General features: G+C 47.8%; 4 protein-coding genes and 1 non-coding gene across 8 annotated transcripts in view; 3 read left to right on the top strand and 2 right to left on the bottom strand.

The window, feature by feature from the left end:
* Positions 1-14,561: 14,561 nt before the first annotated feature.
* RNF41 (ring finger protein 41) lies at positions 14,562-42,979 on the bottom strand. 2 transcript variants are annotated; one of them, XM_030822443.1, is made up of 7 exons: positions 42,793-42,979; positions 37,395-37,579; positions 24,435-24,547; positions 20,307-20,578; positions 18,183-18,318; positions 17,676-17,779; positions 14,562-16,829 (listed from the first exon to the last, which is right to left on the bottom strand). In XM_030822443.1, the coding sequence occupies exons 3-7, from the start codon at positions 24,522-24,524 to the stop codon at positions 16,478-16,480; spliced, it is 954 nt and encodes a 317-aa protein (XP_030678303.1). In that variant the 5' UTR covers positions 24,525-24,547; positions 37,395-37,579; positions 42,793-42,979; the 3' UTR covers positions 14,562-16,477. The 2 variants fall into 2 exon arrangements, with proteins under 2 accessions (XP_030678303.1, XP_030678304.1); XM_030822444.1 differs by lacking the exon at positions 37,395-37,579 and having other exon boundaries at positions 42,793-42,966.
* On the top strand, positions 25,346-25,841 carry LOC101176854 (10 kDa heat shock protein, mitochondrial). The gene has a single exon (XM_030822445.1). The coding sequence runs from the start codon at positions 25,399-25,401 to the stop codon at positions 25,705-25,707; it is 309 nt and encodes a 102-aa protein (XP_030678305.1). The 5' UTR covers positions 25,346-25,398; the 3' UTR covers positions 25,708-25,841.
* Positions 27,433-27,536, bottom strand: LOC115837487. The gene has a single exon (XR_004032519.1). It is a non-coding gene; the product is annotated as a U6 spliceosomal RNA (small nuclear RNA).
* A 2,683-nt stretch (positions 42,980-45,662) lies between the features above and the next one.
* NABP2 (nucleic acid binding protein 2) lies at positions 45,663-50,888 on the top strand. Of its 2 annotated transcripts, XM_030822441.1 has the most exons (7): positions 45,663-45,766; positions 46,158-46,259; positions 46,697-46,835; positions 46,949-47,020; positions 47,504-47,585; positions 47,681-47,744; positions 50,040-50,888. In XM_030822441.1, the coding sequence occupies exons 2-7, from the start codon at positions 46,181-46,183 to the stop codon at positions 50,237-50,239; spliced, it is 636 nt and encodes a 211-aa protein (XP_030678301.1). In that variant the 5' UTR covers positions 45,663-45,766; positions 46,158-46,180; the 3' UTR covers positions 50,240-50,888. The 2 variants fall into 2 exon arrangements, with proteins under 2 accessions (XP_030678301.1, XP_030678300.1); XM_030822440.1 differs by having other exon boundaries at positions 45,663-46,259.
* A 196-nt stretch (positions 50,889-51,084) lies between these two features.
* The window catches only part of SLC39A5 (solute carrier family 39 member 5), an 8,259-nt gene continuing 7,443 nt past the window's right edge, over positions 51,085-51,900 (top strand). The window contains exons 1-3 of one of the 2 annotated variants that reach the window (XM_003252824.2): positions 51,085-51,156; positions 51,270-51,325; positions 51,860-51,900. The exon at positions 51,860-51,900 is cut by the window's right edge and continues 2 nt beyond it. The gene's annotated coding sequence lies outside the window, so the exon portion shown is untranslated. Of the gene's footprint in view, positions 51,157-51,269; positions 51,326-51,745 lie in introns of those variants that run through there. The other variant, XM_003252823.2, reaches the window with a different exon arrangement.

The following is a 51,900-nucleotide window of genomic DNA, read 5'->3' as shown; positions in this document are numbered from 1 at the left end:
CAGATCCAGCTAGAGCCAAGGTGTGGGAAGATAATTCTCACTTTTTATTGAGTGCTTATTATGTGCCAGGTACTGTTTTAAATTATCTATGTGTATTAACCAAGCAAGGAAATTAATCTCATCTTTAACCTTTAACCCTCCTATACTCATCTCACCCCATTTTTCCTACCCCCTAATTTCTGATTGTGGGGAGGATCTAGGCTGCTTGTTGAGGATTTTGTTTTTTGTTTTGGGGGGTTGTTTTTGAGACAGGGTCCCGCTCTGTCGCCCAGGCTGGAGTGCAGTGGTGCGATCTCAGTTCACTGCAACCTCAAACTCCCAGGCCCAAGCAATCCTCCCTCCTCAGTAGCTGGGACTAGAGGCATGCATCACCACGCCCAGCTAACTTTTTGTGTTTTTAGTAGAGACTGGGTTCCAGGATTTTGCCATGTTGCCCAGACTGGTCTCAAACTCCTGGACTCAAGCAATCCGCCTGCCTCAGCCTCCCAAAGTGGTGGGATTACAGGTGTGAGCCACTGTGCCTGGCCAAGGATGTTCTTTTTGTATTTCTTGCACAGCCTCTTGTCCAAAAGGAATCCCAAAGGGCAGGGGGCTCTAGGGTAATACATAGAGCTTTCTACACATTTATACCTTAGAGTTTCCCACCTTCATACCACTGCTCAGCCTGTTCTTTCCAGCATGACCCTCACATTGCCTCCCTGTCCCTCACCATTAACACTTTCCAAAATCCTTTAGGCCCCTCCTCTTTGATGCTCTTGATCACTCCAGCTACCTGTCAGTCTACCACCACCACCATTCACTAAATTGCATGCAAGGACTTCTCCCTTGATATGCTAACATAAAAATAAAATAAAAACAGGGCTGGGTGTGGTGGCTCATGCCTGTAATCCCAGCACTTTGGGAAGCCGAGGCAGGTGGATCACGAGGTCAGGAGTTCAAGACCAGCCTGGCGAATGTAGTGAAACCCCATCTCTACTAAAAATACAAAAATTAGCTGGGGGCAGTGGTGGGCACCTGTAATCCCAGCTACTTGGGAGGCTGGGGCAGGAGAATCACTTGAACCCAAGAGGCAGAGGTTGCAGTGAGCCAAGATCACGCCACTGCACTCCAGCTTGGGCGATGCAGCGAGACTCTGTCTCAAATAAAATAAAAATAAAATAAAAACATATTCCATTTATTTTACCTTCTAAATATGTCTCAAATATGCTCACTATTCTCAGGGGTGAGTGCAGGCTGAGCTAGAGCCTTCATTTGGAAGGTAGTGGTATTTGTGAGCACCATACAAGGTAATATATAGAAAGCGGCACTAAAGCATCCACACTGCAGTCCGGGACCTTAAACCCTTCTATGGCTGCTTTCTGTGTTGCAGGATATGACCCCTTTTCTCTCACCACTCTTCCATATTCACTACATTCTGTCCACTGGCATTCTTTTAGTTCTTCCTGGTAGTTATTTAGCCTTGCTCATGTTGTTCTCTGCCTGGAATAATCTTTCTCTTCCACTTTCTACCCATTCTCCACCTAAATGTTGGTTCTCCTGTGGAGTTTTCTCTGACCACTTATTGCCTACCACATCCTATGCTCTCATCTTATTATGTGAAGTCTTTCTTCCCCTGTGGCATATAAACACATTAAACACAGATAAACCAGTCAGTTTTTAAATTTTTTTTGCATAAATGGAGGTTTTTTACAGTAGTTATGTATACATGTTTTAATCTTTAGACTGGTATATAAGCTTCTTGAGAGTTAGGGCTGTGTATTTTATTTATTTGTATCTTCTCTACAAGGCCTTATAGATGTGATCAACTATGTGTTGAATGAATTTATAAAATCTCATAGGCTCGTGATTCTCCTTCCTACCAAATCCCAATTTGCACAGGTTCTCATATTTTTATTTTTTGGAGACGGAGTCTTCGCTCTGTCACCCAGGCTGGAGTGCAGTGGCACGATCTCGGCTCACTGCAAGCTCCGCCTCCCGGGTTCACGCCATTCTCCTGCCTCAGCCTCTCCCAGTAGCTGGGACTACAGGCGCCCGCCACCATGCCCGGCTAATTTTTTGTATTTTTTTTAGTAGAGACGGGGTTTCACCGTGGTCTCGATCTCCTGACCTCGTGATCCGCCCGCCTCGGCCTCCCAAAGTGCTGGGATTACAAGCATAAGCCACCGCACCCGGCCATATTTATTTATTTTTTATTTTTTTAAGTTTTATTTATTTATTTGTTTATTTTGAGACAGAGTCTTGCTCTGTCCCCCCAGGCTGGAGTGCAGTGGCGCGATCTCGGCTCGCTGCAAGCTCCGCCTCCCGGGTTCACGCCATTCTCCTGCCTCAGCCTCCCGAGTAGCTGGGACTACAGGCGCCCGCCAACACGCCCGGCTAATTTTTTGTATTTTTAGTAGAGACGGGGTTTCACCGTGTTAGCCAGGATGGTCTCGATCTCCTGACCTCGTGATCCGCCTGCCTCGGCCTCCCAAAGTGCTGGGATTACAGGCTTGAGCCGCCGCGCCCGGCCAGGTTCTCATATTTAAATATGTGGAGAGCCAAGACCAGAATTGACCAGCAGAGGGCAACCAACAACTATGTTGTGAAGGGAAGAAGGCTCCATGGTTTACAAAATGGAGGATCTGGACCAAGAAGGGAAATATGGCAGAGGTAGTTTGCTACTTGAAGATCATCCCTTTTACTCTCAAATGCTTCTCTTGTAACGTAACTTTTGTGGGTGAGAGGCCAAGACTTTAAACCTTCATATACAATAGATCATTTTAAATTTCTACCATCCCCATGTACCCACCCCATCTCCCCAATTCCTTCACCCTTCCTCTTTCACTCCAACAAATCCTATCTATTCTTTTACCTTTCTTTACCTTGCATGATCTGACCACCTCTCTCTCACCATTCTTACACATTTACATATCACCCACTGGCATTCTTTAGTTCCTGCTACAGTATGTGGCCTTGCATATTTTCCCTGAAGTAACCTTCTCCACTTAGGCCTGTAGTCCCACTCATTTAAACCTCCTAAGAAACCTTCCATAAATATCCTTCCATAACACCTTCAAATTCCTCTACTCCACTGGATCAATCCTTCATAAATTCAGAACAAACAAAACCCCACCTTCATCTGAGACTTTCAAATTTCCACATTGTTTTCTACTTCCTTTTATTTTTCAAATAAAATGTATACCTTTCTGCCTCCAGTTCTATACTATCAGATACCCTGTCATCTGGTTTCTGCCTCCTGAAGTGTTTTGGTTGTTTTATTTATTTATTTATTTATTTATTTATTTTTTTTTTTTTTTTTTTTTTTTTTTTTTTTTGAGACAGAGTCTTGCTCTCTTGCCTAGGCTGGAGTGCAGTGGCACAAGCTTGGCTCACTACAACCACCACCTCCCAGGTTCAAGCAATTCTCCTGCCTCAGCCTCCCGAGTAGCTGGTATTACAGGTCCCTGCCACCATGCGCCTGGCTAATTTTTTTTGTGTGTGTGTTTTTAGTAGGGACGGGGTTTTGCTATGTTGACCAGGCTGGTTTTGAACTCCTGACCTCAAGTGATCCACCTGCCTCAGCCTCCCAAAGTGCTGAGATTACAGGTGTGAGCCACCGTGCCCAGCCTCCTGAAGTTTTTTAGACGTTAATAGAAACCACTGGACAAATTTAATAATCTCTTCTCAGTCTCCATCCTTTCTGTGTTTGAAACAACATTGATTTCTTACAGGCCTTCAGAAACACTGTTTTTCTCCTTCTCGGTATACTGCTTCTCCACCTCATTTGCTTTCTTCTTACTCCTGTGGAATTCCACCAAAGCTTCATTCTCCTCCCGAGACAAAATCTCAGAGCCACCTTTCTAGGTATGTCCTCAGCTAAACCATGGTCCTTTATCTCCAGCTGCCTACATCTCTGCACAGCTGACCTAGTGTCACCTAATATGCAAACAAAGCTTCTCTTCCTCTCCCACAATCATTGTTCTGAACTTTTCCCACTTTTGTTGATACCACTATTCACTCAATTCCTTCATTTCCAGCTCTAAGAATTATCTGAAGTTTTGTTTTCTCCCAAGCACATCACACTGATTCATCAATTGCTTCCCCAAGCACATCATCTTAATTCATGCCTGTTACAATGGCCCTCAAGGTGCCCTAGTTTCACCACACTGAAATCCACCCTATATTAGTGTGATTACACTGCTTTCATCATATTATTCCCCTGTCCAGGAACCTCAGTTCCCCATCTAAACAAACACATGATCCTATTATCAACATACCCTGCCTAAATTGCCCGTTTTTCTTACCCTTACATCTTTCCACTAAGATACCTTCCATCTAATCTGGCTGGTCATCTCCGTGTGACAGCCCAACCCCTGCCATCCCTCATGAAGTTCCTTCTCTTTACTAACTAGGTAGTCTCACCATATAATGATCTTTTCAGCAATAAATTCTTAGATCTTAAAAGTATTATTATTTTGCCCAGACACGGTGGCTCACGCCTGTAATTCCAGCACTTTGGGAGGCCGGGGCGGGTGGATCACCTGAGGTGAGGAGTTTGAGACCAGCCTGGCCAACATGATGAAACCCCATCTCTACTAAAAATAAAAAAATTATCCGGGCATAGTGGCGCATGCCTGTAATCCTAGCTACTCAGGAGGCTGAGGCATGAGAATTGCTTGAACCCCGGAGGCGGAGGTTGCAGTGAGCCGTGATCGCACCACTGCACCCCAGCCTGGGCGACAAAGTGAGACTTTGTCTCAAAAAAAAATTAGCCTCACTTTGTCGCCCAGGCTGGGGTGCAGTGGTGCGATCACGGCTCACTGTATGACCTCTGCCTCCCAGGGTCAAGGGATTCTCCTGCCTCAGCCTCCCGAGTAGGTAGGATTATAGGCGCACGCCACCACACTGGCTTATTTTTGCATAGTAGAGACAGGGTTTTACCACGTTGCCAGGCTGGTCATGAACTCCTGACCTCAGGTGATCTGCTCGCCTGGGCTTCCCAAAGTGCTGGGATTACAGGCATGACCCACCAGGCCTGGACTTAAAATTATTTTTATGTAACTAACTTTTTTTTTTTGAGACAGAGTCTCACTCTGTCTCCAGGCTGGAGTGCCCTGGCGCGATCTCGGCTCACTGCTACCTCCGCCTCCTGGATTCAAGTGATTCTCCTGTCTCAGCCTCCGAAGTAGCTGGGACTACAGGCGCATGCCACCACGCCCAGCTAATTTTTGTGTTTTTAGTAGAGATGAGGTTTTACCATGTTGGCCAGGATGGTCTCGCTCTCTTGACCTCGTGATCCACCTGCCTCGGCCTCCCAAAGTGCTGGGATTACAGGCGTCAGCCACCACGCCCGGCTGGTAATGTTTTCTTTTTTTTTTTTTTGAGAGGGAATCTTGCTCTGTCGCCCAAGCTGGAGTGCAGGGGTGCGATCTTGGCTCACTGCAAGGTCCACCTCCCGGGTTCACGCCATTCTCCTGCCTCAGCCTCCCCAGCAGCTGGGACTACAGGCGCATGCTGCCATGCCTGGCTAATTTTTTTGTATTTTTAGTAGAGACGGGGTTTCACCGTGTTAGCCAGGATGGTCTCAGTCTCCTGACCTTGTGATCCGCCCGCCTCAGCCTCTCAAAGTGCTGGGATTACAGGCGTAAGCCACCACGCCTGGCCGGTAATGTTTTTTAAAGCTAAAATTGGGGAAGAACTATATATAAGATTTGAGATAGGGTCTTCCTCTGTTGCCAAGGCTGGAGTGTGGTGGCACGATCTTGGCTCACTGTGACCTCCATCTCCCAGGCTCATACGATCCTCCCATCTCAGTCTCCCCAGTAGCTGGGGACTACAGGCATGCACCACCACACCCAATGAACTTTTAAATTTTTTATAAAGACACAGTTTCACCATATTGCCCAGGCTGGTCTTGAACTCCTGGGCTCAAGCAATCCACCCACCTTGGCCTCCCAAAGTTCTGGGATTACAGGCACGAACCACTGCACCCAGCAATAATTTAGTATTATCCTCTTTCAAGTTGTTGACTTGTTCCAAATTCTAAGAGGCTTGGGTCTCTGCAGTTTTTTTTTTGTTGTTGTTGTTTTTTTTTGAGACAGAGTTTTGCTCGTTGCCCAGGGTGGAGTGCAATAGCATGATCTTGGCTCACCGCAACCTCTGCCTCCCAGGTTCAAGCGATTCTCCTGCCTCAGCCTCCTGAGTAGCTGGTATTACAGGCATGCGCCACCACACCCGACTAATTTTGTATTTTTAGTAGAGATGGGGTTTCTCCATGTTGGTCAGGCTGGTCTTGAACTCCCGACCTCAGGTGATCCACCCGCCTCGGCCTCCCAAAATGCTGGGATTACAGGCATGAGCCACCGCGCCCAGTGGGTCTCTGCAGTTTATCCAGTAAAGCAAATCATTTTAAGACTTGGGCTGAAATGACCTCATCCTACACTTGTATCAGGGATGCTCTCATGGCACAAAACATTTCCGGAACTCCTTCACAGCTAGTTTATGAGCCACATTTAAATGATTCATTACTTCAAAATTACTTTTAAAAAATTAGCCAACTTTCTTATGCATCTATTTGCCAGATTTTGTCCCAGATTTTATCTGGAATTCCTCATTCCAGATAGCTAAGAAGTCCCATTCTTAGCCTTCTTCCTGTTCTTAAATGTTTGCATGCATTCCTAGCATTTCTTGATCTCCTCTGTGCAGATAACTACTCCATACACATCTTTAGCCCTAGCTTCTTGTTTTTTTTTTTTTTTTTGAGACGGAGTCTCACTCTTGTTGCCCAGGCTGGAGTGCAATGGCAGTGATCTCATCTCACTGCAACCTCTGCCTCTTGGGTTCAAGTGATTCTCCTGCCTCAGCCTCCCAAGTCGCTGGGATTATAGGCATGCACCACCACGCCCAGCTAACTTTTATTATTTTTAGTAGAGACGGGGTTTCGCCATGTTGGCCAGGCTGGTCTCGAACTCCTGGCCTCAGGTGATCCACCCACCTCAGCCTCCCAAAGTGCTGGGATTACAGGCATGAGCCATCGCACCTGGCCCCTAGCTTCTTTTTTTTTTTTTTTTTTTTTTTTTTGAGATGGAGTCTTGCTGTGTCCCCCAGGCTGGAGTGCAGTGGTGCGATCTGGGCTCACTGCAAGCTCCGCCTCCCGGGTTCACGCCATTCTCCTGCCTCAGCCTCCCGAGTAGCTGGGACTACAGGCGCCCGCCAACACGCCCGGCTAATTTTTTGTATTTACTAATTAGTAGAGACGGGGTTTCACCGTGTTAGCCAGGATGGTCTTGATCTCCTGACCTCGTGATCTGCCCGCCTTGGCTTCCCAAAGTGCTGGGATTACAGGCTTGAGCCACCGCGCCCGGCCTCCTAGCTTCTTGTTCTTAAGCTCCAGACCATGTTTCCATTTCCTGGCTAAACACATCTATGTGGGGGTACTCCCAACCCAATGTTCCCCAGATGAACTCATCTCTTCACCCCCAAAACCTGCTCATCCTCTTCTACTCCCTATTTAGGTTAATGATACCATGTTCTCATCCACAGTCTGGAAATCTCCATCTTGATCTGTGACTCTTTTTTGGTTACTTGCCCGTTTTTTTTTGTTTGTTTGTTTGTTTTGAGACGGAGTCTCACTCTATCGCCCAGGCTGGAGTGGAATGGCGCGATCTCGGCTCACTGCAACCTCCGCCTCCCAGGTTCAAGCAATTCTGCCTCAGCCTCCCAAGTAGCTGGGATTACAGGCGTGCACAAGCACGCCCAGCTAATATTTGTATTTTTAGTAGACACGGGGTTTCACCATATTAGCCAGGTTGGTCTCAAACTCCTGACCTCAGATGATCCACCGGCCTCGGCGTCCCAAAGTGCTGAGATTACAGGCGTGACCCACCGTGACTGGCCTGTTGTTTCTTAAGAGATGGGTCTTACTCTGTTGGCTCACCATAGCCTCTGGGCTCAAGCAATCCTCCTGTCTCAGTCTTCCAAGTAGCTAGTACTACAGTCATGCACTACCATGCCCAGCAATAGTGTCTTTTTATTAAAAGTTGTTAGGATGACTAAATTAATGTTTAATGTTTACAATAGTGCCTCACAGTAAATAATCTGGCCATTACATTTCTTTATTGCCAGTGTCCAATCCTATTCAGAACTTAGCCCTGATAATTCCTTTATGAAGCCTTCCTTCCCACATTCCACCAGATATGTAGTTGGCCCCTTTCCTCCTCATTGTCCCATTGTACTTAGTCCCTATCTATTAGCAACATACTATTCTGTATTTCCCATTATTTGTTGTTCTAGTGTGCGTCACCTACAATGCTGCAAGTTCCTTTAAAGTCTATTCTTTTTTTTTTTTTCTGAGACAGGGTCTCACTCTTGACACCCAGGCTAGAGTGCAGAGGCGAAAACACAGCTCACTGCAGCCTCAATCTCCCAGGCTCAAGAGATCCTCCCACTTTAGCCTCCCAAGTAGCTGGGACCACAGGCATGTGCCACCATGCCATTTTTTTTTCCATAGAGACAGGGTCTTGCCATGTTGCCCAAGCTGTTCTCAAACTCCTGGGCTCAAGGAATCCACCCACCTTGGACCCCAAAGTGCTGAGATTACAGGCGTGAGGCACTGGCCCCTTTACAGTCTTATTTCTCAATTATTTATATATCTTAAATGCTTGGTACTATGTCTAACACATGACAGGTACACCATAAATGTTGGCTGAATCTAATCAGTTACTAAAACCTGTCAATTTTTCTTCCCAAATGTCATTCTCTCTTTCCTGCAGTATTTCAAGCCCTTATCCTCTGCTTCATTGAATTACTACAAAGCTTACTAACACTGCTGACACCAGTTTCTTACATTCTTCCCATTCTTGCATTCTCTCAATTTCTTGCATTCTTTCCAGAGTAATGGGTTGGAAGTCATTCCTCTTCTCAGGAACTTACCGGTAAAGTCCAAATTCCCTGGCATGCATTCAAGGCCTTCCAATAATTGGCCCCAAATTACTTCTAGTCTTATCTTCCATTATTTCCCTTCATTATTCGTCTTCCAATGAACTCTATGCTCCAGATTACATTAGTCTCTGCCTTCTTCAACATTTTCTTCACCCTTTTTTTTTTGTTTTTGAGACAGTTTCACTCTTGTTGCTCAGGCTGGAGTGCAATGGTGTGATCTCGGCTCACCTCAAACTCTGCCTCCCAGGTTCAAGTGATTCTCCTGCCTTAGCCTTCCGAGTAGCTGGGATTACAGGCATGCACCACCACGCCCAGCTAATTTTTTTTGTATTTTTAGTAGAGACGGGGTTTCTCCATGTTGGTCAGGCTGGTCTCGAACTCCTGATCTCAGGGGAATCCGCCCACCTCAGCCTCCCAAAGTGCTGGGATTACAGGTGTGAGCCACTGCACCCAGCCCTCTTATTTGTTTTTATTCATGCTGGGATCTCAACTTAAAAGAAAGTGCAAATTGGTGGACCTTACTTTTTGTTTTTTGCCCACAAGCATTTTAAGCAGATGAGGTCTCAGAACAGGGAGGTGGCAGTGAGCCAACATCACGCCACTGCACTCCAGCCTGGGTAACAGAGCGGGACCCTGCCTCAAAAAAAAGGGAGATGGGATCTCAGTCTCTCACCCAGGCTGGAGTGCAGTGGTGCAATCACAGCTCCCTGTATCCTTCAACTCCTGGGCTCAAGGAATCCTCCCACCTCGGCCTCTCGAGCAGCTGGGGCTGCAGGCACATGCCACCACACTTGGCTAATTTTAAAAAAAATCTTTCTGTAGAGACGAAGTCTCACTGTATTTTGTAGGCTGGTCTTGAACTCTTGGGCTCAAATGGTCCTCCCACCTCAGCCTCCCAAAATGCTAGGATTACAGGCATGAGCCACTGTGCCTGGCCCACAAGCTTTTTCTTTTTTTAAAAAAAATTTGAGCCAGCATTTAAAAGCTGTGAAATTTAGCATAGCCAGGCACGGTGGCTCACATCTGTAATCCCAGCACTTTGGGAGGCCGAGGCGGGTGGACCACCTGAGGTCAGGAGTTCGAGACCAGCCTGGCCAATGTGGTGAAACCCCGTCTTGACTAAAAATACAAAAACTAGCCGGGCTTGGTGGTGGGTGCCTGTAATCCCAGCTACTCAGGAGGCTGAGGCAGGAGAATCACTTGAACCGGGGAGGCGGAGGTTGCAGTAAGCAGCATTGCACTCCAGCCTGGGCAACAAGAGCAAAACTTGGTCTCAAAAAAAAAAAAAAAAAAAGATCAGGCTAATGGTGGGGCAATAGGGCCTATCTCCTAATGTTACAAAATGAAGAACATCTCTCTCCTGTGATGTCTTCTATCCCCAGAACTGTTTAACTTGAATCTCTCAAGGCCCTATCTAATTTTGTTTAGTAAAACAGGGGCTAGGCCAGGCGTGGTGGCACATGCCTGTAATCCAAGCACTTTGGGAGGCCAAGGCGGGTGGATCAGTTGAGGTCAGGAGTTCAAGACCAGCCTGCCCAACATAGTAAAACCCCATCTCTACTAAAAATACAAAAATTAGCTGGGCGTGGTGGCACGTGCCTGTAGTCCCAGCTACTTGGGAGGCTGATGAGGCAAGAGAATCACTTGAACCCAGGAGGTGGAGGTCGCAGTGAGCTGAGATCGTGCCACTGCACTCCTGCCTGGGGGACAAAGCAAGACCCCATCTGAAAAGAAAAAAAGCAGTCAATCAAGTTCAAACGACCATTCTCCAGAAAACTGGCTCAATCTTTTCTTTTCTTTTTGAGACAGAGTCTCACTCTGTTGCCCAGGCTGAAGTGCAGTGGCACGATCTCGGCTCACTGCAAACTTCGCCTTCTGGATTCACGCAATTCTCCCGCCCCAGCCTCCCGAGTAGCTGGGACTACAGGCGCCCGCCACCATGCTCAGCTAATTTTTTAAAATATTTTTAGTAGAGACGGGGTTTCACTATGTTAGCCAGGATGGTCTCGATCTCATGACCTTGTGATCTGCCTGCCTCAGCCTCCCAAAGTGCTGGGATTACAGGCGTGAGCCACTGCGCCCGGCCAATCTTTTCAACAAATTAGGGTTACACAAAAAAGGTTGTTTCATTAACCCAGATAAAGAGGGTAAAAGAGAAATAACCAGATGTAATTCGTGGTCCTGGATTAGACCCAGGTTCAGACAAAAATTAGCTACAAAAGGACTTTTCAGACAGGTGCAATGGCTCACACTTGTAATCTCAACACTTTGGGAGGCTGAGGTAGGCAGATCACTTGAGCTCAGGAGTTTGAGACCAACCTGGGCAACATGGTGAAACCCTGTCTCTACAAAATATACAATAAACAAATCAGCTGGGCATGGTGGTGCACATCTGTGGTCCCAGCTGCTTGGGAGGCTGAGATGGGAGGACTGCTTGAGCCCAGCAGGAGGTCGAGGCTATAGTGAGCTGTAGTGAGTCGTGATTGTGCCACTGCACTCTAGCCTAGGTGACAGAGATCCTGCGTCAAAAAAAAAAAAGACTTTTCTTGGGACAATTAGGGTAATGTAAACATGGGTTTATATTAGATTATTCATTATACATTGTTAATTGTAAACACTTGTTATTTAGGTAATGTCAAAAATATTTTTATTTTTCCAGTGTACATACTGAAGTAAAAAATTAAGACAATGGCCGGGCGCAGTGGCTCACGCCTCTAATCCAAGCACTTTGGGAGGCCAAGGCGGGCGGATCACGAGGTCAGGAGATCGAGACCACGGTGAAGCCCCGTCTCTACTAAAAATACAAAAAAATTAGCCGGGCGTGGTGGCGGGCGCCTGTAGTCCCAGCTACTCGGAGAGGCTGAGGCAGGAGAATGGCGTGAACCCGGGAGGCGGAGCTTGCAGTGAGCCGAGATTGCGCCACTGCACTCCAGCCTGGGCGACAGAGTGAGACTCCGTCTCAAAAAATAAATAAATAAATAAGACAATGAGGCCAGGTGCAGTGGCTCACACTTGTAATCCCAGCACTTTGGGAGGCCAAGGCAGGTGGATTCCTTGAGCTCAGGAGTTTGAGACCAGCCTCAGCAACATGGTGAAACCCCGTCTCTATATAAAATACAAAAAATTAGCCCGGTGTGATGGCGCGTGCCTGTGGTCCCAGCTACCTAAGAGGCTGAGGTAGGAGGATCACTTGAGCCCGGGAGGTGGAGGTTGCAGTGAGCCAAAATTATGTCATTGCACTCCAGCCTCAGCTACAGAGCCAGACCTTATCTCAAAATAAAATAAAATAAAATAAAAATAAGACCATGTATCAAAGTCACTGGAAGAGATGAAACAAAAAAAAATTTAATAGTATTAAAACAGATTAAGACAATGCCAGGTGCAGTAGCCCCAGCTACTCCAGAAGCTGAAGTGGGAAGACCACTAGAGCCCAGGAGTTTGAGGCTACAGTGAGCTATATGATGGTGCCACTGCACTCCAGTCTGGGTGACAGTGTTCTTTCTACTCCCTCCTTCCCCCAGTTCTCCTGACCTTAAAAGTTTAGAACAGGTTGGCAAATTTTTTTCTGTAAAAGACCAAGTATTTTAGGCTTTGTTCCAGCTACTTAACCCTGCTGTTGTAATGTGAAAGCAGCCACAGACAATATATAAACAAATGGGCATAACTGTATTCCAATAAAGTTTTTTACAAAAGCAGGCAGTGGGGTTGTAACCTGTAGTTTGCTGACCTCTGACCTAGAACGAGTAACACTTCCTGAAAAGCCTTTCCTGTTACCCATCAGAATCAGGAGCTTTACCGTCCTTGGCTCACATATTACTAGTAAATCCACTTAGCACATTTATGATCCCTTATTATATATTCATCTCCATTAGGGACTAAGTTCTTTGCAGGTAGGTGCCATTTTGCTACATAAGCCTCCTCATGTTCACTCTAGTGAGTATCTCGCAGGGCAGACATTCAATGAATATTTGTTTCTAAAAATCGAATCTACCGTAAAAGGACAATATAACACCATTCATAACATTTACAAGAAGGAGCGGCAAGTTCTAGAAGTAATTTTAAAGGAGTTTAAGGGGGGAAAAGCACTGCTAATGTCACTAGGATACATACATTGCCTCTTATGCTCTATACTGTGACATGCTTATCAGTATTTTATAATCATACGTTGTGTGCATAGAAGTGCAGACTCAATGAGCACAGAAATGCCTTTTTTTTTTTTTCAAGCCACTAGAGTATCTAAAGTACTATTAGGTTTACATCAGGTGCATGATAAATGCTCAACAAATTTAAAACATACTTCTGAGAGGGGGAAAAGATATCCCTTTTTCTTTTTTCTTTTTGAGACAGGCTCTTGCTCTGTCACCAGGCTGGAGTGCAATGGCATGATCTCAGCTCACTGCAACCTCCATCTCCCAGGTTCAAGCGATTCTTGTGCCTCAGCCTTCCAAGGAGCTGGGATCATAGGGGCGTCCCACCATGCCTGGCTATCCTTTTTCTTATAACAGGGAAAGGTAGCAGCAAATACTTATGAAGACTGTTTTTTTTTTTTTTTTTTTTTTGAGACGGAGTCTTGCTCTGTTGCCCAGGCTGCAGTGCAGTGACATGATCTCAGCTCACTGCAAGCTCCACCTCCCAGGTCCACACTATTCTCCTGCCTCAGCCTCCTGAGTAGCTGGGAGGACAGGCGCCTGCCCAGCTGATTTTTTTATATTTTTAGTGGAGACAGGGTTTCACCACGTTAGCCAGGATGGTCTCGATCTCCTGACCTTGCGATCCACCTACCTCAGCCTCCCAAAGTGCTGGGATTACAGGCGTGAGCCACCGTGCCCAGCTAAGAAGACTATTTTTTTTTTTTTTTTCTCTGAGACGGAGCCTTGCTCTGTCGCCCAGGCTGGAATGCAGTGGCCCAATCTCTGCTCACTGCAGGCTCCGCCTCCCGGGTTCACACCATTCTCCTGCCTCAGCTTCCTAAGTAGCTGGGACTACAGGCGCCCGCCACCACGCCCGGCTAATTTTTTGTATTTTTAGTAGAGACGGGGTTTCACTGTGTTAGCCAGGATGGTCTCGAACTCCTGACCTTGTGATCCACCCACCTCAGCCTCCCAAAGTGCTGGGATTATAGGCGTGAGCCACTGCGCCCGGCTATGAAGACTATTTTTATAAGTAAATAATTATGAAACCTCTGCAAGTACATTTCCCTCCTCACATTTATGTTCTTAGTTAGGAAACACTGGGGGGTGGAGACTTCTCTGCCTGCAAAGGAATCTAGATTCTAAAGCAAAGTTGCTTGTGGGACAAAGGAAAAAGATATATACGTATCTTCTGTAGAAATTATCCCAAAATCTCAGAACCACTCAGGGAAGACATGGAATTTAGGATAAAGGCAGACCCTGGGAAGCACACAGTTCAGATCACTAGAGAGAGAGCTTTGGCTGCTACAGAACAGGAATTAGGAGGGAAGAATGCAGGAGGGTACACGGAAAGCAGCTGTGAAGTGCACACTACTCCCAGACATCCTCCTGAAAGAGAAGTTAGCGCTAAGATAAGGGTAGGTAACAAAGTAAGGAAGAAGGGGAATTAAGGTGAGAGAAAGGCAAAAGCAGAGGGGAAACCTTCCCAAGAAAGGGAGTAATGTTGAAGAATTTAGAGAATTGAGTAAAAGGTTTATTATTAGTGCAGTCAACACCATAGAACAGCACATACAACACAACCAGCAACCTGCAGAGACACTAGTGCAAAGGGTAGGGAAGCCTTTCACTGAGCTTCCTGGCTCCATCTGAGGGTAAGGACAGGACAGTATGAGCCTTTGTAAGGCAGGTAGGGGAAAGGGGAGTGGAAGAAATGTAGTAACCAGAATAAGTATAGCAGCGTTTTCAAATTCCTGAGCACAATGTCCCGGAGCTGGAACCCTACTCCCCTCAAGCTTTCCACCCCAATCCCAGTGGAGCCATGATCCAACTACCCAGACCTGCAGCAAGCTAGCCTGGAATAAAATTCTGAGAGGAAGCCATGACATGGTGGGGAGGAGCCTTTCTATCTCCAACCACACTCCCACCTCCATATTAAAATAATCACACCTATTATCTCTCCCCTTCTCTTACTCTGCCAGTCACTCTAGGGATCAAGGTATGCCCCAGGTAACCTGAAATGGAACTGAAGTCCCCAGGGGGGTGTGGGTGAGACACGGCACAGCCTGTACTTAGAAAATTTCTGATTTGCACGGTGAAGCTTAGAACCCAGCTATACAGCTCCAAGGAAACTTGGGGAAGGGGGGGTTGCCTTCAAAATGAATACTCTAAATCCAGAGTTTTATGATGAGGCCCTGGAAGGGCTAGGAGGAAATTTTTCCAGAGGGCACAGGCATCGATGCTGGACTGTCATATCCTTCACAGGAAGAGAGGAAGCTCCTCATTTCAGTTGGGGTTACAGAGGTTTGGGGCAGATATCGTAAGTTCAGCCGAGGACTCCCTTGGCTCTTCCTATATTAAAGCCAAAGGTTGTGCTGAAAAGGAAAAAACATAAAACACACCCCCATCCCTGTCCCACCCTATCCAGAATCCCCACAATAGGAACATCAAAAGAAAAGTTTAAAGTTTGATTTTTTTTTTCCTTTCTTAAAAAAAAAAAAAAAAGGAAGTAAATAAATTAAATTGCCAACAATGTGGCTGAGATAGCCATGATCAGGCCATTCTTAAAAAAGGGGGGGGGGGCAGTAGGTGGAGTTTGTGAAATATAAACAAACAATGGCCAAAGAAAATTATCAAAGTAACTACTACAGTCACAGGGCTAGAGAGGGGTCTATGGAACAATTATGGCCTGTGCCACAAGAGGCAGTGCCAACCATATTTTAGCAAAAGCTAGGAGTAGCTTCTTGCTAAACACATCAACCCCTACCCTAAACCCTGGCATTCCCTAATTATGAAAACTTGTAGGAAAGAGCTCATCTGGAAACTTTCAGTATCCCAACCTGCATACTGGTAGACCCAGTGGGTGCCTGCACCTTTAAGGTGGGCTGAACAGGGATACTGCTTGGCACAGAGGTCCAGTCTTTCCCTAAGGACCATCAGTGATGGCCAATTACTGGCCTCACTACTTATTTCTAGAAATTTGGCTCCACCCTTACCATTTCTTCAGGATGTCTGCTGCTTAGAGTCAACAGGCCTGCCTGCTCTGATTCCCTGGTTTTGGAGGAGAGGGACGATTAGAGATTCCTTACTCTGTCCTGATCCTCCAGGGAAACTGAATCTCTTTGTGCTTTCTGAAAATAACTGGAACCAGGGACCCTAAGCAGGAAAACGGATGGAGGTGGGGGCTTTCCCACCCAGACTGATCATTTATAGACATTTTAGGGGAATATGGCAAAGGGAGGAAATCTGGGTTTCCCACCTGAAAGGCTGAGCAAACTACCCCAAGGCCCTTCAGTGCCAGAAGGGCAGGGAGATGTGTGGCTCAGGTATAAGCCACAGTATTAAGAATAGTGGGTAGGACTCAGGTCCCAGCTGCTGGAGTGATGGGATTTTCTGATTTCCATCTCTTCCTGATAGCCAGTCGAGTTCTCCTATATCTCTTCCACGCCATGCGCAAATATCATGACAAGGCCTGGCTCTTGCACCATGTCATCCCCCATATGCTGGTTCTCACAGGCCATCACGACAACAGCCTGCTTGCCAGGGATGCGCTTGGCCACGTAGTTCTCATAGTAGCGTCGGTTCATCTGTCTAGTCTCTAGTGTGGCCAGACCCTGGGGCCAGCTACGCTCGTGGGCATTTTCAATCAGCTCGTTGACAATAGAAGCAGGACAGCCACTCTCCACCAGGGAGCGCTTGATTACAGCCTGGAGCACAGCATCAGGAGTCGAGATCATCCCTCCCCAGCGGGTCACTCTTGCTGGCTGAAGGGAGTTCACCCACCTGTGTGGAGGTGGTTAAAGATGGTCATTCCAGCTCATCTCCTTTCTCTGTATTGGCTTTTTCTGCTAATAAAAATAACTACCCACTCTGCACTGAGCTTACCTATTCTTCCTTCTTTCCTTCCATCATTGGCTCAGAAACCCCAAATCTTTCCCCAGTTGGTCCCAACTGAGTCACCACACGTTACTCACCAGATTAAATTCCACAAGTCTGCACTCTGTCTCTGTTACTTTTCTTTGAAATTCCAATACTTAGCACATATAGCGCCTAACACGGTTAGTGCTCTATGTTTAGTGAGTAAAACAATTATTCCTCTATCCTATGTCCCACTCAGCACTATTTGCCCTATATATATTGATTCACACTTACAGTTTAGTCTATGAACTGTATAGGACTCCAGAACTGAAAGAGATCTTAGACTTCACTTGTATACTTCGCTTGTTTTTGCTGCATTTTAGAGATCACTTTCCTGGACTTGCACTCTGCCTCCTCTTCTCTGGGTTGTAAGCTACCTGAAGACAGGGACGATATCTTCTATTTCTTTTTGGCCCTCCTAGCACTCCACAGCCTTTAATACAGTGCTTTGTACATGGGTACTCACCTAATTCTGGATAAAGTGCATCCTTGGGCAGGCTTTCCCTTCCATCCACCCAAACGTATAAGACATCCTGTAGTGGAGCTAAGGGTTATCCCCTTCTCCTCTTCCCCTTTCCTTAATGACAATATCTGAGAAGCAGTGACCCCCAGCCCAGCTCTCCAATGCCCTCCTTCTGCTACTCTCCTGCTCTTCCTCCTTTCAGGCCTTGTCAGGACGTGAAATCACTCCACGTCCTGAGTGACACTCACTCTAGGATCTCGTTGTATTCAATTGTCTCCTCCAGGTTCTGAAGGTTGGGGTTGACACTGCGGATTGCACGCATGTATGCCTTTAGCAGCTGGATGTCTCGCTTCTGTTGTGGGGAAGAAGAATAATGGTTAAGGCAGACAGCAGAAAAAAGACAAAAGTTTATCCAAGAATGAGGGCAACTGAGAGATCTGAAGAACAACCAGTTTGTAAGCTTCAGGAAGACAGGGATAAGACTGTCTCACAGCTGTCTCCTTAGTACTTACAAATGTGCCTTCACAGAAGGGGCATCTGATAACTGTTAGGTGAATTAATGCTATGAATGGGATGGAGAAAAGTCAAGGAGAGCTCCAATCTGATTCCCTGCTAAGCCACAGGCAGAATATCCACTCATCTAGGTTCACAAGTGTAAGCACCGGTCTGTGTGTTCACAACTGGTTTTTATTACCCACAGGCAGGCAGTTATCTGCATATGAGGGATATGTTCTCCCCCATGTCTTGGGGCCTACCTGCTCCGCCAGCTGGTGTTTGTGTTCAGCTGACGTCTTCTCCAGCTCTGCGATGCGTGTCTGCTGCTGCTGTACCACTGAGCGCAGGTGCTTAATGCAGTTATGGTTGGGCAGCTCATCTTTGGGCATCTCCAGGCTGCAGACCAGGGTGGGGAAAAAGCAGAACAGGGGTGATCACTGGGACATGTATGCAAATGGCCTATTCTGTGGCAGATAACTGCTAAGTAGACTTTGTCCTACCCAAAATTTCTAACATTCATTTCAGGCCTCCCTCTTGTTTATTCCCTTCACTTTCTTCGTCCAAGCTTCCTACTTGCTCCTTTGCTGTCTATTTTCCTCAAATTTCTTTCCCCAATCAAGACACAGTGTTTTATCTATTTTTAAAATTTATTTTATTTTTTATTTTTATTTTTTTTCGACACGGAGTTTCACTCTTATTGCCCAAACTGGAGTGCAATGGCACAATCTCAGCTCAGTGCAACCTCTGCCTCCCGGGTTCAAGCGATTCTCCTGCCTCAGCCTCCTGAGTAGCTGGGATTACAGGCGCACGCCACCATGCCTGGCTAACTTTTTGTATGTTTAGTAGAAACAGGGTTTCTCCATGTTAGCCAGGCTGGTCTCAAACTCGTGGCCTCACGTGATCCGCCCCCCTTGGCCTCCCAAAGTGCTGGGATTACAGGCATGAGCCACCGCGCCTGGCCTCTTATTTTACTTTTTTTTTTTTTTTTTTGGGACCGAGTTTCACTCTTGTTGCCCAGGCTGGAGTGCAATGGCAGTCTCAGCTCACTGCAACCTCCGCCTCATGGGTTCAAGTAATTCTTGTGCCTTGGCCTCCCAAGTAGCTGGGATTACAGGTGCCTGCCACCATGCCTGGCTAATTTTTATATTTTTAGTACAGATGGGGTTTCACCATGTTGGCCACGCTGGTCTTGAACTCCTGACCTTAGGTGATCTCCCCGCCTTGTCCTCCCAAAGTGCTGGGATTACAGGCGTGAGCCACCGCACAGGGCCTATTTATTTTGACACACTTTTTATCTACTGCACAGCTCTCCTTTTCCTCCTACAGATTCTGCCTGTGCACTTATTCCTTCAGAGAAGCCCTATATTCACAGCCCCAGCTATCAACATTCTTTTTATTTTTTAGTTAGGGGAAACAGAGTCTCATTCTGTCACCCAGGCTGGAGTGCAATGGCGTGATCTCGGCTCACTACAACCTTTACCTCTGGTTTTAATTACTTCTCATGCCTCAGCCTCCCGAGTAGCACCACCACACTTGGCTAATTTTTTTTTTTTTTTTTTTTTTGAGATAGAGTCTTGCTCTGTTGCCCAGGCTGGAGTGCAGTGGCCCAATCTCTGCTCACTGCAAGCTCCGCCTCCCAGGTTCATGCCATTCTCCTGCCTCAGCCTCCCAAGTAGCTGGGACTACAGGCACCTGCCACCATGCCTGGCTAATTTTTTGTATTTTTAGTAGAGACGGGGTTTCAATGTGTTAGCCAGGATGGTCTCGATCTCCTGACCTCGTGATCCACCCGCCTCAGCCTCCCCAAGTGCTGGGATTACAGGTGTGAGCCACCGTGCCCGGCCCCACACCTGGCTAATTTTTGTATTTTTAGTAGAGACAAGGTTTTGCCATGTTGGCCAGGTTCGTCTTGAACTCCCGGCCTGAAGTGACCTGCCCACTTTGGCCTCCCAAAGTGCTAGGATTACAGGTGTGAGCTAACACACCCCTCAGCTATCAACATTTAGTCAACTATTTCATAATCCACAGAAATAAAAAAATAGGGCAAGAGGAAATATGAGAAGGCTGGCAATTATAGCAGTGAACCTGACAAACAGAAAGTAGTATTGGACTGAAAGAGAAGAATAGAGTCAATCAACCTTTAATGTTATTACACAAATTTACTAAATTGCTGTGCCCTTTCTTTTGTTAAAGCAAGAGCAAAATGATTATACTTGGAAAAGCAGCAAGAAAGTAAGATCTTAGAGCAGGAAGCCAAGGAGGCTAAGAATACTCCTTGCCAACATGCCAAAGAGACCTCCTCAGCTAGTGAGGAGGGCAGCCAGAGACAGGGGCATAAATGAGATGGCCCTTATCCATGTGGGGCAGAAGGGAACAAATCTCACCCACAGCCCTGTTCACAGGTCACAGGCCGCTTCGGGTTGTGCTCACAGTCGCTGAGGTGAGACATGAGGTTGTCAAGCCGGACAACGGCACTACAGCCAAACACAGCGTTGTCACAGGCAATCTGCAGCTTTGACAACATGTTCCGCATGATCCGAGGTACTGGGCGCAGATGGGCGACCGTCACAACACTGCGGTCTACTGGACATGTCTGTTGCTGAGAGAACCACTGGGTGATGCAGGCGTTGCAGAAAGCATGTTCACAGTGAGGTGCCTAGAAGAGAGAACAAGGCAAAAGGGGCACAAGGGAATTAGCAAGAGCTAAGAGCCTGGATATGATAACTCTACAAAGCCAATCAAGCCTTTGAGCAGCTTCTACGACAAGAGGTCCGTTGGGTCACAGCAAAGTATAGATCTACTACGGGCAAGGCATTGTAGGGGACAGGCTTAAGATATGTTTCCTGCTGGGCACGGTGGCTCAAGCCTGTAATCCCAGCACTTTGGGAGGCTAAGGCAGGCACACTGCTTGACCTCAGGAGTTTGAGACCATCCCAGACAATATGACAAAACCCCATCTCTACAAAAATTACAAAAATTAGCCGGGCGTAGGCCGGGCGTGGTGGCTCACGCCTGTAATCTCAGCACTTTGGGAGGCCGAGGCAGGCGGATCATGAGGTCAGGAGTTCAAGACCAGCCTGACCAACATGGTGAAACCCTGTCTCTACTAAAAATACAAAAATTAGCCAGGGGTGGTGGCGCATGCCTGTAATCACAGCTACTCAGGAGGCTAAGGCAGGAGAATAGCTTGAACCCAGGAGGTGGAGGCTGCAGTGAGCCAAGATTGCACCACTGCACTCTAGCCTGGGCAACAGAGCGAGACTCCATCTCAAAAAAAAAAAAAAAAAAAAAAAAAAGCTGGGCCTGGTGGCACATGCCTATAGTCCCAGCTAGCCAAGAGGCTGAGGTGGGAGGATGGAGGATGGTTTGAGCCCAGAAGGCGGAGGTTGCAGTGAACCAAGACTGCACCACTGCACTCCAGCCTGGGTGACAGAGCCAGGACCTGTTTCAAAATACATATATATATACATATATATATATATATATATATATATATATATATATATATACACACACATATATACCTATATATGTATATATGTGTATACACATATATATGTATGTATATATGTGTATATATATATATATATATATATATATGTTCCCTGTGCTCAAGATTAAAAATGAGTTGTGAAACAAGACAAACAAGTAAAAAGTTATATAACAATAAGAGATAGAAGTGATATTCTAGGACAATAGGACAGATGACGCAAGGCAGCCAATTATTAATTGCCATCTGGATTGCATACACAATAATTGCCAAAAATGTCCAGAGGAAGGTGAGGTCTCTTCAGGCTAGCTCAATCACGGCAGGTATTTATGAAGAGGACAGAATTTGATATGGGTCTTGAAGGATAATTCAGATGATAGATTTAGAGAGGAGGAGGACATATTTACTGGCAAAAATTCAATGTAAGAAAGCTAGGCCGGGCACGGTGGCTCACACCTGTAATCCCAGCACTCTGGGATTTGAGGCGGGCGGATCATGAGGTCAGGAGAGCGAGACCATCCTGGCTAACACAGTGAAACTCCGTCTCTACTAAAAATACAAAAAATTAGCCAGGCGTGGTGGCAGGCGCCTGTAGTCCCAGTTACTTAGGAGGCGGAGGCAGGAGAATGGCGTGAACCTGGGAGGCGGAGCTTGCAGTGAGCCAAGATCATGCCACTGCACTCCAGCCTGGGCTAAAGTGCGAGACTCCATCTCAAAAAAACAAAACAAAACAAAAAGAAAGCTAAATAAGGCCGGGCATGGTGGCTCATGCCTGTAATCCCAGCACTTTGGGAGGCTGAGGCAGGCAGATGACTTGAGATCAGGAGTTCAAGACCAGACTGGCCAACATGGTGAAACACAGATATATTCATATATACATATGTATACACAAATACATATATATGCAGACATCTATTCATATTTGCTTATATCTGCCTTAAGACACACTGGAAGGATACCAAATAAACTAATAAAAATAGTTATCTGTGGGGGAATTAGGTGCACAGTAATAAGGACAGAAGTGAGAATTCTCACTGTATACCTTTTGATTTTTGAACTATGTTCATTTTTCACCTATTCAAAAAATAAATTATTATGATGTGGGGAAATCAGCATCCCTAGCAGGAGCCTTCTAACCTTTTTTTTTTTTTTTTGAGATGGAGTCTCGCTCTGTCGCCCAGGCTGGAGTGCAGTGGCGTGATCTCGGCTCACTGCAAGCTCCGCCTCCCAGGTTCACGCCATTCTCCTGCCTCAGCCTCCCAAGTAGCTGGGACAACAGGCGCCTGCCACCACGCCCGGCTAATTTTTTGTGTTTTTAGTAGAGACGGCGTTTCACCGTGTTAGCCAGGATGGTCTCGATCTCCTGACCTCGCGATCTGCCTGCCTCGGCCTCCCAAAGTGCTGGGATTACAGGCGTGAGCCACCGCGCCCGGCCTTGAGCCTTCTAACCTTAGAAATGTGTCTGGGAACCTGGCATCATGAGGGTTGCCTGCTCTGCTCCTCAGAAGGTAAAGCCCAGAGGTAGATGCGTGGCTTCTGACTAGACTGTCACCAACTACGACTCACCTTTCCATAAGTGACTTGCCTAAAATGATAGTGCCAGAAAACAGACAAGGCCCTGCCAGGGTGAGGAGGGAACCTGACACACCCTGTGACCTCTTGACACTACTACTTGATGACTTGCTCTACACCCATCTAATATGCCTCTAATGGCAGCAGACTGCAAAGGCCTAGAAAGAAGACAGGTCCAGAGTTGGTTGCCATTGGAATGCAGTCTGAATTTTATTCAGCTCAAGGCATCAGTACTCCTTTTGGAGTACTGGGAGAAAAAATAAACTCAAAGGCTCAAGGGGAGCCCCTGGGAGTTAGGTGAGCAGTGAATGGGGGAAGGGCCATGAAACCTCATTACCTAGTATCCTGGTTTGGAAAATGTGATAATCTCTAGATAGCCAGGAAAGAGAAAGGATTAATCGGTATTTACAGAATGAGGGCAATAAGGATCCTGGAGGATGCTGTCCCATGAATACAACTCTTAAGGATTCACCTCACTCATTGTACTTGCCTGGTAATCGTGAGCTTCTCCTCATACTTGCCCCAGGATGATACAACTGACTCTGGTCTGGCAAGGCTGGCAGAGAAATGACCTATTGAAGGTGGCAGCTTTCACATCAAAATGCAGAGTGCATGGCTGCATCAAAAGCTGGTCTTTTCAGTAGATCCCAGGAAAAAAATAGGTCAGTACATACAGTTCCCCACTTCCTATTTGTTTTTGTTTTTTTTTTTGAGATGGAGTCTCACTCTGTCACCGAGGCTGGAGTGCAGTGGCACAATCTCGGCTCACTGCAACCTCCTACTCCCGGGTTCAAGCGATTCTCCTGTCTAGCCTCCTGAGTAGCTGGGACTACAGGTGTGCGCCACCACGCCCAGCTAATTTTTGTATTTTTAGTAGAGACGGGGTTTCACCATGTTGGCCAGGATGGCTCTTGACCTCGTGAGCCACCCACCCTGGCCTCCCAAAGTGCTGGGATTACAGGTGTGAGCCACTGCAGCCAGCCTTCCTATTCGTTAGACAGTAGGCAGGTAGAAGAGGCCTGCAGGGAGACTGGCTGATTACCTGAAGCACTACATCATAAAAATGCAGAGAGAACTTATTAGGAGAGTCCAGAAGTTCAATCATGGACAGGAAGATGGAACCTAGTAAGAGTTCCTGTAGACGAAAGGAAGCTACCCAGCTACTATCACAAGACAGAAACGAGCAGCTGACTGTTTTACAGGAGAAATCTTTCAGAGTGACCTCAGAAAAAAATCTCGACCACTGGATCTCTGTGGCATCCACCTCTAGATTGATTCCGGAAGGCCTTATTCTTGTAGCCACCATTACTCCTTTGACCTAAATCTCTATTGGGTGAGGGTGGAGAGAAGAACACAGTGACTTCCCCATGGGTCCCGCTGCCCATGAATATTTTCTACTAGTTCCACTGCTACCTGTTGCCCCACCAAACCTGCCATCAGACCAACTCACCTGTACTGGCTCCTCCAAGACTCCACTGCAAATAGGGCAGATAAGATCTTCGTCAACATCCCCCTGGAAACGGGTTACATCATACCCCATGTCTCATCACTGAAACCCAGGTCCTGAAAGGACAACAGGAAAAAGAGGCCAGTTCAGAAGAAGCCTACAAATATGTGACAAACATAAACTCATTGCAAAGATCCATTAATTTATCCAACAAATATTTATTGGGAGTCTACAATGCAGCAGTCATTTGGCTCGGTGGAAGCTGACTCAAGAAATTTAATTCTGGCCGGGCGCAGTGGCTCATGCCTGTAATCCCAACACTTTGGGAGGCCAAGGCAGGTGGATCACCTGAGGTCAAGAGTTCAAGACCAGCCTGGCCAACATGGGGAAACCCTGTCTCTACTAAAAATACAAAAATTAGCCGGGTGTGGTATGCGCATCTGTAAATTCCAGCTACTCGGGATGCTGAGGCAGAAGAAGTATTTGAACCCAGGAGGCAGAGGTTGCAGTGAGCCGAGATTGCGCCACTGCACTCCAGCCTGGGGAACAGAGCGAGCCTCAGTCTCCAAAAAAAAAAAAAAAATTAATTCTAAGGCCTGACACAGTGGCTCACGCCTGTAATCCCAGCACTTTGGGAGGCCGGAACAGGCAGATGACCTGAGGTCACGAGTTCAAGACCAGCCTGGCCAACATGATGAAAACCCAGCTCTACTAAAAATACAAAAATTAGCTGGGCGTGGTGATGCACATTTGTAATCCCAGCTACTTGGAAGGCTGAGGCACAAGAATCACTTGAACCCGGGAGGCAGAGGTTGCAGTGAGCCGAGATTGCACCACAGCTCTCTAGCCTAGGCGACAGAGTAAGACTCTGTCTTAAAAAAAAAAAAAAAAAAAAAAAAAAAAAAAAAGGAGTCTCTCCTTGCAGCGCTACACTAGAGCAGAGTACGAGTCTGAGGCAGAGGGAGTCATGGCAGGACAAGCGTTTAGAAAGTTTCTTCCACTCTTTGACCGAGTATTGGTTGAAAGGAGTGCTGCTGAAACTGTAACCAAAGGAGGCATTATGCTTCCAGAAAAATCTCAAGGAAAAGTATTGCAAGCAACAGTAGTCGCGGTTGGATCGGGTTCTAAAGGAAAGGGTGGAGAGATTCAACCAGTTAGCGTGAAAGTTGGAGATAAAGTTCTTCTCCCAGAATATGGAGGCACCAAAGTAGTTCTAGATGACAAGGATTATTTCCTATTTAGAGATGGTGACATTCTTGGAAAGTACGTAGACTGAAATAAGTCACTATTGAAATGGCATCAACATGAAGCTGCCCATTCCACTGAAGTTCTGAAATCTTTCGTCATGTAAATAATTTCCATATTTCTCTTTTATAATAAACTAATGATAACTAATGACAAAAAAAAAAAGAAAAGAAAGAAATGTAATTCTAATGGGGGAAGACATTACATAAGCACACATTTAAAATATAAAGTGATAAATACTCAGAGTAGACACAGGACCTTATGAGGACAAGAGACATGAATACCTAACCCAGGCTGAAAGCAGAGGGTGGTTTTAACAAGTTTTCCAGGACTCGGCATCACCAGAAATGTATCCTGTAGGGCAAGAGTCAGCTAAATGTTGGGTGAGCAGGGCATTAGGGTGTTATGCACATAAAATAGCACATCCAAATGCCCAGAAGAGGGCATATGATAGGTTCAGAGAATTTCAAGTGATTCAAGAAAAGGCTGACCTGAGAGGTGGGAGGGAGGGCCTGTCAAGAGACAAGGCTGGAGAGGCAAGCAAGGGCCATGCTGTGAAAAATCTGCGAGGAGTTCGGACTTTATTCTGAAGGGTATGAGACAGCCACTGAAGGACTTAAAAAAGAATGTGGTAATAGTTCCATTTTAGAATCAGTATGTTAACAGGGGAGAAACTGGAGACCAGAAGAACATCTAAGTCAAGAGAGAGACGGTAAGAGTCTGAACTTAGGTGGTGGTGGTGATGGGGATAAACAAGAGAAGAAGAGAGGGCCGGGCAAGGTGGCTCACGCCTGTAATCCCAGCACTTTGGGAGGCTGAGGCAGATGGATCATGAGGTCAAGAGATCAACACCATCCTGGCCAACATGGCGAAACCCCGTCTGTACTAAAAATACAAAAATTAGCCAGGTGCGGTGGCTCATGCCTGTAATCCCAGCACTTTGGGAGGCCGAGGTGGGCGGATCATGAGGTCAGGAGATCGAGACCATCCTGGCTAACACGGTGAAACCCCGTCTCTACTAAAAATACAAAAAATTAGCCAGGCGCGGTGGCAGGTGCCTGTAGTCCCAGCTACTCGGGAAGCTGAGGCAGGAGAATGGCGCAAACCTGGGAGGCGGAGCTTGCAGTGAGCCAAGATCACACCACTGCACTCCAGCCTGGGTGACAGAGTGCGACTCCGTCTCAAAAAAAAAAAAAAAAAAAAATTAGCCGGGCATGGTGGCGGGCGCCTGTAGTCACAGCTACTCAGGAGGCTGAGGCAGGAGAATGGCGTGAACCCAGGAGGCAGAGCTTGCAGTGAGTGGAGACTGTGCCACTGCACTTCAGTCTGGGCGACAGAGCAAGACACCGTCTAAAAAAAAAAAAAATTGTCAAGGGGTTGGAGAACTTACAGGAGGGAGATAACTGTCGAAAGCTACGAACAGACAAATCACATAAAGAAAACAAAGAATTGCTGGGATGTGGGACGGTGGATGCCATAGTAAAGCAGTTCCATGGAGTTGGGAGTTGTGGAGGGTAGTTTTAGTGTAGCAATGAAAGTGAAGCCAGACTTCAGTGGCACAAAGTGAACAGGAGGTGAGATGGAGAGACAGGGACCAAAGACACAACTCTGTCAAAAGCCTGATTTTTTGGTGGGGAAGCATTCTCAAGGAGTTTACTTGGGCAGACTCAGGGTAAGGGTCCTGCACCTAGAAGCAGGTGCTGGCCCTCATGATGGTGAAGTGTTGGCTTGTGCTAGGACCTTGTGGGGCCGCAGGAAAAATATGGAACGCTTCACAAATTTTCATGTCATCCTTGCACAGGGGCCCTACTAATCTCTTTATCATTCCAATTTTAGTATATGTGATGCTGAAACCAGCACTCAAAAGCCTAATTTCAAAGGAAGGGAAACCAAACTAGCTAGAGGGGGAAAGGAAGCTGAGGAAGTGGGTTGTGTGGGGGTGTTTTTCCTTATGGTGAGAAAGGCTTAAGTGTCTTTATGTACCGAGAGGAAAGTACAGGGGAAAAGGGAAAGATAAAGACAGGAGAGAATCTGGTCACTGAGATAGCAGTAGGGAGATCTGGAATTATCTTAAACAAAAATGAGACAATTCTAAAGCGGGAAGGAAGGGAAAATGGTAAACAGAGGTCAGAGGTCCAGAGACAGGTTTTCAAAAAATAACACTGATAAACTGTAAAAATCAGGCCGGGTGCAATGGCTCACGCCTCTAATCCCAGCACTTTGAGAGGCTGAGGTGGGCGGATCACCTGAGGTCAGGAGTTCCAGACCAGCCTGGCCAACATTGTGACACCCTGTCTCTACTAAAAATACAAAAATTAGCCAGGAGTGGTGCCAGTGCCTGAAATCCCAGCTACTTGGGAGGCTGAGACAGGAGAATCACTTGAACCCAGGAGGCGGAGGTTGCAGTGAGCGGAGAACTGTGAACCCAGGGAGGCGGAGGTTGCAGGGGGGTGAGCGGAGATTGCACCACTGCACTCCAACCTGGGGGACAGATTGAGACTCTGACTCAAAAAACAACAGCCGGGCGCGGTGGCTCACGCCTCTAATCCCAGCACTTTGCGAGGCTGAGGTTGGCGGATTACCTGAGGTCAGGAGTTCAAGACCAGCCTGACCAACATGGAGAAACCCTGTCTCTACTAAAATTAATCCCAGCTACTCGGGAGGCTGAGGCAGGAGAATCGCTTGAACCCGGGAGGTGGGGGTTGCAGTGAGCCGAGATCATGCCATTGCACTCCAGCCTCGGCAACAAGAGTGAAATTCTGTCTCAAAAAAAAAAAAAAAAAAAAAAAAAAAAGGCCGGGCGCAGTGGCTCACGCCTATAATCCCAGCACTTCGGGAGGCCGAGGCAGGCAGATTACCTGAGGTCAGGCGTTTGAGACCAGCCTGGCCAACATGATGAAATCCCATCTCTACTAAAAATACCAAAATTAGGCCGGGCGCGGTGGCTCACGCTTGTAATCCCAGCACTTTGGGAGGCCGAGGCGGGTGGATCACGAGGTCAGGAGATCGAGACCACGATGAAACCCCGTCTCTACTAAAAATACAAAAAAATACACGCCCGGGCGTGGTGGCGGGCGCCTGTAGTCCCAGCTACTCGGAGAGGCTGAGGCAGGAGAATGGCGTGAACCCGGGAGGCGGAGCTTGCAGTGAGCCAAGATTGCGCACCACTGGGCGACAGAGCTAGACTCCGTCTCAAAAAAAAAAAAAAAAAAAAAAAAAAAAAAAACCAAAATTAGCCAGGTGTGGTGGCACACGCCTGTAATCCCAGCTACTCAGGAGGCTGAGGCAAGAGAACTGCTTGAGCCCGGGAGGCAGAGGTTTCAGTGAGCTGAGATCGCACCACTGCACTCCAGCCTGGTGAGTCTCAAAAAAAAAAAAAAAAAAAAGATAAAACAGGGTGCCTAGTAGGCCGGGCGCAGTGGCTCACTTGTAATCCCAGCACTTTGGGAGGCCAAGGCGGGCAGATCACGAGGTCAGGAGATCGAGACCACGGTGAAACCCCATCTCTACTAAAAATACAAAAAAAAAAAAATCAGCCGGGCGTGGTGGCGGGCGCCTGTAGTCCCAGCTACTCGGAGAGGCTGAGGCAGGAGAATGGCGTGAACCCGGGAGGCGGAGCTTGCAGAGAGCCGAGATTGCGCCACTGCACTCCAGCCTGGGCGACAGAGCGAGACTCCGTCTCAAAAAAAAAAAAAACAAACAAACAAAAAAAACAGGGTGCCTAGAGTTCTACATGTGGACTGACCAATATGGACACAACTTTTCTTCCCTACTTCAATTAATGCAATCTCAGACTGCTTAGTGCTATTGCAGATGACAGCTACTGCTATTTTCATAGTCCAGACAAATACAAAGGGCTGGGAAGAAGGGAAAGGGGCAAGAGAAATGGTCAAGAAGAGGAGTTGGCTGAGATAGCTACTACCTGAGAGCAAAAATATCCCCAAATTTCCACAATTCATCCATTAAACAGCTGACTTTATAATATCTACCTCAATGAAATAAATTGTAATTTGTTTTCTCGACAATAGCTATAAATTAATCAGAGAAAAAAAAATCCTTGCTGCCCTTAAAATGCACCAGGTACGGAAAAATTCCAAGATATACTGCTAAGAGAAAAAAGCTAAGATAGAGAATAGTATATGTAAAGTATACTACCACAAATACAAAAAACAATATGTATGTGTGTATGCTTACATGTGCATGGAACTCTCCAGAAGGATAAACAGAAAACTGCCAACAGTGTTTGCTGCTAAGGAGGAGGTACAAAGAAACAAAGATAGGAGGGAATTTTTAATTTCGCTAATCATCCCTTTGTACCTTTGAAAAAGCTTTTCTGTGTGTGTGTGTGCGTGTGTATTCACTATTCAAATAAGTAAACAAATCTATAATTACGCTAAACTGTGAAAGACAGATTTAAGGTTAAAACAAAAAATAAGAAAATCCACTTAGGTGGTAGTTCACGCCTGTAATCTCAGCACTTTGAGAGGCCGAGGTGGGTGGATCACCTGAGGTCAGGAGTTCGAGACCAGCCTGACCAAGATGGTGAAACCCCGTCTCTACTAAAAATACAAAAATTAGCCAGGCATGGTGGCGGGCACCTGTAATCCCAGCTACTCGAGAGGCTGAGGCAGGAGAATTGCTTGAACCCGAAAGGCAGAGGTTGCAGTGAGCCAAGATCATGCCATTGCACTCCAGCCTGGGCAACAGAGCGAGACTTTGTCTCAAAAAAAAAACAAAAACAAAAACAAAACAAAACAAAAAACAAAAAAAAACTACTTTATGTTTCATACGCTATAAGTGTCATATATGTTATATAACACATACACATATAACATGTCATATACTGACACATATAACATGTCTGGGAAAAAATGTACTCTTGCCAGAAAATGTTGATCAAATTAACTCACAACAAAAACCACAAACTGTCCTAAAAAAGCATATACCCTTCTACCTAGCAATCTTACTTCTAGGAACTTATCCTAAGGAAATAAACAAGGGTGCAAAAAGAACTGTACTAAACTGTTTAAGCATTATCATAGCAAAAAATCTATCCAGTAGAATTCCTTACATCCATAAAATGCAATATCATGTCACATTAATATGACCTAGATATATTTATTTCATATTATTTATTTAAATTATTTGTGCTGGGTACAGTGGCTCACACCTATAATCCCAGCACTTTGGGGGGCCAAGGCAGGAAGATCACTTGAGGCCAGAAGCTAGAGGCTACAGTGAGCTATGATTGCATCACTCCACTCCAGCCTGGGTGACAGAGTGAGATCCTGTCTCTAAATAAATTGTTTTAATATATTTATTATATAGAAATAAAAAATAATTTATTTATAGATATTATATATGCTATCATGCTATTTTTTTTTTTTTTTTGAGACGGAGTCTCGCTCTGTCGCCCAGGCTGGAGTACAGTGACGCAATCTGGGCTCACTGTAAGCTCCGCCTCCCGGATTCACGCCATTCTCCTGCCTCAGCCTCTCCGAGTAGCTGGGACTACAGGCGCCCGCCACCACGCCCGGCTAATTTTTTGTATTTTTAGTAGAGACGGGGTTTCACCGTGGTCTCGATCTCCTGACCTCGTGATTCGCCCGCCTCGGCCTCTCAAAGTGCTGGGATTACAAGCGTGAGCCACCGTGCCTGGCCTGCTATCATGCTATTTTTTTTAAGAGATAGGGTCTCATTCTGTTGCCCAGGCTGGAGTACAGTGGTACAATCACAGGTCACTGTAGCCTTGATTCTACATATATAATTAAATAATAATGAAGCCAGCATTTATTGAGCATTACTATATGGCAGATAGTATTTTAAACATTTTTTGCCTATTAACTCATCTAATCCTTACAACAGCTCTAGAAGGTTGGGACTATAATTATTCACATTTTACAGATGAGTAACAGAGGTGCAAAGGTTAAAAAGCTTTTCCAGAATCATACAGCTAACAAGTGGTAGAGCCAGATTCAAACCCAGACAGACTGGCTGCAAAGCCCAAGCTTTTAACCACTTGGCTAAATTGCCTCTCAAACTGAAATACACAAGTGGCAAAAAGAGTATGTATAGTATAGACCCATTTTAATAAAAATAACTTGGCCGGGCGCGGGGGCTCAAGCCTGTAATCCCAGTACTTTGGGAGGCCGAGGCAGATGGATCACCTGAGGTCAGGAGTTCGAGATCAGCCTGGCCAACATGGTGAAACACCATCTGTACTAAAAATACAAAAAGATTAGCTGGGTGTGGTGGCATGCACCTGTAACCCCAGCTACTTGGGAGGCTGAGGCAGGAGAATCGCTTGCACCTGGGAGGCAGAGGTTGCAGTGAGCCAAGATTGTGCCACTGCACTCCAGCCGGGGTGACAGAGGGAGACTTCGTCTCAAAAAAAAAAAAAAAAAAACTTAACAAAGGAAAATAAATGTAGTATGCACATTTTAAAAATCTAGGGCCGAGGCTGGATGTGGCGGCTCACACCTGTAATCTAAACACTTTGGGAGGCAAAGGCGGACAGATCATCTGAGGTCAGGAGTTCAAGACCAGCCTGGCCAACATAGTGAAACTCCATCTCTACTAAAAATACAAAAATTAGCCAGGCATGGTGGCACATGCCTGTAATCCCAGCTACTCAGGAGGCTGAGGCAGGAGAATTGCTTGAACCAGGGAGGCGGAGGTTGCAGTGAGCCTAGATCCTGCCATTGCACTCCAGCCTGGGGGCCAAGAGTGAGACTTCGTCTCCAAAAAAAAAAAAATCTAGGACCGGGTGCGGTGGCTCACACCTGAAATACCAGCACTTTGGGAGGCTGAGGCGGGTGGATCACAAAGTCAAGAGTTCAAGACCAGGCTGGCCAACATAGTGAAACCCCATCTCTACTAAAAAAAAAAAAAAAAAAAAAAAAATTGGCCGGGCGCGGTGGCTCAAGCCTGTAATCCCAGCACTTTGGGAGGCCGAGGTGGGCGGATCACGAGGTCAGGAGATCGAGACCATCCTGGCTAACATGGTGAAACCCCGTCTCTACTAAAAATACAAAAAAAAATTAGCCAGGCATGTTGGCGGGCGCCTGTAGTCCCAGCTACTCGGGAGGCTGAGGCAGGAGAATAGTGTGAACCCGGGAGGCGGAGCTTGCAGTGAGCCGAGATCGAGCCACTGCACTCCAGCCTGGGGGACAGAGCAAGACTCCGTCTCAAAAAAAAAAAAAAAAAAAAAAAAAATTAGCTGGGCACAGTGGCATGCGCCTGTAGTCCCAGCTACTTGGGAGGCTGAGGCAGGAGAACTGCTTGAACTGGAAGGTAGAGGTTGCGATGAGCCGAGATTGCACCACTGCACTCCAGCCTGGGCAACAGAACGAGACTCCGTCTCAAAAAAAAAAAAGAAAATAAGAGAATAAGCCTAGAGCTTGTACTGTGCTTCATTGTATTTTCTTTCTTTCTTTTTTTTTTTTTTCTTTCAAAGACAGGATCTCATTCTGTCACCCAGGCTGGAGTGCAGTGGCACAATCATGGCTCACTGCTGCCTCAATCTCCGAGGCTCAAACGACCCTCCCACCTCAGCTTCTTGAGTAGCTGGGACTACCGGTGTGCACCACCATACCAGCTGGTGTATTTTTTTTTTTTTAAATAGAAATGGGGTCTCACCATGTTGCCCAGGCTGGTCTTGAATTACTGGGCTCAAGCGATCCTCCTACCTCAGCCTCCCAAAAGTACTAGGATTACATATGTGAGCTACTGTGTCCAGCCGTCTTTTCATTTTAAAGCAATGCTAATAATATTGTCTTGAGGAGGAACACAAATTCTTAAAATTTTTCCTAGTGGAATTTCAGGAGATCCCATGTCCCCCAAAATAAACAGCAAAGAACTTGCCTGAGTTGGTGCAGAGATGGCCACAGGGTATGGGAATCTGCCAGCCAAATTAGGAGCTGTAAGGTCCCCACCATAAAGTCAGCATTTACAAAACTGCAGAGATGCTAAGCAATGTTATTCCTAAATCTAAACCCCTCTTTATCTTTCTGGAGGTTCTGCTTTATTCACCTTTCTATAACTGTACGCTTTCAGGGATTTGGCCTTAAGAATTAAGGGGAAATTGGCTGGGCGCAGTGGCTCACGCTTGTAATCCCAGCACTTTGGGAGGCCGAGGCGGGCGGATCACGAGGTCAGGAGATCGACACCATGGTGAAACCCCGTCTCTATTAAAAATACAAAAAATTAGCCAGGCGTGGTGGCGGGCGCCTGTAGTCCCAACTACTCAGGAGGCTGAGGCAGGAGAATGGTGTGAACCTGGGAGGTGGAGCTTGCAGTGAGCCGAGATTGTGCCACTGCACTCCAGCCTGGGCCATAGAGCGAGACTCCGTCTCAAAAAAAAAAAAAAAAAAGAATTAAGGGGAAATTTAGATTTCTAATCTGGTTAGAGTATTTCCTATTGGTCATCTACGGGAAACTAGTGTTTTTTTTTGTTTTGTTTTTGTTTTTTTGAGATGGAGTCTCGCCCTGTCGCCCAGGCTGGAGTGCAGTGGTGCGATCTCAGCTCACTGCAAGCTCCGCCTCCCAGGTTCATGCCGTTCTCCTGCCTCAGCCTCCCAAGTAGCCAGGACTACAGGCGCCCGCCACTACGCCCAGCTAATTTTTTTTTTATATTTTCAGTAGAGATGGGGTTTCACTGTGTTAGCCAGAATGGTCTCGATCTCCTGACCTCGTGATCCACCTGCCTCGGCCTCCCAAAGTGCTGGGATTACAGGTGTGAGCCACTGCACCGCCAGGAAACCAATGTCGACATGGTTATATGCAACCTTGGAAGTTAGCTCTAGACTAGGCTGCCTTGCACTGCCCCCAGGCAGACAATCTAAATCTGTCAGGTTAGGTTTACTTGACTATTCCTTCTAATCTCTGGGGACTCTTAACACTGCGGTGGGTTGTCATAGGGAAAGGTTATCATTCCGGGGGGGATGCCTCAAAAGAATTCAGCTGCTCACTGCCCTGGGGCAGAAACCCTCAGTAAAACTGAAACCACAGGGACCTCAAGAGTCATAGCCAGTGACCACAGCCACTGGAAGCAATTTCCTGGATATTCTCTTTGGGTGTAGGATAGGAAAAGACCTTAGAAGGACCTGGGGAGCTGAACTGAAGTAGCACTGAAGTGTCCCTTGAGGCCTTACAAGAGTTCTGCCAACCTCCCTTATCTGACCATACTAAACCCAACATGAAAACTGCATTCCCAGTCTCCTATTCCACAGGCCAAATCCAAAACAGGTAACTATGCTACTTTACCTCCTCAGTGTTATACTGGGATATTTCTCTATTCCCGGTCAGCATTATAACAGAATAATTTTTATGAAGGAATACAAGAGCCTTATCAGACCCCTTTCTATGCCCTTTTAACTTACTGTTGTGGTTGTTTTCTGTGGTCTCCCACTAGAGAAAGCTAGGAATTCACATTTTTCCTAAAGGACATTTATCTTCACTTATTCAGGATTTCTTGAATCCATAAGCATAGATGAAACCATGCACATTCATTCATGCACACATGCTTAGAGAACCATTACAGAAGTCATTCTAACCCATGATTTACATTTTGGGTAACTGGGCATACTGCCAATTTTGTGGCAAAAACATAAGGGCAAAAGTCAGGTATAAGTATGCAGTCTCCCACCTACCATTCTCTCTCTATGCCCTGAATACAACAAAGGTGCAGATGTCTGAGGATTCTCCAGCTCTGATCACTACAATTAAACATATAGGGAAAGGGCCCCATAACCTGCCCTGATCTAAGGAAACAGATGACTCCTGGAAACTTCAATATAGTAAAAAAATTAGCTGGCAAAGGATCTCACAGGTGTCCCTAAAACATTTCATCGTATCTCCCTGTCTCCCAATAAATAGTTCTGGAAAAACAAACAAACAAACAAACAAACAAACACAACTGTGTTAGGAATCCAGAAACCCAAGTCCTAGTTCTAGCTCTATCACTAACCAAATGTATGACCTTGGACAACTTACTTAGCCTCTCTGGGCCTCGGTTCCCTACGTGAAATGAAGCATCCTGGGCTACATAAGTTCTAAGGTGCTCTATAAGTTCTATGATTCTAAGGTTCTGAGATTGAGCATATAAAACAAAAATAGGCCCGGCGTGGTGGCTCACACCTGTAATCCCAGCACTTTGGGAGGCTGAGGCAGGTGGATCACGAGATCAAGAGATCGAGACCATCCTGGCCAATATGGTGAAACTCCGTCTCTAATAAAAATACAAGAAATTAGCTGGGTGTGATGGCACGTGCCTATAGTCCCAGCTACTCGGGAGGCTGAGGCAGGAGAATCGCTTGAACCCAGGAGGTGGAAACTGCAGTGAGCCAAGATTGCACCACTGCACTCCAGCCTGGCGACAGAGTGAAACTCCATCTCAAATAAAAAAAAAGAAAAAAAAGATAAATTAATGAGTAATTATGTTATAAAAGGTATCCTGGCTTTAACACTAACTGACCTTGCTCTCTCCAAGTAGCTCTTGACTTTTTAAGTGAAGGGAAGTGATCTTTTTTACTTAAGCAATAGAACCCTTAGACTGAAATCACTTCCCTTCTTCCCTCTTCCGAACTCAGTTTCCTCATTTGCGAGATGAGTGGTTCTAAGGTTCTAATTCCAGAATGCCGTGGATCATTCCAGAATGCCGTGGATCATACTGGATTAACCACATAGGGATTTTAAAGTTAGGCCTCTTTAGTTTTAATTTATTCAATTTATAAAAGAATCCAGAATGATAGAATTCTTCAAGAACTCATCTAATGTCTAAAAAGAGGCCTGCCAGGCATCAAAGGCCAGCAATGACCTGGTCACCAGCTCCAAGCACTATTTGTGTGGTTACCCCAAACTTCATCATCCTAAATACATAATCTCCTTGTCAGTAGAGACATAAAGAAGAAATACATGGCCAGCGGCAGTGGCTTACGCCTGTAATCCCAGCACTTTGGGAGGCCAAGGCAGTCGGATCACCTGAGGTCAGGAGTTCGAGACCAGCCTGACCAACATGGTGAAACCCCATCTCTACTAAAAACACAAAAATTAGCCGTAATCCCAGCTACTTGGGAGGGTGAGGCAGGAGAACTGCTTGAACCCAGGAGGTTAAGGTTGCAGTGAGCTGAGATCATGCCACTGCACTCCAGCCTAGGCGACAGAGCAAGACTGAGTACATAGGAGAAAAAACACATAAAAACACATAAACGTATTAAGAAAATTATTAACAAGTAAAAGTTAATAATTTATGTAAGTTTTAAATATACAAAAAAGAACAAATGGTACAGATTAATCACAGAAAGCTTTCTGCAGAAAGAAGTTTTAAGAACTGGGCTTTCGGCCGGGCGCGGTGGCTCACGCTTGTAATCCCAGCACTTTGGGAGGCCGAGGCAGGCGGATCATGAGGTCAGGAGATCGAGACAATGGTGAAACCCCGTCTCTACTAAAAATACAAAAAAATTAGCCGGGCGTGGTGGCAGGCGCCTGTAGTCCCAGCTACTCGGAGAGGCTGAGGCAGGAGAATGGCGTGAACCCGGGAGGCGGAGCTTGCAGTGAGCCGTGAGCCAAGATTGCACCACTGCACTCCAGCCTGGGCGACAGAGCGAGACTCCGTCTCAAAAAAAAAAAAAGAACTGGGCTTTCAAGGGCAGAAGGAATCCCAAGCGACAGAGAAGAGGGTTGAGGCCTGGAATGGGATTCTGAATCAAAGCTCTTTACCTTCCAAGTGTTGGGGGGCAGGTTCCCTGTTCACAAGGCTCCAACCCCCTGATGCCTCCACTCAGTGCTACTGAAGAGATTCTCCCAGTAACCCATCTTGTTGGCTATTCTCCGACTGAGTCTTCCTTCCCAGTGACAAGCTTCATCGCCCAGGGGATGAATGTGATGTCACAATCAGGAGTACTCTAGTAATAGGAACAAGGAAGAGAAAGGAGAGTCAGGAGAACTACCTCCACTTGGCAAGGAGACTGGACAGATGGATCTGGCAGTTGGGGAGGATAAGACAACTCCATTAAGCACTACAGTTTTCAGTGCTAGGCAAATAAGAATACCTTCTAAGGAGGGAGCTCACCAGCTAAGGAAGCACACACACAGGGTCCAGTAGATTTGAACATAGCTGGGAGGGGGAAAGAAAACGACAAGAGCGGCCAGGCGCGGTGGCTCACGCCTGTAATCCCAGCTCTTAGGGCGGCCGAGGTGGGTGGATCACGAGGTCAGGAGATCGAGACCATCCTGGCTAACACGGTGAAACCCCATCTCTACTAAAAATACAAAAAATTAGCTGGGCTAGGTGGCAGGCGCCTGTAGTCCCAGCTACTCAGGAGGCTGAGGCAGGAGAATGGCGTGAACCCGGGAGCTGCAGTTTGCAGTGAGCCAAGACGGCGCCACCGCACTCCAGCCTGGGCAACACAGTGAGACTCCATCTCAAAAAAAAAAAAGAGGACAAGAGGAAAAGTAGAGAAGAGGAAAAGTAGAGAAGAGGAGTTGTTGGAGATTTAAGATTCTTTTATTCAGTGCACATAACTACCAGTAATAATGATTCCAAATCTGTGACTACAAAATGCATAGATCCAGCCGGGTGCGATGGCTCACGCCTGTGATCCCAGCACTTTGGGAGGCCAAGGCGGGTGGATCACCTGAGGTCAGGAGTTGGAGATGAGCCTGGCCAACAAGGCGAAACCCCATCTCTACTAAAAATATAAAAATTAGCCGGGCATGGTGGCGGGTGCCTGTAATCCCAGCTACTCAAGAGGCTGAGGCAGGGAGAATTGCTTGAACCCAGGAGGCGGAGGTTGCAGTGAGCCGAGATCATGCCACTGCACTCCAGCCTAGGCGACAGAGCAAGACTCTGACTCAAAAAAAAAAAGCAAAACGCATAGATCCGTAACACATTGTGTGTACAGGATGATGCTTTAATGCGGAGGTCCCCAAATCCCCAGATGGACCAGTACCAGACTGTGGCCTATTAGGAACTGGGTCATAGAGCAGGAGGTGAGCAGGAAACAAGCGAGCATTAAGGCCTGAGCTCCATCTCCTGTCAGATCAGCAGCGGCATTCGATTCTCATTGGAGCACGAACCCTATTGTGAACTGCCCATGTGAGGGATCTAGGTTGCCCACTCCCTGAGAATCTAATGCCTGATGATCTGAGGTGGTAGAGTTCCATCCCAAAACCATCCCCTCGCCCACCGTCTGTGGAAAAACTATCTTCCACAAAAAGGCTGAGGATGCTGCTTTAATGTTTCCAAAGTGCTTTCACACAAATTATTATTATTTTGAGACAGAGTATCGCTCTGTCACCTAGGCTGGAGTGCAATGGCGTGATCTTGGCTCACTACAGCCTCGGCCTCCCGAGTTCAAGTGATTCTCCTACCTCAGCCTCCAGAGTAGCTGGGATTACAGGCACCCACCACCATGCCCGGCTAATTTTTGTATTTTTAGTAGAGATGGGGTTTCACCACGTTGGCCAGGCTGGTCTCGAACTCCTGACCTCAGGTGATCCACCTGCCTCAGCCTACCAAAATGCTGGGATTACAAGTGTGAGCCACTGCGCCTGGCCCACATAAATTATTATTATTATTTTTTGAGACAGGGTCTTGCTCTATTGCCCAGGCTGGAGTGCAGTGGCATGATCACAGCTCACTACAGCCTCACCTTCCCAGGCTCCAGCAATCCTCCCACCTCCGTCTCCCAAATAGCTGGGACCACAGGCACATACCACTATGCCTGGCTAATTTTTGTATTTTTGGTAGAGACGGGGTTTTGCCATGTTGCCCAGGCTGGTCTTGAACTCCTGGGCAGGCTCCAGCAATCCTCCCACCTCAGCCTCCCAAAAGTGCTGGGATTACAGGCACCAGCCACTGCACCCACCCCCAAATCTACACATTTAAACAAGTCAAGTAATCCTGCTGTAGTTTTTCTGTTTCTTCAACTGTCAAGTAGGGAACATGATACCTGCCTTATATATTAATATAAGGTATATATATAATATATACATATTTATTGTATATATATTAATTATATATATTATATATATAATATATACATATTTATTGTATATATAATATATTTATTATATATATTATATATATATGGTTTTTTTTGAGACAAAGTGTTGCTCTGTTGCCAGGCTGGAGTACAGTGGCATGATCTCGGCTCACTGCAACCTCTGCCTCCCGGGTTCAAGCGATTCTCCTGCCTTATCCTCCCAAGTAGCTGGGACTACAGGCATGTGCCACCATGCTGAGCTAATTTTTGTATTTTTAGCAGAGACGGGGTTTCACCATGTTGGCCAGGATGGTCTCAATCTCCTGACCTTGTGATCCGCCTGCCTCGGCCTCCCAAAGTGCTGGGATTATAGGCGTGAGCCACCATGCTTGGCCTATTTTTTTTTTTTTTTTTTGAGATGGAGTCTTGCTCTGTCGCTCAGGATGGAATGCAGTGATGCGATCTCCTCGGCTCACTCCAACCTCCACCTCCCAGGTTCAAACAATTCTCCTGCCTCAGCCTCCTGAGTAGCTGGGATCACAGGCATGTGTCACCATGCCAGGCTAATTTTTATTTTATTTATTTATTTATTTATTTATTTTGAGACAGAGTCTGGCTCTGTCGCCCAGGCTGGAGTGCAGTGGCGCGAGTTTAGCTCACTGCAAGCTCCGCCTCCCAGGTTCACGCCATTCTCCTGCCCCAGCCTCCCAAGTAGCTGGGACTACAGGCGCCCGCCACGACGCCCAGCTAATTTTTTTGGTATTTTTAGTAGGGACGGGGGTTTCACCGCGTTAGCCAGGATGGTCTCAATCTCCTGACCTCGTGATCTGCCTGCCTCGGCCTCCCAAAGTGCTGGGATTACAGGCGTGAGCCACTGCGCCCAGCCAATTTTTATATTTTTGTAGAGACGGGGTTTCAAACACGTTGGCCAGGCTGGTCTCAAACTGGCCTCATGTGATCCACCACCTTTGGCCTCCCAAAGTGCTGGGATTATAGGCGTGAGCCACTGCGCCCGGCGTAATGTAACGTGTATATATGTGTGTGTGTGTATACACATATATATACACACACACGCGCACACCCCTTATACATATTGTCTGCAAATCAAATGAAATAATAAATATGAAAGGAGGCTGGACGCAGTGGCTCACACCCGTAATCCCAGCACTTTGGGAGGCCGAAGTGGGTGGATCACCTGAGTCCAAGAGTTTGAGACCAGCCTGGGGAACATAGTGAAACCTTGTCTCTACAAAAAATACAAAAATTAGCCGGGCATGATGGCGTGAGTGCCTGTAGTCCCGCCTACTGAGGAGACTGAAGGGGGGAAGATCAACTGAGCCGAGGGGGCAGAGGTTGCAGTGAGCAGAGATCGCAGCACTGCACTCCGGCCTGGGTGACAGAGTGAGATCCTGTCTCTAAAATAAATAAATAAATAAATATGAAAGGATACTGAATACTGTTATCCTCAAGTAAGATTATTTGTAGCAACAGAATACAAAATAAGGCTGGGTGCAGTGGCTCATGCCTGTAATCCTAGCACTTTGGGAGGCCGAGGTGGACCAATTACCTGAGGTCAGGGTTTTTTTTTTTTTTGAGGGGTGCATGGGGAGACAGAGTCTCGCACTGTTGCCCATGCTGGAGTTCAGTGGTGGAATCTCAGCTCACTGCAACCTCTGCCTCCCAGGTTCAAGCAATTCTCCTGTCTCAGCTTCCCAAGTAGCTGGGACTACAGGTGCACGCAGCCATGCCCAGCTAATTTTTTATATTTTTAGTAGAGACGGGGTTTCACCGTGTTGCCCAGGCTGGTCTGGAACTCTTGAGCTCAGGCAGTCTGCCCGCCTCGGCCTCCCAAAGTGTTAGGATTACAGGCGTGAGCCGCGCGCCCGGCTGAGGTCAGAGGTTTGAGACCAGCCTGGCCAACATGGTGAAACCCCGTCTCAACTAAAAACACAAAAAATTAGCCGGGCATGGTGGCAGGTGCCTGTAATCCCAGCTATTCAAGAGGCTGAGGCAGGAGAATCGCTTGAACCCAGAAGAAGGAGGTTGCAGTGAGCCGAGATTGTGCCGCTGCACTCCAGCCTGGGTGACAGAGTGAGACTCCGTTTCAAAAAAAAAAAAAAAGAATGCAAAATAAATTTAGAGTACTGAGAGTCGGAGAGGAAACGCTTGAAAGAAGCTTGTTCCTTCTTTTTACTAGAAGGCAGGCCTAGCCACAGGTCGGTCGGCTTAACATTGCATCACTCACATTCCCTACCACTAGTCCACTACATTCTTATTTGGGGCAAAACTATCAGCCAACAACACTATCAGGCTCTTGCCCTATTGTCAGACTCTAAAACCCCTGTATAGAAAGGGATAACACTATCACGGGCCAGTCCCCAAGAACAGTAGCCTCATTAACAGCCCCACTTGCTATTAGGTGAAATGAAGTTTCTGAATGGGGAAGCAGTCTGTCAGTCCCTCAAGCAAAACGCCTTCACCCCTCCTGGCTTTCTGCTCTTCCTCTGGCCCCCTCCTCCCCACTCCCCAATTTCCCAAAGTCCTGAGTTAGGGAAGGCCTTCCAGTGTGTGGTGTGTGAACCCTGCCAGAGAGCCAGGCTGCAAACGAAGCGCAGGGATGTGAAGAATCTGCGACTCCTTCATGGAGGGCTGGGAGGGGGTGAGGAGCGGGGAAGGAATGAGAGGACAAGGCTGCCAAAGACAAGGCATGGGAGAGGAGCCAAGCTATGGCGCTTTGAGGGCGGGGGTTTAGGTTCCACCGCCCCTGCCCAGGCTGGCCCCCGGAACGCTCCCTTCCTCCCCTTCTGGCCCGTCAATCATTGTCCATTTAAACACCACGCTGTTCCCCCAGGTCTGCAGGTGCCGGTCCTCCAGCTAGCCCCGGCCCCCTCCCGCACTTCTCAAAGCTCCCCTATTCCAATGGACCTTCCCCAACAACCCAATCTCCAGAGCCCCTTTCTCACCTCCCGACTCCTCGCCAGTGCTGCTCCCTTCTTACATTTTTATCTCTACCACCATCCCTCCTCCCGAACCCCAGTATTTCAACCCCCCGCCCCAATACCCCTGGGACATCACCTCCTCCCCTCCCACACCCTCTTTTAGGTGGAAGATCGCGCAGGCGCAGTACGCACCGCCCTGGAAGCGGCCTGGAGTCTCCGCAACCTGACCCAGTTGGAGCTGAGGCCGCAGCGGCCACAGTAGTGCCCTGGTGCCGGGTCCCAGCCTCTCCCGGGAAGGGAAGGGAAAGGGGAAGGAGGGGAAAGAAGACTCCCACCACTCGTTGCCGTCTTAGACGGATCCTTTGCCCCGCCCACCGCTGCTACGCAACCCGGCGGAAGCTCGTCACCAAACCCCGCCTCTTTGTTTAACTCAGCCCCTACACCAGCAGCCACGAGCGGCGTACGAGGAGGGACCAAGGCTGGCCAGGCCTCCACCCTAGACAGGAAGTCTAGTCTAGAGTCTATATAGTCCCAACCAGGACTATATAGCCATTTGGGAGGGAGAACTCTATATTCTTCCCGGCAAAAACGTGTGGGCCTGGCCGGCCACGCTTCGCTTCGGAGGGGTGCAGGTGACTTGTGTCTTAGAGCTGACGCAGATTGGTGCGAGATCATTGCGGAGAGGCAGGCCTGCAGCGTGACCTGCTGCGGGTCCGGCCCCTCTCCCTTTTCCAGAGCCCTGGTCAGCATCCCAGAGCTTCGTAACCCCTTGACTCCTGTCATGGGAACGGATATTGCAGTCAACAAGGCGGCCGGCCGGGCGCGGTGGCTCACGCCTGTAATCCCAGCACTTTGGGAGGCCGAGGCGGGTGGATCACGAGGTCAGGAGATTGAGACCATCCTGGCTAACACAGTGAAACCCCGTCTCTACTAAAAATACAAAAAATTAGCCGGGCGTGGTGGTGGGCGCCTGTAGTCCCAGCTACTCGGGAGGCTGAGGCAGGAGAATGGCGTGAACCCGGGAGGCGGAGCTTGCAGTGAGCCGAGATTGCGCCACTGCACTCCAGCCTGGGCGACAGAGCGAGACTCCGTCTCAAAACAAACAACAACAACAAAAAAAAACAAGGCGGCCGCGGGTTGGGGAGTGAGGGAGTCTGACCGCAAAGCTTAGATCTGGGGTGCTCAACGGGTTGTCTGCCTCTCCCCCAGGCGCTCTCCTGCCGTATCCACAATGGCTCCCCGAACACTTGTGGAGTTCCCTAAAACACCTAAGAGGAAGGAAGGGAGAAAAAATTTCCCTCTTCCTGAGTTGGGATTTGATTTCCTTAGCTTACAACACCGTGGTGTTGGGCATGTGGGCAGTAGAGAACCTGGGATCCAAGGGAAGTCAATGTGGAGCCTAAAGAGATCCGTGAGCAGATAAGGGATTAATTAAGCAAACCAAGGCATTACAATTACATGACTTCCTAGACTAATCTGGTATTAAATAGTATGGTATTTATTGTGCACATTGGCTAAGCAAATGCTAATGCACATTAATACGCACATACACACATATCTTTATGTAATTTGTTTATACACAACAATACAGAGCTAGCTACCTTTTGTGGACAATTTGACAGGTCCCAAAAGGAACTACAGTTTCAGGCCTCCTTTCTGCTGTCCTCTAGCGGGACTCTGAGATAAGTAAGATAAGAGTAGTATGGCCCGGCGCGGTGGTTAACGCCTTTAATCCCAACACTCTGGGAGGCCGAGGCGGGTGGATTACGAGGTCAGGAGTTTGAGACCAGGCTGGCCAACATGGTGAAACCCCGTCTCTACTAAAAATACAAAAAAAGTAGCCGGGCGTGGTGGCGGGCGCCTGTAATCCCACCTACTCGGGAGGCTGAGACAGGAGAATCGCTTGAACCCGGGAGGCAGAGGTTGCATTGCAGTGAGCCGAGGTCGCGCCACTGCACTCCAACCTGGGCGACAGAGCAAGACTCCTTTGCCGGGGTGGGGCGGTGGGGTGGGGCGGGGAAGAGTAGTATGGCTAGGTGCAGCGGCTCACGCCTGTAATCCTAGCACTTTGGGTGGACGAGGTGGGCGGATCGCTTGAGGTCAGGAGTCCGAGACCAGCCTGGGAAACATGGCGAAACTCTGTCTCTACAAAAAAAATACAGAAATTAGACGAGGGTGGTAGTGCGAACCCGTAGTACCAGCTACTACGGAGGCTGTGGTGGGAGGTTGCAGTAAGCCAAGACTGCACCACTACACTCCAGCCTGGGTTACACAGCGAGACCCTGTTTCAAAAAAAAAAGGGACTAACAAATGTTTCTCTCTTTGCCGCAGGTTCCATTTCTTCCAAGAAGGGTGAGCCTGCCTTTTGTCTCTGGTGTAAATGCCACTTTTCCCAGAGACTTGACCAAGCTGGGTAGTGCATTAAAGATGAGAACTCCAAATCAGGAACAAAGATAAGGGTTAGAGCAATAAAAAGGGAGGAAACCGTGTGTGCCTACTGTGTGCAAGGCACTTTTTTTATATAACTTCCTTTTTCTCGTAAGATGCAATTACATATTTTTTGTCTTTTTTTTTCCCTTTTGTGGAGAATGGGGTCTCGTTATATTGCCCAGGCAGGTCTGGAACTCCTGGACTCATGCTATCCTCCAGCCTATGCCTCCCTACGTGCTGGGATTACAGGCGTGAGCCACCGCGCCTAGCGGAATTGGAATTACATATGTTTAAATAGTCGAGAAAAGAAGTGAAGCATTGAGCCAGGATTCCGAAGCCCTTGCTCCTTTTCCCATTGTGTCACTCTTTGGAAAGAAACGTCTTAGAACCTAAGTGCATTCTCCCTAGCCAAGTTAAGGAAAATTGGGGGCCCTGAGCGCCTTCTAGTGGTGGATTTTTCCCCCTGCAGAGCCAACTATCTCCAAGGTTCCTTTAATACCTGAAATTCGCCCCCTTCGCGGCGCACGAGTCTCTGATCCCGATTGGCTGGGCAGGGCAGGCGGCGGGACGCAGGGCGCGCCCGGACGGTGCTGATTGGCCGAAGGAGGCCAGCCGGGGGAAACTTCCGGGAATGTCCGCACTCCCGCGTTCCACCAGGCAGCATCCGGCGGCAGCGGAGCCTGTGGCTCCCCCTGCGGGCTGCTCAGCGGCGTGCACAGTCCTGCCGGCTGACTGGGTGGGTGGTGGGCTGCGGGTAGGGGAGGGGATGGACCGAGTCCTGGATTGTCGGGATGAGGGTTCGGGAAGGTCTGGCCAGTAAGATTCTACTCCCTGGCTGTGTACCGGGTTCCCTACCCCTGTCTACGTCGGCTCCGCCACTTCACGGCTTGAGACTAAAAGAGCATCCCGGCAGGGGGCCTTCCAGCCCCAAAGCAGCCTGTCCAGAGACCCCCAAATTCTGATCCTGAAGTTGGAGGCCTCCGGGGATGTTCTTTTTTAATCTTTTAGAAGGGTTAGAGGGGTTGAGGCTGCCTGACCCCAGCCTAATGGGGTAGGTAGGCCTTGGGAAGTGGAGCATGGGGCAAAGGATCCAAGCATTGAGCCTTCATCCTCTATTCCCCATCCAGTGGGGTGCCGAGGCTCGGGCAGCATGACGACGGAGACCTTTGTGAAGGATATCAAGCCTGGGCTCAAGAATCTGAACCTTATCTTCATTGTACTGGAGACAGGTGTCTACTGGGGTGGCCGGTTCGCGGGATGGGGGTGGGGGGCAGGAGGGGAACGCTGTCTGCGTTCTTAACTTGCTATAGGGATGGCAAGGCAAGCTGCAAGACACTCCTCACTCCCAATCTCTCTCTTCCACCCTGGGACAGAAAGTTGCAGTCAGGTATAGGGTAGATAGAACTCTTGCCAGATCTAGATCTCCTGTGCCACGCGGGCCTCTTTCCACTCAGGGCCCTCTCCATGGTGCTGGCCCCTGAACTCCCACCCCCACCCTCCACCACCCCTTCCACAATCCCAACCCCTTATTCCCCAGGGATTTGGGCTTTCCCCTGTTTGTACACCTTTTCCCTCATTCCACCAATATCCACAATCTCGTCCTTCTGACAGCTACCACCCCATTTATTTGACCATCCTCCCACCTCGATTTATCTGTTCCGTTCAGGCCGAGTGACCAAGACAAAGGACGGACATGAGGTTCGGACCTGCAAAGTGGCGGACAAAACAGGCAGCATCAATATCTCTGTCTGGGACGATGTCGGCAATCTCATCCAGCCTGGGGACATTATCCGGCTCACCAAAGGGTCAGCCAGCTGGTGACTTCTGGCCTTCCAAAGGCAACAACAATCAAGAGTGGGGTTAACAGTCCCTATAACACTTCTGAGTACTCTGAATTTTGCTTTTTTTGCTCCCATAGGTACGCTTCAGTTTTCAAAGGTTGTCTGACACTATATACTGGCCGTGGGGGTGATCTGCAGAAGATTGGAGAGTAAGTGCTGTCTTGGGGATTGGCATGAAGAAGCACCAGGGCAAAGGGGTTTGCAAGGAGGCAGCATAGGGTGTGCAGTCCAGGCCTCATTTCTGGACTTTTTCTGTTTGTTTGTTTGTTTGTTTTGAGAAACAGTCTCTGTCACTCAGGCTGGAGTACAGTGGCATGATCTCGGCTCACTGTAGCCTTGACCTCCCGGGGTCAGGTGATCCTCCCACATCAGCCTCCCAAGTAGCTGAGACTACAGGCGTGCTTCACCAAACCCAGCTAATTTTTTGGTATTTTTTATAGGGATGGAGTTTCGCCATGTTGCCCAGGCTGGTCCCAAACTCCTGGGCTGAAGTGATCCTCCAACTTCTGCCTCCCAAAGTGCTAGGATTACAGGTGTGAGTGACCACACCCAACCTATCTGGACTTTTCTGAGGCCTCTAGCAGTGGCCCAGAGGATGAATCCAAGGCTTTAGCTACTTTCTCCCATTGCAGATTCTGTATGGTTTATTCTGAGGTTCCTAACTTCAGTGAGCCAAACCCAGAGTACAGCACCCAGCAGGCACCCAACAAGGCGGTGAGTCCTGTGGCCACAATGGTGGGAAAGGAGGGCAGATCAAGACAAGAAGCATGGGAGGGAGCAGGATCTGAATATGTAATCTGTGCCTTCAGGTGCAGAACGACAGCAATCCTTCAGCTTCCCAGCCTAACACTGGACCCTCTGCTGCTTCTCCAGGTAAATCTGTTCCCTTCCATCCACTGGTCCTCCTAGCTCTCCCACTCTCCTCAGCCTAGAAAGATGCATTTCCCTCATTCCTTTTCCAAATCTCTCTTTTCTCAGTGTATCTTCCTTTACCCAATTCTCCCAGACCCCTCTTTTTTTTTTTTTTTTTTTTGAGATGAAGTCTCGCTCTTGTCAACCAGGCTGGAGTGCAATGGCGTGATCTCGGCTCACTGCAACCTCCGCCTCCCAGGTTCAAGTGATTCTCCTGATTCTCCTGCCTCAGACTCCCAAGTAACTAGGATTACAGGCACCTACCACCATGCCCGGCTAATTTTTTTTTTTTTTTTTTTTTTTTTGAGATGGAGTCTCTGTCACCCAGGCTGGAGTGCAATGGCGTGACCTCGGCTCACTTCAACCTCTGCCTCCTGGGTTCAAGGAATTTGCCTGCCTCTGCCTCCTGAGTAGCTGGGATTACAGGCACCCGCCATCATGCCTGGCTAGTTTTTGTATTTTTGTAGAGATGGGGTTTCACCACGTTGGCCAGGCTGGTTTTGAACTCCTGAACGCAGGTGATCTGCCCGCCTCGGCCTCCCAAAGTGCTGGGATTACAGGCATGAGCCACCGCACCCAGCCATGGGCTGCAGGTATCTTAGTCCAGTGGAGCAGCAAGGTTCAGTAGAGATATGGTTTCAGAACTAGGCTGGCCAGGCGCAGTGGCTCACACCTGTAATCTCAGCACTTTGGGAGGCCAAGGCCGGCAGATCACCTGAGGTCAGGAGTTCAAGACCAGCCATGGCCAACGTGGCGAAACCCCATCTCTATTAAAAATACAAAAATTAGCCAGATGTGGTGACAGAAGCCTGTAATCCCAGCTACTTGGGAGGCCAGGGCAGGAGAATGGCTTGAACCTGGGAAGTGGAGGTTGCAGTGAGCTGAGATCATGCCACTGCACTCCAGCCTGCGTGACATTGAGACTCTTTCTCAAAAAAAAAAAAAAAAACCAGTAGGCTATAACTTCCATGCCATTTAAGGTTCATAGTCCCTACTGTATGCAAGAAACAAACCTCTGCCTTCATATAACAAATGTTTCTAGAGCACCTACTATTTGCCACGGAATAAAACACACTACCTGCCTTTAGGGGCTTGTGGTTTATCCAGGAGAGAGATAATGATTATAATACGCCATGCTTAAGTTCAATGACGTGGTATGTCCAGAGTTATGAGAGCTCAAACAAATCATCCCAGGCACCTGGCTTCAAACATTGAAAATATAAGCCAGATGCAGTGGTGCACACCCATCATCCTAGCTACTTGGGAGGCTGAGGCAGGAGCATTGCTTGAGCAAGGAGTTTGAGGCTGCAGTGAGCTATGATCACACCACTACACTCCAGTCTGAGTGACAAAGTGAGACCTCATCTCTAAAACAGTAAAAATTTAAAAATAAATATTTATATACACAAAAATGTGACTTGTTATTATCTTTGGTGGGTAAGATTATGTGTAATAATCTTTTCACTGATGCTTATCTATATTTTCTAAAATGAACATTATCATTATGGTACACGCATACACACCTTTTTTTTTAAGTGCCTCGTATTTTAATGCAGAGACTTCAGGCCCTTCCCCTTGCCATTGTTCTCCAGTTTTGTAATCACTTTTGGTAAAGGGGCCTTTTTTTTTTTTTTTTTTTTTTTAATTGAGAAGGAGTCTCGCACTGTCGCCTGGGCTGGAGTGCAATGGTGCGATCTCGGCTCACTGCAACCTCCGCCTCCCAGGTTTAGGCGACTCTCCTGCCTCAGCCTCCTGAGTAGCTGGGATTACAGGTGCCTGCCACCACACCCAGCTAATTTTTTGTATTTTTAGTAGTGACGGGGTTTCACTATGTTGGCCAGGCTGGTCTCGAATGCCTGACCTCGTGATCCACCCGCATCAGCCTCCCACAGTACTGAGATTACAGGTGTGAGCCACCGCACCTGGCCCAGTAAAGGGGCATTTTTGTCAGAGGTCCCTGAGCCTAGAACTAAACAGCTAATTCTAGGTCTGATTCTCAACAATACTGAGATAACTACAAGAGAAAAATACCGTACCGAGGTTCATGTAGCAACTTCCTAAATGATCATGTGAGTCTTCTCTGGAGCTCCATTCATACTCGCAGCCCACAGTCTTTTGCATTTGGTCCAGTTGGCATTAAGATGCAGTTGTGCATGGTGAAGACTGTGCCACTCTTTGGGGCATGGAGGCAGGCCTTGGGATGGACCCCTTTCCTATGTTAACTAATTCCTTTGTTTCTTCTCCTCCCACAATTAGCCTCTGAGAACCAGAATGGGAATGGACTGAGTGCCCCACCAGGTCCTGGTGGTGGCCCACATCCCCCTCATACTCCCTCCCACCCTCCCAGCACCCGAATCACTCGAAGCCAGCCCAACCACACACCTGCAGGCCCGCCTGGCCCTTCCAGCAACCCTGTTAGTAACGGCAAAGAAACTCGGAGGAGCAGCAAGAGATAGCATGACATTCTTTCTTCCTGCCACCAACCACATCCCAAGTGTCTCCTGGAGAGCAAGATAGCCTTCCGCTGGCTGGCTGGTGTAGCAGTATTTTAGCCACTGAACTTCCGTGGAGGGTGGTGAGCAGTGTCCTTATCCACCCTAATCTCATACTCCCTCATTGTCCAGATGAACTACCTGTCCCCTGGGAGTCAGGACCCTCTGCCTGCTCTCTTTCCTCTTTAGAAATGGCAGTTACTGGCTGGGCACAGTGGCTCACGCCTGTAATCCCAGCACTTTGGGAGGCCGAGGTGGGTGGATCACCTGAGGTCGGGAGTTCAAGACCAGCCTGACCAACATGGAGAAACCCCGTCTCTACTAAAAATACAGAATTAGCCAGGCATGGTGGCGTATGCCTGTAATCCCAGCTACTTAGGAGGCTGAGGCAGGAGAATCGCTTCAACCCGGGAGGCGGAGGTTGAGGTGAGCCAAAATTGCACCATTGCACTCCAGCCTGGGCAATAAGAGCGAAACTCCATCTCAAAAAAAGAAAGAAAGAAAGAGAAAGAAAAAGAAAGAAGAAAGAAATGGCAGTTACCATCTGTTTCTTCTGTGTGAGACATGGGAGTCTAACTGAAGTCTCTCCTTCCTAATAAATGTTACCACTCTACTCTGTGTTGGACTCCTTTGCTTTTTGTGGGAAAAGGAAGAGGTTAGCAACTAGGCATTTGGGAAGGTGGGGTGTCCCCAAAAGGTGGAAGGAAGATAGGTTACAGGTAAGGAGGCCCAGGCAAAGCAGACCTGCCCCTTTAAGGTAGTGTCCCTCCCCTACCCCCTCCCTGCAAGTGACCCTTGCCCGCCTGCCTGCCTGCCCCCCCAGCTGGAACCAAGAAGGCTGTGTCCCCCTTCCTCTGGGTGTCCTTGTCTCCTGCTATCAGGTAATGCCAACCTCAACCCCCTGGACCAGTCACCCCGATCAGACTTTGCCTGATTTTAGGCCAGGTCAGACATCAGAGGAGGGCCCAGATCCTTGTTTCCTCTCGCCCCGCAGGGCTTCCCCTTTCTTGGTCATCGATCCCTAGAGCTCTGGCTCTTTCTCTTCTTGGGGTGAGAAATTGCTAAGAACAGTTTATTTCCCATGCATGCATCTCGGCTTGTCACTGATCTGCCTTTTCCCCCCTCATCCCCAGGTTAGGGACACCTGGGTCCAACCTTCCCAAGGAATATGGGGATGGGGCTTGGAGATGAAGTTTAGTGCTAGACTGTAAGGTAGGTGGGGGGAAGTACATGCGGGAAAGGGCTAAAATGGTACTAACTGTGTTAAGGATGGGGTGAATTATTTAAGAGGAAAAAGACTAGGCCCAGGTTCTCCTTAGCCATGTGGCTTTCCCAGGGCAGAGGGTGGCCCCTCCCTACTCAGGGGCCCAGCAGAGACTGACCTTTGACCCCCACCCCAGAGACCAGTGAACCATTAACTCCTGTCTTATGTGAGCCTTCACACACTGGCCCCACCCCTGACCCCGCCCCAAGGCAGGTGGGCTAGGAGGGGGTGCGTGTCCATCTCAGCCTTCTATGTGACGTGGCCTCCGATCCACCTGAACACCTGGAGGCTAAGCCTGGATTCCCCCCTCCCTGACTCAGGAACTGCTTAACGTCCACGGCAAGGCCTAATAGGGGACCTG

The sequence above is a fragment of the Nomascus leucogenys genome, chromosome 11, assembly GCF_006542625.1.
Source record: "Nomascus leucogenys isolate Asia chromosome 11, Asia_NLE_v1, whole genome shotgun sequence".
In the NCBI taxonomy this organism is placed as follows: Eukaryota; Metazoa; Chordata; class Mammalia; order Primates; family Hylobatidae; genus Nomascus; species Nomascus leucogenys.
This window is presented reverse-complemented; position numbering and strand designations above follow the sequence as displayed.

Bases quoted from the DNA above. Each gene is read 5' to 3' on its own strand.
- NABP2 (XM_030822441.1), top strand. From the start codon at position 46,181: ATGACGACGGAGACCTTTGTGAAGGATATCAAGCCTGGGCTCAAGAAT. The intron at 46,260-46,696 runs GTGTCTACTGGG...TGTTCCGTTCAG, and splicing joins CTTCATTGTACTGGAGACAG to GCCGAGTGACCAAGACAAAG. The intron at 46,836-46,948 runs GTCAGCCAGCTG...TTGCTCCCATAG, and splicing joins ATTATCCGGCTCACCAAAGG to GTACGCTTCAGTTTTCAAAG.
- RNF41 (XM_030822443.1), bottom strand. From the start codon at position 24,524: ATGGGGTATGATGTAACCCGTTTCCAGGGGGATGTTGACGAAGATCTT. The intron at 18,319-20,306 runs GTGAGATTTGTT...CCTGGTCTGCAG, and splicing joins ACCTGTGAACAGGGCTGTGG to CCTGGAGATGCCCAAAGATG. The intron at 16,830-17,675 runs GTGAGTGTCACT...ACCTCCACACAG, and splicing joins GAATACAACGAGATCCTAGA to GTGGGTGAACTCCCTTCAGC.
- LOC101176854 (XM_030822445.1), top strand. From the start codon at position 25,399: ATGGCAGGACAAGCGTTTAGAAAGTTTCTTCCACTCTTTGACCGAGTA.